This window comes from Elaeis guineensis, chromosome 7, assembly GCF_000442705.2.
Source record: "Elaeis guineensis isolate ETL-2024a chromosome 7, EG11, whole genome shotgun sequence".
Lineage (NCBI taxonomy): Eukaryota > Viridiplantae > Streptophyta > Magnoliopsida > Arecales > Arecaceae > Elaeis > Elaeis guineensis.
In genome coordinates this window covers 31,448,909-31,520,997 of record NC_025999.2, presented here as the reverse complement: position 1 = coordinate 31,520,997, position 72,089 = coordinate 31,448,909, and the positions used below count along the sequence as shown (strand labels likewise).

Genomic DNA, 72,089 nt, shown 5'->3' with positions numbered 1-72,089 from the left:
CTAGCATGATACCTATGCACCATCCCATTCTTTCCTCTCTCAGAGGACAGATGCCCTATTAAGGATAAATCCTCAAGTATGCCAAAAGACTTATTCAATATTTCAAGCATCTCTTTCGATTGAGCATCATCAAATTCACAACTAAATTCATCACTTATAGCAACTCTCATTATGCAACGTACTGTCGTACAATCATTGAGTCACTTCCAATAAGTATCTCTAACCATTGTATCTGCATTAAGAGCTAGTACTTTAGGTGCTAGATCCATAATCATATATAGGATTCTCTCGTGTTCGAGAACTATTCTCAACTTTCGATACCAATTATCGAAATTGGTGTTAGAAAATGTATCCTAAAGCCAATCGTATGGATGATTGTGCTTATTTTGTAATATGTATATGAATTATTAATCAATGAATAAAAATTATTTTGACATTATTCATTATAAAATTACATCTTCTTATTAGAACTCTTGTATTGTGATCAAGTTCTTAGAACTATGAAGTAATCAATAAAGAAGAATTTATCGTATTGTTCTTAAATATGTTCTCGACCAAATGATACATCATTAAAGGATGATAATATTTATCGAGTAAAGATCATTGTGTGCCATATAGGTTGGTTATCCTCTTAATCGAGTGTAGAGATACTGGTATGACATACAGAAGAGATGTAGGAGTATATCGTCACTGAATAAGTGACTCACCTACTGAGTGCTTTGTTGTCAAGAATAGCTCGCAAAATGTATGAGTATAAGTGTCCCTCAGATCTGAGATCACTATAATGACTTGTAAGCAACTCACTGTGCTTTGGTGCTAGACTATCTATATTACTAATGCAGTAACGAAAGACTACTGTGTACAGTCAAGTACTTGCAAAGTATGTATATAGATCAAGATAGAATTGATCCCTCCAAATTATAGAAGCTGATGCATCACTGTATTTTAATTTAGTAAAATCTTGATCAGAATAATTCATATGATGGATTTGAAAGATTGGAATACAATGTGGATGATCCTTCAGGGTTGATAGTTTAATCCTAGACCGTCCTAGAGCATTCAGGATCAAAGAGATGAATTATACGATAAACATATGCATAGATTTTTGAATATTATCTTATAATTATTCGATCTATCCGAACATCGAAAACTATTGCTAGATGGTAACTTCGATTAGTATAGAAAATGGTTCTTGTGCTATCGGCTTAGTGTTCAAACCTATGGAGTCACATACAAAGTTAAGTGATGTAGAAAAGAATTGGACTAAGTCTATATGTTCAATTTAAAAGTATATGACTTGATTGAATAAATAGATTAACTTAATTAAGAATTAAGTTATATGTCATATGGGATTAGATAGTTGACTATGTCTAGCTAGCACTAGACATGAAGTTCAGGTTCAATTTTGAGAATAAAAAAGATTTGATCTTTGATCTAAGGAGTCTATGAGAGATTGGATTTAAGTACTAATTAATTTTAGATTAGATCTGATTTAATTAACTTAATTGGATTTATAAATCTAAGTTAGACTTGATCCTAAATCCTAAATAGTTTGAGATTGACAGTCTAATCAAAATTGATTTGAATCAGGTTCGAATTAAATTCGAATTGACCCAAATATAGATTAGATCCTTAGAATTCACTTTTACTGGGACTCTCTCTCTCTTCATGGCCGACTAAGAGATGGTGGGGTGCTAGTTGTTGCCGCCCCACACTTGGGTGTAGGCATGGGTGCATGAGGGTGCCTAGTTAGGCACAAATCCTTTCTTCCTTGGGACTCTTTTCTTGATAAGTTATGGATTAATTTAAATTCTATTTGAATTAAAAATTCTAATTTTATAAATCATAAAAAATTATCTATAAATAGGAAGGACCTCTAACTATCATGGCATACTAATTAGATTATGTGCTAAAGTGAGAAAGAGAGGGAGGAGGCATGAGAGAAGAGAGAGTCCCTTCTCTCTTGGCGTGTGCTAGGAGTGGGTGTCCCACCTTTTGGCGTGAAGAAGGTCTTGGCATCCCAGATTTTGGTGTGATACATCACATTAAGAGTCTCTCTCTCCTCTCTAATTACTTTGCGAAGGTGTTTCAATCCGAGGCTTTATTCTGCTTTCCTACGAATTTTGGCATACGTGTGAAGTAGAGGGTTTGTGGATTCAGACCTTCATTAGGCTTTGGATTCAAAATTTTTGAGATTTGATTTCTATTTCAATGCATATTAGGTAAAAATCTAATCTTTATTAAGTTGTTATAGAAAATTTTTAAATGCACCCTGGCTATCCACTTCATTCACTCAAAGAAACAGATTTCTTTCCCTTCAATTGGTATCAGAACTAGGCTTTGATACATGGATGCATAATTAATTTTTTTTGATTTATTTATATATTATATATAATTAAAATTTTATATTAGATATTAAATCCAATTTAAATTTATTTAAATAAAATTTATGATCTGATTTTGATTAGATTATAAGAACCTAATCAATAGTTGGTTAAGGTTTGTTATAAGTTGTTATAACAGAAATTTTTTTTATTACTAAATTTGGTTGGAATAATAATCTATTTTAAAATTTATTTTAAATTAATTTTAATAAAATTTTAATATTATTATTTTAATTATGAAGTTGATTTATTTCAGATTTGAATTGAATCTATTTTGATAATTTTCAGATCTGATTTCAAATAAAATTTTGCACAGCGTCAAAATAAGATCTACCAAAAAATTAATCTTTATGTATTCATATGTACATCTAATTAATTTTTTATAAGTTTTTAAATTTAAATTTGATATTTTATAATCAGTATAAGATATGTTTCAGATCTGATATGATGTATATAATGTATCAAATCTGATTAAATTAGATGAAGAAATGATCGATGAGATCAAAGTCATGTTCATGATTAAAATATTTTTATCAAACTACATGTTGATGTAATCCTATTTGAATAAGATTTTAGATCTTAGTAGTCCAGTACTCGGATTAATGAGATCATCAGACTGTCCGATCATAAGAAATAGAAGGGATTAATCTTTTTTTCTTACCCATTCGATGGATTCTCTTATGACATATAGGGGTGTCATTGTGATCTAATTTCATGAAGAAGAGATTTTCATAAATTATTTTGATCATAAATAAATTTAAAGTAGATCTAAAGTGATTTATGATAAGATAGATTCAGATATAAAAATTATTTTAAAATCTGAAAAGCATATTACATTAAATGTAATTAGTAGTGATCTAAAAGTAGTCATGATACATGTGATATATGTATAAAGTTTAGATCACACTTATGTATATTTAATTGTTAAATATTGATATAAAAATTTATTTTTATGATATGAAACATATGGTATGCTTCACTTGAAATCTTATAGAATAGTTCTACAAACTGAAATACATGTTTCACATACTTAATTTGAAATTAAGTTTAAATGATCTTGATTTAAGAATTGAAACTTACTAAGACACCACATAAATCGATGAGCAATGGGTTAGCATGAATCAGGTCCTTCTATTGGGTTAGACCCACGGTTAGAAACAAATATGGACTGAATTGAGAAATTGATTAAATCTAATCAAGAGTTGAATTAGATTAGATCAAAATTTCTCAAAATCAATATCAATAGTTGAAGCTTGATCAAGTCCATGTTTTTGACCTTTCTAAATGGACCATGATCATGGCTCAATAGTTGAGTCCAAATCTTCTAGTGGACCAAATCGAAATTAATTAACCAGTTGGTGTCTAAAATAAGTTTGGCAATTTTGATCAAGTGGTTATTAATTGAGAGATACTTATCTAAATGACGTCTATGGTGAGTTAATGGCATATCCCTCCCATTGATCTCACTTATCTGGCCAACATAATAAATTATATTTTGATTAGATTACTAGTCGATTCGAGCTAACCTATGCCATTAAGGTAAATCAGTATGACTGATTCAGGTGTCTTTAGATCAGCTTGTGTCTAATCTCTACATAACTTGGTGAAGTCAGTGGAAGGATTTACCACTTACAGGTCAATTTCTTTTCTTATTCTCAAATCAATAAAAATAAATTCTCAAAATTATTAGATCCTTAAAATGATATAGTTATGGAGATAACTTATTCATAACCTCCCATTAAGGTGTGTGGTAATGAGTCCAATATTTCAAATAGAGATTAGAGGCACCACACGTCTGATATTTATTGGATATTGAAATTATCATTCATCATATGACCATCTTGTTGTGCCCCTCAGATTAATGCTCAGGTTGGTCAAGCTACACTCTGATCTGGACATTCGTTTGTTGGATGCGTTTGGTGTAGTCATGTTAATAGTTTGACCTAATCAAAATTTTTAATGGAGGTACCACACACCGGCTGAAGAGATGTCTAAGGCAAAATCTAATTGCTAAAAATTATTTAGAGAAATAATTAGTTATAAACCTACCCATGGATAGATTAAAGTTGGCTGAGCCACACTCAAGCCTAAATGTAGTTTGTGTAGATTCTAGTATCCGTTAAGAAATTAATATAATTCTTTGAATTGAAGATAGAAGCTATCAATTCGTATAAAATAGTGAGAGAAACTTTAGACTAAAGTCTATATCTTTAGGATTAAAATAATTCATATACTAATAAGTTTATGTTTCTTCTTTTTTCAACTATGACCAACACACTATCACTCCGTTCGCTATTGGACAGCGATAAGTTTATCAAATCCAACTTCGATAGCTAGTATGAAAGTTGAAGATCATCCTAGAGCATGAGAGAATCTGTACGTGCCTACAGATCTACCACCTGAAGAACCTGCTACTAATGCATCCTATGCTGTGAGAGATGCTTATTTGAAGTGGCTCAGTGACTGTACGATGGTGCATTGCATTATGAGGGCAGTCATGAATGACGAACTTAGCCGTAAATTCGAGGATGCGCAATCAGAGGATACGATTCAAATATTGAATGAGACCTTCGGCACCCCTGAGGATGCAGAGAGACATAAAACCTTCTGCATTGTGTTCAATGCCCATATACGAGAGGGAGCGTCAGTCACTGATCATGTATTGTACATTATCAAGCAAATTGAACACTTAAGTAAATTTGACTTTCTTTACATGAACAGTTAGATAATGATATTATCCTCAATTCGCTATCAAAATCCTACCTACCCTTTTTGAGTCATTATAAAATGATCAAGCCTGCAGTGAACTACCATGGTTTGCTATGATTGCTGCAGACATTCGAGAAAGACCATTAGCTCCAAAAAGAGCCAATAAATATAGTAGAAGATTTGTCTGTAGATCGTCGATCCTCTAAGAGAAAAAAGAAGAAAAAAATATAGAAAAATTGTACCATCGATTCCAAGCCAAAATAGAGCAAAAAGTTGAAAGTCGACAAGAGCCAAACAGAATACTTCTTTTCTAAGAAGTTGGATTATTGAAAAAGAATTGTCCGACTTATATAGCTTCTCTTGATCCAAACAGACTTAAAACAAGAGAAATAAGCAATCAGTTACTTCGTAAGGTACTTATATGATAACTCTTTGTAATTTTTCTATTTGTGATACTACTATCTAGGTATTGGATACCAAAAGTCCGATTAATATTTATAATTCATTACAGGGACTGTAGGTCAATAGAAAATTTAGAGAAGACAAATAGTTTCTGAATTTAGAGATGAAAGTCTTGTTCCAGTTTTAGCTTTAGGAACTATACAGCTTATTTTTTAGTCTAAAAGTGTCATGTTAGATGATAGTTATTATTGTCCCTCTTTTTTGATGAATATCATCTCTGTAGATCTTTTGGCCAAATTTGGTTTTAAATTTTAATAAAGAATAATTTTTATGATATCATTGTGAATGATACTACAATTATGCAGCATACTTCGTAATAACACCTTTAGGATTAGCCAAAATTAAATCAGCTCTGCTTCCTTCAGAATTTGAGGCCTCATTGATATGCAACACCCAATCAGAGTCTTTAATAATCTCTTTTGGACATTTTGAGATGGCTTTCATCAGGGATGGTACATTCCACAATAAAGTCAGCTAATATTTGAGCTTTTAGTGATGGTAGAGGTTGATAATAGATGTCAAACTCACTGAGTTCAATAGCCCATTTGGCCATCGAACTTGAGGTGTCAAGTCATTATGAAATCACTTCAAAGGTTGATTAGTTAAGATGACGACTGAGTGAGCTTGGAAATATGGTGGAGTGATTGGATCGATGTAATAAGAGCATAGATCATTTTTTTGCATTGATATATCGAGTTTCGGCATCTCGTAGTAATTTGCTAGTATAATAGATCGATCTTTATGTCCCTGCATCATCTTGGACTAAAACCGAACGAACAACATTAAGTGAAATAGATAAATTTATATATAATTCCTAATCTTTAATTGGTTTGGACAATAATAGAGGTGAATCGAGATACTTTTTAAGGTTGTTGAAGGTAGTTTGACATTCCTCCATCCAGCTAAAATCTTTTATTTGCCTTAAGACTTTGTAGAAAGGGAGACACTTTTCAACTGATCTAAAAATAAACTGACTTAGTGATGCCACATCCAATAAGTCATTGTACTTTCTTTATTATACTTGGATGCTTCCTTTCGAGCACTGCTTAGATTTTTTTGGATTAGCTTTTATTCCTCTTTAGGTCACAAGAAATTCAAAATTTTTTTCAATGTTACTCTAAAAGCATATTTAGTAGGATTAAGCTTCATCTGATATTTTTGAAGTTCTCCAAATGCTTCTTCTAGATCGGCAATATGCCAATCTATTTTAATGCTCTTTACTAGTATATGTCAATATAAACCTCCATATTACGACTGATTGCTACTTAAAGATTTTGTTGATCACATGTTGGTACGTCGCATCTATATTTTTAAGATCACAAAGCATCATTTTATAATAATACAAATCTCTTTCGATGATGAAGGTCATATTTTTTTCATCTTCTGATGCCATTCTGATCCGATTGTAGTGAGAAAATGCATCCATAAAACTTAACAGTTTATGTTCTGAAGTGGAATCCACAACTGATCTATTTTGAAAAAAGAAAAGCTATCTTTTGGATCGACTTTATTGAGGTCGGTGTAATCAATACAAATCTTTCACTTGCCATTCATCTTTTTAACCATAACAATATTGGCTATCCACTTCGAATATTGGGCTTTCCTAATTAATTCTACTTTCAAAAGCTTGTCAACTTCCTCATCTATAATTTTTTATCTTTCTAGGGTGAAGCTTCTTTTCTTTTGTTGAACTGGTCGGTGCTTCGAATCAATATTTAATCTACGTGCAATAACATCAACAAAAATTTCAGACATATCCGAGGCTGACAAAGCAAAAATATCAACATTTATCTAAAAAAAAGATATCAATAGTTCTATTAAATTGGTCCTTAACTAAGACCCAATATGGACAGTCTTCACCTAGTGGAATAGCAACAAGTTGTTCAGTAGGTTCACCTCAATTTTTGTTGATCTCTGTATCATCCTTTTGATCACGCACTTCAATTAGTAAGGTCTCTATCAGTTTCTTCATTTTGGCAGCTAATTAGAAAATATTGTCTAGCAAGCATTTGTTCTTCATGCATCTCTCCAATTCTGTCTTTCATCAAAAATGGAACTAAGAGATGATACGTACAGAGCATTAAGTCCAGATCGATCAACAATAGCATTATAAGCTGATGGTATTTTGATGATTAGAAAGGTGAGTGGCGTAGTAGACTATCGAGATTCTCATCCTATGGTTACCAGCAAAGTAATTTCTCCTTCAACGACTATAGGATCTTTGGAGAATCCGATCAGCGGGGTGCCGACCTGCTTTAGCCGATCTAGTATATTCATTTTCTGGAATGCATCATAGAACAATATATCGATAGAGCTTTCATTATCTATTAATATTATTTTTATATTATATTTTACTATTATCATAAAGATAACAATAGCATCATTATGAGAAGTTTGGATTCCTTGAACATCATCATCAAAAAAAGAAATAACATGTCAGTATGTTGGTTCTTCAAGGAAGAACTTTCACTTGCCCCTCAATCTTCATCAAGGCCTGAGATCATATTGATAACCCCAGCAGTAGACCGATTGCATTCAGCATTATCATCAAGTTTCTGATACTGTTCAGCAGCTTAACTTGACTAATCTCAGACATACTTACCAAGGTAACTTCAATGAATCAGGACTTCAATTTCATCCTTAAGCTATCAATATTCTTCAGTATCATATCCATGGTCTCAGTGGAAGCAGCAATACTTTCTTTTATCTCCCTTCATTAGTGAAGCCTTCATTGGATTAGGCTGATGAAGATATCTCTGATCCTCAATTTTCATCAGAATTTGGGCACGAGGAGTAGATAAAGGAGTGTAGGTGTCAAAATGTCAAGGTAGACTTCTTGACCTCAGATTCTTCTGAGGTCGATTAGAACCATTCCCTGGCCAATCTCCACGGTCTCCTTCTCAGGGCCTTTTTTTCCATTCTTCTTTTTCTTTGCCTACCGAGTTATACTTTCTTCCTCCTCGAATTGGGCATATTTTCGGACCTTGCTTAGCATTTGATCATAAGTGTCCAGATAATTCTTGTTTAGAGAAAAAATCAGATGATTACTTTAGAGTCCTTGCTTTAAGATAGCCATTTCAATGGACTATTAAAATTTTTTACTTCCAGCATGATGGTGTTGAAGCACGCCGCATACTCTCGGAAGGATTCACCCTCCTGTTACTTAACAGTAAAATGATTGTTTGTATTTTTCAGATGAAGCCGATTATTGCCAAAATAAGTGATAAATAGTATTACTAATTATTTAAAAGAAAAAATAGATCCTGATTGGAGTCCACAAAACCATATCTTTGCGGATTTTTTTAGGGTACTGGGGAAAACGATACAAAATAGGGCAGCAGATGCCTCTTGGAGCCTCATAACAGCTCTATATCCTTCAAGATGATCCAGAAGGTTGGTGGAATCATTAAATAACTCTACCACTGGCATCTTGAACCGGGAAGGAACGGACTTATTCAGAATTTTTTGAGAAAAAGAGATCATAGGTCAAAATCTTGCTTACCTTGGGAATGATTCCCAAGTTGGACCTTCATTAGTCATTTTTCAAGATCTTGGATCTTCATTTCAAGACCTTCTCTCCAGTGCAATTTTCTACTGTCAGGAATAGATTCTCTTTCAAAAGATTGGTCATCTGAGCGGGGTGATGATCAAGATGGGGATCTTGATGGATTGGCTGATGACTATATTGGAATAAGACTTCTTGAGGAATCACCTCTCATTGCTACTCTGTGGTACATTGAAGTTGTTGTACGACAGCAGTGAGAACCTGCACTTGTTGAACTAGCTAGGGAGTAAACTACTATGGATCAACAACAACTATAGGATGAACATCTTCTGATCCGCCTCCTAGAGAAGAAGATGAAGGCAGAGAGTTGTTTTATACTCTTTGATTTACCAATTTTCATAAAATTTTAGGCAATGACCTTCTTCTAGCATCAATCTGTTGCTGTAAAGCTTCGAAGGAAGAACAGTGAGATCGATCAAGAATCGATCTGAAGTACTGAAGAGAATCAAGTCGTTGAATCGTGGGTGATACTATAAAAGAAATCCTAAAACCAACGGGGTACCCTTCGATTTAGGATCCTCCGATACCTAAGTCAGCCAGAGCCTTAAGAATAGATAATGAAAAATGGAAAAAATAAAAGCAAGAAGTGAAAATTGGAATAAAGAGAATTCAAATTTCCTTCAGTGGGGGAATTAGAAAGAGTTTAGTAAAGTCTGAGCTCTGTAAGTTATGACTTACCTTCTGGAGAGTATCCTGCCCCTCTTTATATAGAGAGAGGTTACTTAGCTGCTAAATCATGGAGAGAGCCTGTTAAGCAGTTGGTAACCGCTTGATTTGGAGGATATATTTATTAGGCAGTTAGTTTGTTATAATATAATGGTCAGCTGTAGGAAAATCATGAGTTGTCATTTTTTCACATGGAGTATAGCTATAACATTGCTACAGTATAACTATAACATAATTGGAAGATAACTGACTTGAAGCTTTACTTACTGAGTGAGAGGTCTGCTAAAACTGATATCCTCTTGCTAGGAATTGAATATCATATCAGTAGGTTAGTAATCATTCGATCTGAATTAATGCAGCTTTGGTGAACCTTCAGATCAGTTGATGTTATATGATGATGTTTCACCTGTAGGTCAGTAACGTGTCGATCTCAGCTGATGTAGATCGATAATAAATCAATCTTAACTGATACTGCCACATAGCCAAAGATCGGTTAGATGTATCAACATGCTGAAAACATTCCTCCTACTATCAACAAACTATGTAGGAGAACATATTTTTCAGACTAAAGTCACGATCTACAATTAATGTAATTTAAGGTTTTCATGATTACACGGTGATCAAGACATTTGTTCCAGATACAAAACTAAAGAAAAATTCACAAAAAATAAACAACTCTACATCAAATATATATTGGATGGTTTATATCACCATATTACTTAATTATTTAACAAGTTCATCCTTGAACCATATGCTACCATTGCAGGCTATTAGCTGTTGAAAAACAGGCAGTTCAAAGCATGTATTTTTAAATTTTTTATAGCAGAAGAAGTAGATTAAACTTTTTAATCTCCTATACATGCTTTAGATTAGATCTAAACTACCTTTCTAAAGATCTATGACATGAAAATAATGCATAAAAAAATCTGATTTAACATAAAAGACTGCATCGATCGTATCAATGTCCTGAATCAGATCTAATGGTTAGATCTGATCCGATGAGTTCAGAACTCATTATCTGATCATGAGTCAATGATCATCACTATTGATGAATATGGTAGGAGGTTTTTTCTGATGTCGAGCAGCCGCACAGTGCGTCCGACCTCTACAGGTAGTCCACTCGAAGCTCTGAACAAATTATCCTTCCCGAGAGTGCTAGCTCGTGATGAAGACTTTGGATGGCTAATAGAGACTCCTTTCTTTAGATCGAATGACATCTTCAGATCAGAAGATGAGCTTTTCAAGGAAGAGATGGTGTGGAAGAAGAATAACAAAACTCCTTTTTGTTTTTCTCTCACAAAGCTGGAACTAGAAAATCCTAGAAGCCCACCCTAGATCTCATGCCCAAAGAGAAACCTTCTTCCTCATTTTCTCACACACAGACGCCCACCTCTCTCTCAGATTTTTCATACATAAACCCTGAGGTCCTCTCATGCCAAAAGTAATCTGATGGGGTGCACAAAAAATACCCCTTCTTAAGGTGGCATCCCATCAAGATAAGGATAAAGTTTGAATACTTTGGTTTAGGTTCAAATAGGATTTGATCTTATCACGAATTCAAATCAGATTTGAACTCTATTTTGAACCAAACTTAATTCACATCTAAGAGACTCAGACAAATGGGTGACAAATCTCAGATTGGCACAAAAACATTCACACAAAAATTATTTTGGCGTGATGAGAAAAGGTGGTCGACAACAAGGAAGAGTCCCCCCAATCAAGACTTTAGGTTTATGTTTGATTTCAAACTAATTTGAACTCAAACTTGAACCAACAAAATTCTAATCCAAAGAGGATCAGAAGAAAGTATCACACACCTTTTGGGCACAAAAAATTTCACATGAAAACTCTTTTCACACATGAAGAAGAGATGGGCGCAGGTAGGGTGGCTAAAGGAGTTGTTCAACTCAAATTCAAATTTAAATTTTTATCTAATTAGATTCTTGACCCAACCAAATTAGATTAGATCTAATTAAATTATCTAATTAAATTAGATAACAAATAGTCTCGATTAAATTTCAATCAAATTAAAAATTAATAAAGCTGAATCAAGAATCGAACATCCTTAGTGATTAGGTCATCTCATAACCTAATTGGATCAAATCAAATTGAATTCAATTCAATTAGATTTAATGCAAACTTCAATACTAAATCAAATTGAGTTAATTAACAATCTAATCGCTAATCAATTTTTTTATAATTTATCAATAATTAGTAAATTAATTTATTATAATTTTTGCACAACATTAATCATCAATCAAATTGATGATTAAATCCTAGAATGATTCTCAATAGTTAATCAACCACATGAATGATCATCTAGCAATGGTACCCAACGTCTGGATAGCTCAAAGATTGCAAAGCATCATTCATAAACCTATTGGCATATGGTTATCATATAATTCATCCTTTTGATTCTAATGCTCAAGATGACCTGGAGTTTAACTGTCAATCTCGAAATAGTCAACCACATTATATTTCAATCTTTCAAATCTATCACATGGATTATCCAGATCAAAGTTTTACTAAATTAAAATACATTGATGCATTAACTCCTACTTATTTAGAGGATCAATTCTATCTTGACTCACACACTGACTTCACAAGTACTTGACTGTACCCAAAAATCTTCTATCACTGAATTAAAAATTTAGATAGTTCGACATCAAAGTATTGTGAGTTGCTTGTAAGTTACTGTAATGATCTTAGATCAGAGAGATACTTATAATCACATCCTTCGCGAGCTTCTCTTGACAGTAGAGTACTCAGTAGTTAGTTACGTTCAATGAGATGTACTTCTATATCTCACTTGTATGCTATACCAGTGTCTCCACACTACTTGATTATGAAAATAACCAATACATATGACACACAATGATCTACACTCGATAAATGCTACCATCCTAGTAATAGCATATCATTTGATCGTGAACTTATTTTAAAAACTAAACGATATATCTTCCTATATCGATTAGGATAGTCCTAAGGACTTTATCATAATAATTAGAGTTTATTAAGAAAATGTAATTACTTTGTGATGAAAAAGTCAAATAATAATTTTATTAATCTATTAATTCATATATATTTATAAAATAAGTTCAACCATCAATAATTCAACAGTATCGTATACTCATCTTCAGTTTATGATCTTCGAACTCCTTGATACTGAGGGTTTTAGTAAATAGGTCAATCAGATTCTCCTTTCCATCGATCTTCTAAAGCTCGATGTTACCTCGATCCATGATCTCCTGGATCAGATGGTAGCGGCACAGAATGTGGTTGATGCGCTGATGTGACTTCGATTCTTTTGCTTGAGCAATGATGCCAATGCTGTCGCAGTACAATAAAATAGGACCATCGAGGGAGGGTGCCACTCCTAGCTTGCTGATGAACTTTCATAACCACACAGCTTCTTTCACAGCATCAAATACCGTGATGTATTTCATCTTGCAAGTAGAGTTGGCCATGATGTGCTACTTGAAATTTTTTAGCAGATTACTTCACTGTTCAGGATATAAATGTAACCTGACACGCTCTTACTGTCGTCATGATTCGATTGAAAATTGAAGTCCGTAAACTTACAAGTTTTAAATCGGATTCTCTATAAACAAGCCACTGATCCTTAGTATTTCTCAAATACTTAAGGATGATTTTTACAACCTTCCAGTGGTTCTCTCTTGGATTAGATCGGTATCTACTCACTACTCTTAGTGAGTATGCCACATCTAGTCTTGTACATGTTATAGCATATATTATGAACTCACTATCGAAGTATATGAAATCCTGCTGATACGCTTCCTCTCTTGAGGAGTTGTCGAACAATCTCTCTTTGAGAGAGTAATTTCATGGTCTATCAAAAGATAATCCTTTTTGAAATTTTTTATGCTGAGCTGTTTCAGCACAGTGTCCATATACGTAGACTGGGACAATTCAAGCATCCTTTTTGATCTATCTTTATAAATCTTCTTTTCAAAGATGTAGGTTGCTTCTTTCAAGTTCTTCATAGAGGACTGAGACGATAGCCAAACTTTTATTCTTTATAATGCAGGAATATTATTCTCGATTAAAAGAATATCATTCACATACAAAATAAGAAATACTATCACAAAATTATTAATCCATTTATATCTGCAGGGTTCTTCTTCATTCCTAACGAAGCCATACGTTCTGATCACTTTATCAAAATGCATGTTCCAACTCCTATTTGCTTACTTTAATCCATAAATAGATCTCTGAAGCTTGCATACCTTAGACTCGTCTGCGAATGTGAAACCTTCATGTTGTATCATATACACCTCTTCTTTTTGCTCACCATTGACGAAAGCTATTTTCATATCCATTTGTTAGATTTCATAGTCTAGATGTATAGCTATCGTAAGCATGAATCGAATGGACTTTAGCATTGCCACAGAAAAGAACATCTCATCATAGTCAATACCATAACATTGATGATACCTCTTGACAACCAAATGGGCTTTATAGCTTTCCATCTTCCTGTCTGCACCTCTTTTTCTCTTGAAGGTCCACTTATACCCTATGAGTTTTACCCTTCAGGTGGGTCAACTAACGTCCATATATCATTAACCTTCATGAACTCTATTTCAGATTTCATAACTTCAAGCTACTTATCAGAGTCAGATCTCTATATTGCATCCATGTAGGAGATCAGATCCTCGTTGTTCTCATCGAGTTTAATAGGATCTCCATCTCGGATCAAAAAATTATAGTATCTGTCCGATGGACACAATACTCTATCGGATCTCCTTAATAGTGCATCAATAATGGATTCTGGATTTGATTCAATCAAATTAGATTCTATGGATTCACTAGATTTTATCGATTCTTCTACTCGTCAAACTTCATCAAGCTCAATTTTAGAAATACTAATTTCTTCACTAAGAATTTTTTTTTCTAAAAAGTATGCTTTATTACTCACAAATACTTTCTATTCATCAGTAAGGTAGAAATAATAGTCCTTGATTTCTTTTGGATACCCTAATATGAAGATACACTTGTCAGACAAAGATCCTAGTTTGTTTATTTTTAAATGTCTGATATAAGTCGAACACCCCCAAACCCTCAGATGCGAGAGTATTGATTTATATCCAGTCCATATCTCATATGGTGTTTTATTCACAGACTTACTTGAAATCGTATTAAATACATAGCAAGCCAACTTGAGTGCATATCCCCAAAATAAGATTGGCAGCTTTAAAAATCCCTTCATAGACCGAACCATATCCAACAAAGTTTGATTCTTCCTTTCTGAGATGCCATTATGTTGTGGTATTCCAGAAGGAGTCCATTGCGAGAGAATTCTATTCTTTTCTAGATGTATTAGAAATTTACTAGAAAAGATATTCATCTCCTCGATTAGATTGAAGAATTTTAATACTCTTTCCAGTTTATTTCTCTACCTCACTACGAAATCGTTTGAATATTTCAAATGATTCAGACTTATTTTTCATCAAATAGACATACCATATCTAGATAGGTCATCTATGAATGTAATAAAGTATTGATGCCCTCCTCTGGCACTTGTGCTTATCGGTCCACATACATCAGTATATACAAGACCTAGAACATCACTAGCTCATTTATCTTTTTCAGTAAAAGGTGGTTTGATCATCTTTTTAAATAAACAAGATTCACAGGTTGGTAATGATTCACAATCATGGTCCTTAAGGATTCCCTCTCGGATTAACCTGTTCATTCTGTTCTTGTTAATATGACCTAGCCTACAATGCCAAAAGTAGCCATCCGAGACATTATCTATCCTAGAACATTTTCTCGATGTATATATTATACTAGGCTATGATACCACATAAATCCTATTATTCAATTATCCATGCATTACAGTAACACCATTCAAAATGATATCATAAATTTTTTTTATTGAAATTTCATAATTTTCTTTGGCCAGAAGGCCTACAAAAATTTCATTCAATAAGAAACTAGAACAATAATGACAATCACTAAGAACAATAATATGAGAATTGAATATAAGTTTGATGATTCTTAAAGCTAAAATTGGAACTGATCTTCTATTTTCAACATTCAAGAATCTCTCATCGTCTTCAAATATCCTACTGACCTAAAATCCCTACAACAAATTACAGATGTTAATAAGACTATCAGTATCTAATACCTAAGTCATTGTATCATAAATTGAGAAGTTGCAAGGAGTTATCATATAATTATCTTGCTTAGCAACCGATTGCTTCTTCTTCTTCGATCTGTTCGGATCAAGAAAAGTAATGTATTAAGGACAGTTTCTCTTCCAATGATCATGCTTCCTACAGTAGAAGCATTCTGTCTAACTCTGGTCGGACTTGGACTTGAACTTCACGGTCTGACCCCAAGCACTTGGCACCTTATTTTTCTTCTTCTTCTTCTCTTTCTTAAAGGGACGACGTCTGTCTGAAGAAGATGCTCCTACTATTTCATCATCTCCTTGTGGAGCTAGTGATCTTTCTCAAAAGTTTGCAGCAATCCCAACAGACCATGGTAGTTTACTACAGACTTCATCATTCGATAATGACTGAGAAACGGTAAGTAGGACTTCGACAGAGAATTTAAAATTATATCTTTTCCAAGCTGCTCGTACAAGAGAAAATTGAGCTTGCTGAGATGTTCGATCTATTCGATCATGTACAATACATGATCAGTTACCGACACCCCCTCCCTCATCCTAGCATTAAAAATGGTACAACTGGTCTTGTGCCGCTCAATATCATTGGGAGTGCCAAAAGAATCATTCAACATTTTGAGCATTTCTTTTGGTTGAGCTTCCTCGAATTTGTGACTGAACTCATCGTTCATAACCGCTCGCAAAATACAATATACCGTAGTGTAGTTATTGAGCCACTTCAAGTAAGTGTCTCAAACGGTACTGCAAGCGTTAGGAGCAGGCTCTTTAGGTGTCGGATCTGTCAGCACGTACAAGAGCCTCTCATGCTCTAAAACTATCTTTAATTTTTGATACTAGCTATCGAACTTGGATCATCTCAATTTATTACTATCTAACAGTGATCGGAGTGATAAGTTAGTGGCCATAACTATAAAAGAAAAATCAAAACCTAATTAGTATATGAATCGATTAAGTCTAAAGACATGAACTTTAGTCTAAAGGTTCTCCCATTATTTTAAATGAATTGGTAGCCTCTACCTTCAATTCAAAGAATTACCTTAATTTCTTAGTAGGTACTAGAATCCACATAGTTGTACATAAATCCGACTTTGGCCAGCTCACCTATGTACATCCTATGGATAGATTCTTCATCAATTATTTCATCAAATAATTTCTAGTAATTAATTTTATCCTAGAGTCCTAACAGTAGGCTTTAATTTTCACTGAAAAATCTGATTAGATCCAACCATTAACATGATCACACTCAGGAATCTAACCACAAATGATCAGACTTGATTTTGGTCAGTCATCCTGATCACCCATAAGAGAGACTCGACTGAGTCATCATATTATGAATGATAATTCCAATAGCAGATGAGCACCAAGCTTTTGGGCCATCTATTGATCATCCAACTATTAGACCCATTATCACCTAACTTAATGGGAAGCTATGATCTAGTTATCTTCATAACTATTTATTTTTAAGACCTAATAATTTTAGAGAATTTAATTAATTAAACTGATAGATGAGAAAGACTTGACCAATTATTCTTAATTCTCTCACTGACTTCACCAACTCAGATTAAAGAAGATTAGGTTCAATCTGGTCCACCCAACCAATCATAAATCCTCTCACTAACTTCATCAAGTCGTGATGAAGACTCAAGATAAGTTGAATTATGGGCACCTAAATCAGTCATACTGATTTTCTAGTTAGTATGGATCAAACCCAATCATTAAGTGATCTAATCAAAATATGATTGACCATGTTGGCCAGGTAAGTGAGATCGGTGGGAGAGATATGCCATTAACTCATCATAGACTTAATCTATACGAGTAGCTCTAAATTAGTGACCATCGATCAAGACTGTCAAACTTATCTTAGACTCCAATTGGTGAAACAGTTTCAATTTGATTGACTTATAGACTTGGGTTCGACCATAGAGCTATGATCAAAGTTCATGTTGGTCTAATCAAAGATATGAACTTGACTAACTACAACTATTGAAAATTGATTAAGAGAAGAAATTGACCCAATCAAAATTAACTTTTAATTAGATTTGATCAATTACTAATATGGTCCATAATCAATGATTTCTAACCATAGGTCTAATCTAGTTAAATGGACTTGACTCGAGCTAACCCATTAACCCATGAATTATGAAACTGATGCCTTAGATCTTTGATTCTCAAATCTAGATCAGTTAATTCTCAATTAAATTTTGGATTGATATGGGTTGGAGTTCAGTGTTTGAAAATAGTTTTCAATTTTGTAAAATATTTTTAAAATAATCATCCAATGATCAAAATCCTAATTTTGGATCTAAGATATATTATTTTAGATCTAAAATAAGATTTTAAAATTTTTTTCATTGTTCATCTTCATGGAAAAGATTGTACAGCATCTCTACACACTTAGGAGAACCCTATCGAATGGGAGGACAGGGCCATAAAATCTTACTTTCTCCTATGACCAGACGGCTATGGGGATCTATCCAATTAGATTACTACACTACCAGATTCTAGATTAATTATTTAGATCTAATCTAAATAATTAAAATTAGATTAATATCAGACTATATACAGAAAATTCATATCATAAGAAACCAAAGCTCAGATACCATTATTGTCAAACAGGCAGTTCAAAGCATGTATTTTTTAAAATTTTTATAGCGAAAGCAGTAGATTGATTTTTTTAATCTCATACACATACTTTAGATTAGATCTAAACTATCTTTCTAAAGATCTATGACATGAAAATAATGTATAAAAAAATTCTGATTTAACATAAAAGACTACATCGATCGTATCGATGCCTTGAATCAGATCTAACGTTAGTTCTAATTCGATGAGTTCAGAACTCATTATCTGATCATCGTCGATGATCACCACTGCTGATGAATGTGGTAGGAGGTCCTTCTTAATGTCGAGCAATCGCACAGTGTGTCCAGCCTCTACAGGTAGTCTACTCTAAGCCTCGAACAGATCATCCTTTTTGGGAGTGCTAGCTCACGATAAAGGCTCTAAATGACTGATGGAGACATCTTTCTTCAGATCGAATGGATACCTTCAGATCAGAAGATGGAGCTTTTCAAGGAAGAGATAGTGTGGAGGAAGAAGAACAAATTTTTTTTTTTGTTTTTCTCTCACAAAGCTGAAACTAGGAAACCCTAGATCTCACGCCCAAAGAGGAACGTTCTTCCTCATTTTCTCACATATGGATGCCCGCCCCTCTCTCAGATTTTTCACACCTAAACCCTGAGGTTCTCTCATGCCAAAAGTAATATGATGGGGTTTACAAAAAATACCCCTTCTTAAGGTGGCGTCCCATCAAGATAAGGATAGAGTTTGAACATTTTGGTTCAGGTTCAAACAGGGTTTGATCTTATCATGAATTCAAATCAGATTGGAATTCTATTTTGAACCAAACTCAATCCACATCTAAGGGACTCAGAAAAATGGATGACAAAACTCAGATTGGCTTAAAAATATTCACACAAAAACCATTTTGGCATGATGAGAAAAGGTGGTCGGCAGTAAGGAAGAGTCCCTCCAATCTGGGACTCTAGGTTTCAGTTTGATTTCAAACTAATTTAAACTCAAACTTGAACCAATAAAATTCTAATCCAAAGAGGATTAGAAGAAGGCATCACACACCTTATGGGTGTAAAAAATTCTATGTGAAAACTCTTTTCACACATGAAGAAGAGATGGGTGCAGGTAGGGGGGCGCAAGGAGTTGTTCAACTCAAATTCGAATTTGAATTTTTATTTAATTAGGTTCTTGACCTAACCAAATTAGGTTAGATCCAATTAGATTATCTAATCCAATTAGGTAATAAATAATCTTGATTAAATTTTAATCAAATTAAAAATTAATCGAGCTCGAATCAAGAATCGAACACCCTTAGCGATTAGGTCATTTCATAACCTAATCGGGTAAACCAAATTGAATCCAATTCAATTAGATTTAAGCCAAACTTCAATACTCAATCAAATTGAATTAATTAGCAATCTAATTGTTAATCAGTTATTCTATAATTCATCAATAATTAGTAAATTAATTTATTATAATTTTTGCACAACGTCATCAATCAAATTGACGATTAAATTCTAGAACGATTCTCAATCGTTGATCAGCCACATGATCAGTCAGAAATTTTTTTTGGTGTGACCCTATAGGTTCGAACCTAAATCGATAGTATAGGAATGGACTTTCTATACCAATCAAAGTGACCATCTAGCAATGGTACCCGATATCCGGATAGATCAAAAGATTGCAAAGCATCATTCATGAACCTATTGGCATATGATTACCGTGTAATTCATCCTTTTGACCCTAATGGTTAAGGTGACCTGGAGTTTAACTGTCAACCCCAGAATAGTTAACCACATTATGTCTCAATCTTTCAAATCCATCACATGGATTATCCTAATCAAGAGTTTACTAAATTGAAACACATTGATGCATTAACTCTTACTTATTCAGGGGATCAATTTCATTTTGACTCATACACTGACTTTACAAGTACTTGACTGTACAAACTTTCAATCATTGAATTAAAAATTTAGATAGTTCGGTATCAAAGCACAGTGAGTTGTTTGTAAGTCACCATGATGATTTTAAATCGAAGGAACACTTATACCCATATCTTTCGTGAGCTTCTCTTGACAGCAAAGTGCTCAGTAGTTGATCACGTTCAATGAGATATACTCCTACATCTTATTTGTATGCCATATCAGTATCTCTATACTATTTGATTATGAGGACAACCAACGTATATGACATACAATGACCTACACTTGATAAATACTATTGTCCTACTAATAGTGTATCATTTGATGGTAAACGTATTTTAAGTACTAAACATATATCCTCCTATATCGATTAGGATAGTTTTAAAGACTTCATCACAACAATTGGAGTTCATTGAGAAGACGTACACTATTTTGTGATGAAAAAGCCAAATAATAATTTTAATTTTATTAATTCATATATATTTATAAAATAAGTTCAACCATCAACAGGCTGATGATTGGCTTTGGAACATAGTTCCTAACATTAGCATTGCCAAAGTAACTGACACTTCTGCGTCCATTCAATTGCCATCTATAGATTCCAAAGTATCTATTAAATTACTATATCATTAATTTCATATTCATATTTCACTATCATTATATAAACTGACTTTTAACTATAATCTACTATTCTAGATTGTTCCTACAGATAAAAAAAATAAAATATCGATATCAACTACATTACCAGCATCAAATGTTCATATATATACTAAAACATTTCACTATTGACTCTTAGCATTAATCATACACGTCTCTCATTTTATACTAATTATATTATCACTCGTGTAGGAATCGAAGAACAAAAAAGAATAGCAATGACACCAATGAGCTTTCAGAGATCAAATGCAAATTAATTAAGAAGAATCTTACATTGATGTTTGAAGACAAAATTAATGTAACGATAGAAAAATATAAATTATTTGTATATTTATAAACAAACAATTACTGATAAATATGTTCTATAATGCGGTCACAACAAAATAGCGATAGTATAGATGAGCATGAAAAAGATGATTTCGAGAAGAGATTGATATTGAAAAGATAACTGATGAAATCATCCAGAAAGCCAACCATCAACTATATTCAAACAATCAAGAAAAAATATAATCATATATTTTGATGAAGATTGAATGATCTGAAATAAAGTATTATATACTAAGATCCTAAGATTATGCTCCATAGTTCACCATATCTACTACATTCTAAACATCATAAATTGTTAATTTTTAAATAATTTTCAGTTTCAATTCGTTTTGATTTAAATTATTATTTTGAATGTTGGATTTATTTTTCTGCTTGCTCTTATTAAATTATAAATTAAATTATTATATTTATAATTTATTTTATATTAAAATTTAGTGTTATGGTGATTATTTTTTTTGTATTTGTAAAATTAACAGATCCGGACACCGCTGTGCTAGTTTATTTAACATCAAGATTGCCGACTAAAGTTCGGTCGAATTCGAAAATCGGCATCTAACGTTGGCCCCTGCAAGCGTACTTGCCTTCCTGCATTTCTGTGGTACCAAACCCTCACTCCCTTTAGAACCCTAGACTCGTCCTCTCTCCCTCGCATAAGATTTTCTTTCTAAACGACCATCTCCACTCCTCTTGATCTCTCCTCTTCCTTGCCGCTCGTCGATCCTTTCCAATGGCGGAGCACGAGAACGGGAATCTAGCTGTGAATCCACCGGAGAACGACGAGGAGGAGCCGATAGTAGGCCCCGGCCCCGCCCCTCGCCCGCGTTCCAAGCGCCCTCTCCAGTTCGAGCAGGCCTTCCTCGATGCCCTCCCCTGCGCTCACATGTAACCCTTCTCCATCCATCTCTACATCGCCTTTCGAAGAATAACTCAATTCTAGGGTCTCTGATCCGACCCTGCTTCTAAGGGCTGTTTTGCTTAGCGAGCACTTAATTTATGCACTTCGCTTGTAAGACAACAGTATCAACAACAAATTGCTCCATAATCCAAGAAATAATCAGTAGATTTCTGGCGAATAGTTTTTCTATTTTGTGAAGGTTAGCTTTTTCTCCCCTCTATAAATGTGACTCTTCTTGCAGGTATGAGAAGAGTTACATGCATCGAGATGTGGTCACTCATGTTGCTGTATCGGCCGCAGACTTCTTCATTACTGGAAGCATGGATGGTGTGCACTCGCCAGCTATCTAAGTTTATCCATCTATGTCTATAAAACGGCATCATTGTTCGATTCTAGAATATGTAACTTTGTTTCACGTTTTGTCTAACTTAATAGTTATTATTTTGCTGTACGGGAGCTGTCATGACTTATAATTATGTCTGTTTTTCATTTAATTAAACTCGAAACTTGTGTGGGTTTAGTCATCTGGTTAGTCAAACCAAACTGCTTATGGTTGTCAAGTTACATAATTTCAGGTTGCTCGAGATTTCTTTTTTTTTTCCCCCTTAAAGAATAACTTCTAGTTGTTTTGCTATAAACACTAGACACCAATTAAACTACAACAGAATTTTCCACAACAAACACTCTCTGTATGAGGGAAACTTATAAACCATATACCTCTAAATAACTGAACTCAGTGGTAAATACAATTAGAGTTGGTTCCAAGTGTCCATGTTCTTAATTTTGGAATATACTACCTGAATGTTTTGTTAAATTTAGTTTCTCATGTTCTCTAAAGTCAGGGGATTTAAGGATAGGAGAATATTTACACATGAAAAATCCTTTTTAATATTAACATCTGACTCTAAATAACTCACTAGTATTTTGCTTGACTAAATTGTGCTTGTGCTTTAATTATACACTGCCATCAATTATAAATATTGTAGTTGAAGATGGAGTCTGAGGTGGCATTTTTGCTGTAACCATATTAAGACCTGCAGACTCTTTATAGAGTTTCTTTGTCTATTTCTCTTGACTTTGTTGGATTTAAGTTTGCAATTGCTTGTATTTTCATAAACTAATAGTTACAAATTCCTTTTGTCTCAGTAAACAATGTTTAGTATTTTTATCTACTTCCAAGAAAGGAGAATTGATAGTTTATAAAGAACTAATTTTTTCAATTATGATGCTTCTATGTTATATGAACTCAATTACAACAACCAGTAGGTTATTAATGACAAGTATTTTGTTGATCATTTTGTTTGTATGTAATGTTTTTGTATCAACATAGAATGAAAAGTTTGCATGAATGAATTGTACACAAAGTTAGTAATGATATTCTTGAGGTATATAGACTTGTCCTCCAATATATCTATTCCATGGTTAAAAAATTATGCATGTGAATCAAATTCCAAGGACATGTTTGATATTGCTTCTGCTTTTAAAAGGTCAATCTCAAAAGTCACATATACTTGCTTTCTTAAATAAAAAGTACTTTTTGATTACTTGGCATTCAGTTATCACATATTCTGGAGCGATTTGTTGTGACCGAGGTTACCATGTTGATGTTGCTTTGACTTCAAGAAAGTTCTTCTCACATGAGGAGAAGCCAGAATTTAGGTTTCTAGCTTCTCCTAAAAGCACTTCCTAAACTTTTTCTTCTTGTAAAAGCACTTCTTGGAAATTGTTATCAACCACTTACTTTTTTCTAGGTAGCCCTCTTTTCTTTAGTAGTTGCAAAAATAATTTCTTTAAGAAACACCAAAGACAGCCTTAGTTTTTTTAGGAATTGCCTTTGTAGTACTTCAAAATTTATGAAAGAACTTGGTAAATGTGTCCTAACTGCTAGAGGAAAAAGACTAGAAAAGCCTATACAACTATAGAATTGCATATTGTAGGTGCAACTATTCTACATTATGTGTTCCATTTTTTTACCAAAGGATGAAGTGTAAGAAGCATGGTGCAACTTTGAACTGACTTAATTCATGCTCATCAAGATTGAAAGACCTTGGGCTAATATAGCATTAGTATCTAGTCGCAACATAATGCTAGATTTAGTAAGGTGTTGTGTGAAAATGTAGCAGAGAAGTACATTGTCATCTTGCAATCAGTGAGAAAAACTTCTTTAGCACAGACAAGATGGGCTTTGGATTGGTACAACATGTGATCCTTGCTGTTCAGCAAGCTATTTTTCTCTCTCTTATTTGTGAGATTGCATGATATCACTTTATTGGCTAGTGAAAAATGGGATGACTGCGCAAAAGAGTAAGGAAAGACCAGTATATGCGGCCTCTTCTTGGCTGTTAGGCATATACATATTTAGAGAGAGCTAAATAGCCTTGTCCAGTGAATAAATTTGTGTAATTGTTATAGACTGTAGCAGTTTGCTTATTGATATTTTTAATTATCTATTTTTAGTTGCTTTGCAAGTTGTTCTGGAGGCACTCAAGTTCCTCTGATTCAAATGCTGATTCTGTGAATAAAATACCAAAAGAAACTAAGAGATTTACTGATTGGACAAGATTAATAAATTCTAGCTAGTTACATTCTTTTGTTACATTTTCTGATGTTTGTTTTGTTAACTAGAAACTCAGTGGTTTCATCTTTTTGTGAATGTTGCCTTTTTAAGATGCCTTTGCTGAAACCTGAAAAAACATGAAACAAAAAAGGGGTGCTTTTGCATTTGTATGGAAAGTCTTGCAAGGAAAATTTATTTTGTTTGATAGAAGACATATTCTTTATTTTTTTCATTAGAGCTGACAAAATTTTCATGTTTAGAAAGTTTTCATTGTTGGGAATGTTCAGGCTTTTCTCGCTCAAGTCCCTAACTTGTTTGCTATGCTTCCTTGTGCCTTGATTAGAATGCTGATATGTTCCTCTACATTTTTTGTTTTAGGACATTTGAAATTTTGGAAGAAGAAGGCTATTGGAATTGAATTTGCTAAACATTTCAGATCTCATCTTGGTCCTATTGAAGGCCTGGCTGTGAGTGGTTATCTGGATGTTTATTGTTTTTGCAGAGAACTAGTCATTCATATGATATATCTTATGTTATAATTAGCATAACAAAAACCCTAATCTCTTTTATTGTCCAGATGCTTTGATTCTGGTATTGTCAATGCTTCCTTAGAGTTTGAAAGTGCAGTGGAACAACCATTAAAGTTTATCACTCAAATGATTGTGAATTCTTATATTTATTGAAATTTTTGGTATTCAAGCTTTTGGGTATTTTGCTAATCTTTGTCTGACATATGTAACATTTTTAGTCTAAAGATTGCAGTATTATGATGCCACTAAATGTTACTTCATTAGTCTATTAAGGCTCTATATCATGATATTAAAAATATTGCAATTTTAAACTTGGAATAAGCATGCATCTATTTTAATGCATAGAAAATTTAAGCACATGGAACTTTTCTGGTTTCAAAATATGTCTATCTTGCAAACCTTTGGGCATGCCTTCAAATCCTTTTCACATTTAGCAACTATAAGCACTTAGGGATGTTAATTTTTGACCAAGACCTGCAAAGCAGCCTGAACTCACCCAAAATAAATGGGTTTGCATGAGAATTTTTTGTTAATTAGGTTGGGTTTGGGTTAGCCAAGACCAACTTGAGTATATAGGGGTTGCCTTGGGTTTGGGTTTGGCCCCCCAACCCAATGGAGCCTCATTGGTTGGACTAACCTGAAAACCTAGTCATAGGTTTCCAGAATAGTGGTAACAGTGTTCTGGCCATAGGCTAGTTAATGCTTGATTCAAGTAATTAGGAAAGATATGCAATTCATGGTTCAGGAAAAGATGCAGAAGAGAAGTAAAGTGCTTAGCGTGCATTTAGGATTCACTATGTTTTCTTCTTCACTTAAAATTTCTCTTCTCTTTCTTGCTTTATTTGCATGCGCAGCCCTAGATCCCTTCTTCTCATCCCTATATCTTAGAGCGGCTGAATACTATAGTGATGTCAATTTAGATATTTGTAAATTTTGGCTGCCTAGTTCATTAATTAGAGGACTTATTTTGTGACACCATGCTTATGAGAGAAATAAAGAAAAATTCTCTATAACAACAAAAGATGTTTTGCCTAGAGAAACGGAGATTACCTAATGAAAGAGCAACTCATAACCGATCCTTGAGCATTAAGACTAAACTCATTGTGGAAAAGGAGCTAAGATACAGACCACTTATGGTAACCCCCAGACATTGTTCAAGTGGATGCTGTTAACTACACATAAGAAACATATCACAGTAATCAACTTGAGTAGACACAATTAACAACGTCTGGATCCTAGATACAATTAACAGCATCTGGATCCAGTCATAACCAGGTTTACTTAGGTACTTTCTATCCTTTTGCAAACAATAGTAAGTTATATTCGCCAAGTCTGTTGTTATGGTATAAACTCAAGGTGAACCATTGGATGAAATATGCCTTCAAGAAGAAAAATAGAAGGTGCAAAACAATTCTAAAATACAAGTGATAATTTGTATCAAGGTCTAGTTTTACTTTTGGAAACCAGGTATGGAATAAGGTTCATGTCTTGTTCTGTATTAGACTTCCTCGAGTAATGAATTGAGGAAAATGATTAAGAAAGAAAGAAGAGATAACACAAGGGTAGAAGTGGTACAATATATGTGAACATAGAGAATAAGAAAATATGGAAAGAAGGGACCAAAAATGGTGGAGCTTGCTCCATGCATGTGTTTTAAGAGATGGATAAAATTACTTTGTTTATAACCTAAGCTACTTAAAGGTGTTCATTGGCTGACTGGAGACTGGAGTCTGGGCATTTTCTCAAAAGCCAAATATGGTGATGCAGGCTGTGAAGGGGAAGTATAATAAAATGTTATAATTGATCACACATGGAGCATATAATTTAGATGGAATTGCATTTGTGGTTGGGAAATCATGGCCTCCAAGTGGGTAAGAGTCTGGATCTTACCATGGCTGTACTTGTCTTGTTTCTGCAGTTTGCAGTGCTGGGTTGCTATGATCAACTGATTAGTTCAGCTTGAAGGATTCATTTTGATGGTCTGTAATCAAATCAGAGGGCTGTGATTGGTCTGTAAAGAAATTTATTTGTGCTTTTATATATAGCATAGATTTGGTAAATACATACTTAGATATATACATATACATGCTTACATATATACATATACATACATGCATATATAGTCAAGAATATCGAATTGCATTGCTTGGTCTTCCTTTTTCTTTTTTTTTTTTTTTGTGGGGGGGGGGGTGGCTAGTTAAGAAACCTCATGCAGTCATGCCTCTTCAATCATTGTATTTGGACAAGTGATTGACATATTCTTTTTGTTGTGACAATCTAGAACTGAAAATAGATTGAGTATTGGTACACATCAATATCCACTTTTATTCGGTAAATACAAATATGTAGACCAAATGTATTCTTAAGTTTTTACTTGTACTTTAAGCAAATGTGGGTACAATTTTAATGCTAGTGATATCCATGTTTGTTGAAAACAAACACTTAAATGAATCAAAGACATTGGATGATGTAACTGATGATTCATTGTCATCAGTTAGTTAACCTCTTCTTGGAGGGAGTCATCTCTTTTTTTTTTTTTTTTTTTGGACTTTTTTTGTCAAAATTTATCTCTTATACAATAGACATATTTCTTACAGTATTAACCCAATGCGAACTTGCCAGCTTAACTTGGCAGAGATCTAATCCTGCCGTCACCAAGGGTTGGGGGATTAGGTGTATCTGGGGCAGGGCTACCCTGCATTGCGTAGGGCTCTTTTGTGAAAAAAAAAAAATCCCATGCCAGGAGATTGCATGAGTGGACTATGAACTAGAGGCCAAAATGATAGCAGAGGCAAGGGCACTTTTTTGAGGTTGATACCTTGCTAATGAGGAGCATGATGTATATGGACCTGTTGAACCCTAGCCTAGGTGTTGGCACTTTCATGGATGAGGACCTGCATTCTATGTTAGCCATGTATATAAACATAGGCTTGAGTCCTAATCCAGTAGGAATTTCTAGTCTAGTCCAGAAGAACTATTAGGATTGGATTTGATTGACTAACAACTGTTGGACAATGAGTATACTAGTTCATTGGTGAGTACACTATTGGGATTGGACTTGATTTACCAAACAACTGTGGGACATGAGTATACTAGTCCATTGGGGTGTGAGAAGGCTACTTTGCGAGATATCTCAATAAGATATTTTACCCACAATGACCAACTCTATATTGTTCTTTACCCATATCCAGGATGTCCAGGTTCTTGGCCAGTTATGGTTAAAGAAACAGATAGGATCAGCGGGTTTCAGATTCATTTTCATCCTTGCTCTCATCTCTCGTTGATGATAAACTTTTATACTGATTATGACGAGGCATAAGTGTTGCCATAATAACATTGATGCACGAGAACACAAATATTCATTTCTACCAAAATCATAAAAGCCCCATGCCAACTGCATGTGGCTAATAAGTGCGGAGACAATTGTATCCTGGAAATATCATATTGTTGTATGGCTGTACACTAGCTGTCACTTTTTTTTTTTTTTTCACCTGGCTGCTTTTGGATAATGAGTTTTCTGCATCTTCGCTTGTGCTTCTTCCATTTTGGTTTAGTTTATTCTTGAATGTTAATCCAACTGAAAGTCATTCTGCACTCCGGCTGACCATTCTGTTCTGTTTTCCATATGTTTGCTATTATTTGAGCAGTTGTCAATTATGGTGTGGTTCAGTAATGCAGGTTAGTGTTGATGGTTTATTTTGCTGTACAATTTCTAATGATCGGTCGGTGAAGATTTATGATGTTGTAAACTTTGATATGATGGTGATGATGCATCTTCCATTTATTCCTGGTGCGGTTGAATGGGCTTATAGACAAGGAGATGTTAAAGCTAAGCTTGCAATTAGTGACAGAAATTCCTCCTTTGTTTACATATATGATGCACATGCTGGTTCGAATGAACCAATCATCTCGAGAGAGGTACGTTATCTTTGTTACTACATATTCTTTTCAAATATCCTCTAGGAAAGTCTAGCTTACTCAAATTTTGTACATATAATCCTATGTATTTTTTTCTTCTGCAGATTCATATGGGACCAGTAAAAGTTATGAAGTACAACCACATATATGATGTTGTGATATCAGCTGATGCCAAAGGAGTCCTAGAATATTGGTCTCCCACTACACTCAAGTTTCCAGAGAATAGGTGTGTTCTTAAGTGCTTTCAGTTATTTTGCTCTGCAATTAGTGTCTGTCTTCTGTTTGTTACTGAATTGCTACATTAAAGAAATTTGTTCTGTTTATGTAAACATAATTATTTTTTTACTTTGCTTGCAAATTTAGCTTGGGCTATTTGAACTTTGTATTTTGTTAATTTCTTTCTCCTTTTCTCCATTTTATTGTGATTTTTTTGTTTGCATGACCGCAAACTAATGAATGTTATTTGCTGTATAGCATGCATGCATTTTACTTGCAACATGCATTTTGATTATACTAATGCATGGAGGTTGAATTTTAAGAATGCATTTGAAGGATGTCTTGAAGTCTTGGAAAGCCTAAATTGTCCTTATATGGCTGTGCAACATAGATCCTCTCAGCTAGCTCATAGAATCTACTTTGGACATCCATGCATGAATCAAATACATGCCAAATACTTATCTAGTTTGATTTTGTTGTAGCTTCTGGACATTGGTGGAAAGCTTCTCTCCCATGTTTCAGCCTACTATGAAAACATTAAAAGTGGGATTTTCTCATTTTTGAGCTTGATTAGTGATGTTGGTATTAAATAACTTGGTGAGATGTCGTGTTTGTTAATATCCTTGCTATAATATTTGAGTTTGGATGAGAAACATGTATTTTGAAACATCTTAATGAGCCAAATCTTTTAAAATTTTCAATTATAAAGTGATTAAATTATATATCCCCTGCATGTCCTTTTTTTCTCTTGCTAAGTCAAATACTAGGATATCAGCAGAGTATGTTCCTGCATTCCATGGAAGGTTGAACTTTATAATCTACAAAAGCTTTTGGGTTCTCATTTGAGAGACTTTTAGTTGATTACAAGAGTTTTAAAGACTCAAACTGAAAAATATTGGTTGGCTGGCTAGGTTAAGAAATAAAAGGTTTTGGATGATTAAGGGGGAGTTTTGGAGCTGTATTTTTGTCAAAAGGGGGAAAATGGATACTCTGTGTGCTTCTTCTCCCCTTTCTCATTTAATATTCTTTCAATTTGCCCTTTTCACTCTTCTGTCCTTTTTGTCCTTCCTTTCTTTCATTCACTTTAACAGGTACCAACATTTTGTTACTGGTACTACTGGAGACTTATTTAAATTTGTGGTTTAAATTTGATGTTTCTGCTGAAATCAGCCCTTGAGAACCTGAGATGATCCAAACAAAAGAATAATTTTGATTACAAAGGAAACTGAATATGGATAAAGTTTGATTCTTATTCATTTTCTGGTGAATGTAATATGCCTTAATATCTTTGATCCATGTACACATATGGAGGGTATCCCTAGTGGGTCTGCCATCTACCAGCTTCTTTTTACAGAACATGGACTGGGGGTGTAATTGGTTCAAACTTGATTTAAGCTTGACTTTAATTGAGTTTGGTTTTAATTATCTTTGAGCTTTAATTTTGAGATCAAGCTTGATTTGTTAATTATTTTGTTGAGACTAATTCAAGTTTAATTTCAAACTGAGCCAAACATGGGCCTAAATGATCAGCTTAATAACTGTAAATCAAGCTAAAATCAATTTGAGCTTATATCAAGCTTGTTTAATGCTTAATCAATCTCCATTCAAGCTCAAATTAAATCTTGGTTAAAGCTTGAATTAATTTGTTAACTATACTATAAATCCATCTTCACTCTATAAAATTTAATATTTTGAGTAAGTTATCTATCAAAGCTTTTATGTGGTGTACAACTACCCACCCATACACACATGCATATTCTTATAATCTTTTGAGCCTTATTGGGCCAACAAGCCTGATTGTGCCAGGTTAATTTTTGGTTGGCTTCAAATCAATTAACATAAAATCAGGCTTGATTTTAGCTTAATTTGTCCTGAACTCAATTGAAGGTTTAACTTTTCGGATCAACTGATAGCGCCTACCTTGTTCTTGAAAAAAATAAAATGATACTTGTCTTAGCTCTGGCAAAAAAAATTGCTCAACTTATGCAAATAATAGAAATATTATCTCATATCGATTGCTAATGTAGGCATACTGCAACTGAAATTCATCAGTCTCTTCTAGATCTGCTAATATATAAAGCAAAAGGCTTTGAAGCCTGCTTGTTAGAGAGCTTGAAGACATAAAAATGCACCATGCGCCTCCCAGTCTTGAAAACAGAGATACTTTTACTCCTATTTTCTGCATGGCTGTCGGCCCCGGACCTGGATATCTTTTTCATTCCCTAAGATTTAGAATCCTGATGAAATAAAAGCTTTTCAACTTGTCTGATTAAAATTCCATTGCTGATGGATTGTTTTGATTAAATAAACAACTTCACTCGCCTGGATTCTGTTGCATGATACTTTTTGAAATAAAATTATATATTATCTGTTTATCACATGCTGAGTTCTTGTAATTTCTTATAGTACGGATTTTGAGAGTTGTGTTTCTTGGATCAACTGACAGCCCTAACATGAACCTTGTTCTTGAACAAATAAAAGAAAACTCATCTTAACTTTGCAGAGCTTGCTCACATTATGTAAACAATAGAAATGTTGTCCCATACCAATTGTTAATGTAGGAATACTGCAACTAAAAGCCAGCAGTCTCTGCTAACTAAGATCTTAACCCATTTATCCTCTTTTAGCCTTTTAAGCATGCTTTATGGCATCCATTCTTTTGAGACTCAGGTTTGCATTGCTTTCCACCCTGTGATATAGAGCTGATGCTGTGGAAAGTAAAGAATGTTTTCTTGGGAAAAAAAAAACATAGTTTTATGGAGAATATTTTAGCCTGTAGCATTCTTCATGATGATTTTGTGCCTAAGCTTGTCTTATTCCTTAAGTATAATATTTAGTTGTGTAATTTCTGGATATTCTTGATTCCTTCTTTTGATGAATGGAATGGATCAGAGAGTTTTCTTTCTGTCCGGGTCATGTGTTTATTATGGTTGTTTGATATTTTTGACTAATTTTCTCTGTTTATTGTGTGCAGTGTGAATTTCAAGTTAAAAATGGACACCAATCTTTTTGAAATTGCCAAGTGCAAGACCACTGTCTCTGCGATTGAGGTAGTTATGTAGTATATTCAGATTTCTTTTGTATTTTAGCTCTCTTCTTTGTCCTTTTCTGTTGTTTTGGTTGGCTATGATAACTATGCCAGTTGATTTCCATTTCTTAATTCTGGTATTTTATGAGCACACAAACATGTATTTTATGTCTTGTAGGCTGTGAAAGGTACTCCTGAAGATTGATTACCCAACCAACTTTATCACTACTACCATGGTTTCTCTCCCTTGGTAGCCTCTTTGTGGAAGAAAAGATATTTGATACTTCTTCATGATTTGTAGTTTTCCTTCATGCATTTAAACACTATATTTGCAAGTGGAATTGGTGAAAGCAATCTTTTTATGGCAGCCCAAAGCGGACAAAAGAATTGCTAGGGTCCTGATTTTCCATCAATTTGCCTTTGTGACAATCTGTGTCTGTCTATTATTATTCATATTCTAACTTATATTATATCAAATAGGTACTCTTTTTCTTAATATGTTGAAGCATTTTAATATTTCTTTTTTAGATGAGTTTCATTTTTGATAAGAAAAACTCTAAATGTTTAAGGTGAGAGATTGTTATTGCTGCCAGTGTGGCTCATATTGAAAATCAATCTTATGCGCCTTCAGTATATAGTGGTTTAAAGGTGGAAAGAGTGGACCCCTTAATGCAATTTCCTGGAACCCTAAGACTACAACCAATATTAGTTATGTCTTCCCTGAAGAAAAAATATTAACTATATTATCCCACTTATAAAAATAATCATGCTAGCAGGATTGTAGTTTGTTCAAGTCAATCCACGATGGTTTGTCAGAATGGTTATGCAATCATCCAGTGCTTGTTGAACCTTGAACATTTAAATGGGTAGTTTGTGGTCAAATAAAGCTATCTGTAGTTCATCTAATAAAATACCGAATACAATGATTTGACTAGTTGGCAGTTACTGATTAATGCATATATAACTTAATGTGAATGTAACTTCAGCTCTTTGACTAAAATGAGAGAAGATGGATGCAAGCAGGTTTATTACTAGCTTAGATAACAATGAAGAAGCCAGTGATTAGGACATGGTTGGACAATGAGAACTTGTTTAATAAAACTTTTAGGGTTAAGTAGAATAAAACCAGTCAAATTAAAACAACAATTAGCCTAGCACGGTACAAAATATACTAGTTATCATACTACAATTTTTTTTGTTAATTTGTGCACTTTAGGACATGGTTGGACAATGTAACTTCAGCTCTTTGACTTAAAAGGAGAGAAGATGGATGCAAGCAGGTTTATTACTAGGTTAGATAACAATGGAGAAGCCAGTGATTAGGACATGGTTGGACAATGGGAACTTGTTTACATGAAACTTTTAGGGTTAACTAGAATAAAACTAGTCAAATTAAAACAACAATTAAGCTAGCACTGTACAAAATATACTAGTTTTCATACTACAATTTTTGATTAATTTGTGCACTTTAGGACATGGTTGGACAATGTAACTTCATCTCTTTGACTAAAAGAAGAGAAGATGGATGCAAGCAGGTTTATGACTAGGTTAGACAACAATGGAGAAGCCAGTGATTAGGACATGGTTGGACAATGGGAACTTGTTTACATGAAACTTCTAGGGTTAAGTAAGTAGAATAAAACCAGTCAAATTAAAACAACAATTAACCTAGCACTGTACACAATATACTAGTTATTGACTTATTGTGCTAAAATTTTTTTTGATTAATTTGTGCACTTTAAATTTAATTTTCAGATCAAATATTTGTTCATTCTTAAGATGTTTAACAGGCTCAACAGCTAGTGAACCACCTAGATAAAAATGTATGATGCCTAAATACATGTGTGGTCTTCTGCAATTATTAGATTAATATGTGCATTTTCAATTCAGTTTTCACTCCAAATGTTTGCTCGTTCTTTAGATGCTTAATGAAAGATAACCAGTTAACCACTTAAACAGAAACATATGATGTTTAAATAAATGAATGGCCATCTAATGTTTCTGAGATTATCGTTTAAGTGGTTGGAGTTGCAAAATAATTTATTTGGCCACTCTTAAGATTTCAGGGAACATTATTGGTAATCTATAATCCACTATGTCATGTTTTCAATAATATTAAAAACAACATATTGTCTAGACAAACTCATACATGAAAGCAAGATAAACAAAAATTTTATTGCTTTCTCTTCACAAAGGTGCCTTCTGTTGGAACACTGTGATTCTATATCCTTTGTCAATCTTCTTGGTACCTCCTTAGCCACCATAGTGTGTGGAGCCAAAGGAGCCAGGAATATGCAACACTAACATAGTTCGATACCTTTGGATTTTTGTTCTGGTATTCTTTATGGATTGGAGTATCAGAGATATATTTGTTGAGCACCTTCTCCTCACCTCGTGCAACCTTGGTGCCATACTTCTCTTCATTTCTTTTGATTTAGAAGTAATTTTCTTTTCCATAAGAAAGTTTGGAGTCACTGCATCCTCAATTTGATTGATTTGGGAGAGGACAGGGCAAGAAGAATGAGATCTGAGAGAAAACAACCAACAAAAATGGTATTTCAAATGCTCTCAGCTGTGTATAACAGATCTAGGCTGTTTCCTCCATAAGCCTTAGGATTCATGGCCAGAAAGCTATTGAAATTTGATTCAGAGACCCTTATAATTGACAAGAGCCTCTTATGGTCAAGCACTTCGACTGTAACTTTTAAAGATATCCTACCAAGAGATGTACTATTCTCTACCAGAAATTTATGAATTGATAATTATCTATGGTTGTTTTTTTTCAGTTGGAAATAATGATTAGTTTTCAGTTTACATTTGGATATCTGGTGTATCACAAGTGCTAGTTATTCCTTTCTTTTTTCATTATGTTAACTGTCATTCTAGGTACTTGTTTAGGTGTCCATTTTGCAAGTAGAAGAAGATGAAGTTGTTATTCATATAAGATTTGATTTTGTTTGTACATTTCAAGTTTGGAATTCGAAATACTTAATCTGCGTGCTATTTAGCCATGGTTTTTATATGCTAATAGCAATAAACCAAAATATCAGATAAAAGTTTCTACTAATTTAGCAAATTTGACAAATTTGTTTTTTTCTTTTTGTTCAGGTGAGCCCAGATGGCAATCAGTTTGCTATAACATCTCCTGATCGCAGGATACGTGTCTTTTGGTTCAAAACGGGTAAACTGAGGCTTGTGTATGATGAATCTCTTGAGGTAATATTCATTTCCACTTGAAAGCTGTTTTTTCGGATAATTTATATTCTCATATTCTGAAATTTGGCAGGTGGCCCAAGATTTACAAAGAAGTGGTGCTCCTTTATATCAGCTAGAAGCAATTGACTTTGGGCGAAGAATGGCTGTTGAGAAGGAAATTGAGAAAACAGAAAGTGCTCCACAACCAAATGCTATTTTTGATGAGAGCTCTAACTTTCTTATTTATGCAACTCTTCTGGGTATAAAAGTATGCTCCGCTTCTAGTACTCGTAAACAATAGAATTGGAAGCCTTACTGGTTAATCTACTAGCCATGAATAATCTTGCTTTTCATTGTTATCTATGAGCAGAATGTTTAAAATGGGAAGTAATTTTTTTTATAATCTTCATTTAAGTCTTGTTTGGCAGCCTCATTATCTTTTCATACCCTTCAACTTGTGTATATATCCCAATTCATACAATGGATTATACAATAAATTACATATTTATTGACCTTTAAATATTTTCATGGGTAGTTTCGTTTTGTGCCATTTTCTATCCACTAAATGTTATTTTCTATGTAAAAAAATCATCTGCATTGTGCACCCCTATGAAATGTACTAGAGCGAAATGTATAGTTTCTTCCTTGGTAAACATGTAACTTTTTTCTCTTAGTTTATACAAAAATTCATCATACAGCTGAGATTATTGAGCCATTTGTTTGCAAGTTGGAGAGTTTTGCAAACCAGGGTATGTCTGGTTTGGATGTGATAAAAATAGGAATAGAAAAAAGCTAAGCGTGTGGAAATATTCATGCCATGAGTTATTTTAATTTTGTTTGGTTACAACTTCTGTCAAAAAACCAGTATGAGGTTTGGTACCGATATGTGAAACCTTGATTTCTGGAACTTCTGGATGAGGGGTTGTGTCCATAAAAAATAGAAAGCTGGCATAAGCGTTGACTTTATGCTAGGAAAACATACCTTATGACAGCATCTCCTTGGAATAGTTATGGCTGGCATAAACAATTTTAACCAGCATAGCTATTCGCTGTTTATGCCTGTTTTCTAAAAGCTGTTTGGCACGCATAAGGTTTATTTCAAGCCTTATGCCTGCAATATTCCCCTAACAAACGCTGCCTAGAAAAATATGTTGATAAAAAGTTGCAAGGATGCAAAGGTGAAAAAGGTAGTGTAATGGGATAAGTTGGTCATTTATGATTTTTTCGGCCACCTATTCAATTATATACTGCATTTACTCGAAATCCAGGCTTCTTTGGATATTTAATATGTCTGGTTCCACGTATTTTTGAAGACAATATATCTTTTATTTGTAATATAGTGAGACCATTATGCATATGATTTTCCTCCATTCTACTTGTATTCTGCTGTACTTCAAGTGAACAAACATATTTCATTTCTTATGTTAAGGTTCATACTTCAATGTGAATGCCATCTGGTCCAAAAGTTTACATCTTTGTATCTTGTCAAATCTGCTCATACATTTGTACTTGGATCTTTCCCTAATTCTATTCTTCTTTTGTTATTCTTATCGAACAACTTACACATATCATTTCTATCTTTTACAATTCATTATCGGGTCCATCTATGTTTCTTTTGTTTTTGGTATGTGATTTGAACCCCTAGTTTTCCTGACAATATTTTGATAGATTAAATTGGGTGTACTGAGTGTTGGCATGCTGAACCATCTTCCATAGTGGACATTCCAACACTGTACCAAATGGTTCCTATATGGGGTCTAGTATAGAGATTGTGAACTTTGGTGGCTGCTTTATATTTCTTTTGCAACTGTATATATGTAAAAGTCTATGGCTTCTGATTTTTGTCTTTCTTCAAGAGTTTTCTCTTTTTTTTTTTTATGGACTACCACTTCGCTTCAACTTTCCGACATTAAGTCTTTTTTTAAAAAAAACAAAAAGATATGTCAGTTTTCCAGATACTTTCTTACGACATTGAACAATTTGCTCTCACTTCACACATGGTGGTGCTCTTTCTGGTTATTATTGATGCAACGCATATGTTTCATCTCTTGTACTTGCTGCTCTTAGTATAGACATCTGTAACCACTAACTTCTGCTGGATAATCAAAATCACCCTTTGGATAACTCTAAAATTCTTACTCATTCTCTTTTTTTTATCCTTTATAAGAGCTTAATTTGTTTGTGCTGATTTTGTACGAGCATCTCCCATGTTGTTCCTAGTTCAAAATCATGTTCAGCAGAAAGCTTATATGCAGGTTTATTTTTTCTGATCATTACTTCCTTCCATGACATGCCATATTAAACTTTCCTCATGATATCAATGCCTACAATGCCCCATTTTAGTGCAGTAAAATGTGTTTGAATTTTTTGGGGTATAATTTGCTTTAGGTGCTCTTTCTGTCTGATGGAGAAAACCTTGTCTGTACTGCAAGTTGATTCATTCTATCATTCTTCAAGTAATGGCTGGCTGTGGCAATGCTGGACTGGATGTCGATAGTACTGAATTCCCAAAAAATGGAATTTAGAAAGGGATTACAACAAACAGGAAATGTGGCAGATGAAGGAGCTATCTAACAGAAATAACGGTAAACCAGAGTAGCAAGAGCATGGGCGGTGAAAGCAGAATGGATATCATGAATATTTTTTTATGGGAATAAAAATAAACAATACAGATGTGGAAATTCAGACATATGCCATAAAGTGTGTTGGGCATTAACTCATTGATCTTTGTGCCCATAGTATATATTGTTACAATAGTAGCAATTAAATTTTTAGGTTTCATGGAACCTTCTCTGATTAGTCCCTGAAAAACTCACTAAAGGACTTGTTTAGTTCATCTGTTGAACAACTAAATTATACCAGAACACTTCGCATATGCAGAATCTTGAAACTAACGTGTGTTGGTTAGGATATTGGTGCTTCTATTTTCAGGCTCATAGAGCACTTGTAATCATGTCTTCTCAGGACCAAACTAGATCCTTTTTTGTTTATTTGTGCATTAACCCATTGATCTTTGTGCCCATAGTATGTAATGTTACTATTGTGCAATTAAATTTTGAGGTTTCATAGATCCTTCTGTCATTAGCCACTGAAATGTCCCCTAAAGGACTTGCACAGGTCTTCTGTTGAACAGCTAAAATACACCAAAACACTATTTCATGTATGCAGGAATCAAAATAAAGTGTATCAGGCAGGATATTGGTGATTCTATTTTCAGGCTTACAGAGCGGCTGTAATCTTATGCCCTCTGAAAGGTGTCTTCTGTGCTTATTTCTCTGACATAATTGGTTTTGGCAAGTGATTTGCATAGTTATACTGCAAGATTGGGTTCATAATATAAATATTTACTTTACTAAAGAATTTGTGACTCAGCTATGGAGGATTTGTTATTAGGCTTAGACTAATTTTTCAAGGTGTTCTTGACGTTATGATATGAAGTTTAATAACAATGTCTTTTACCATGATATGCACCAACAGCTGTACTCCCATACAACTATGTGTTTGATCATTCTAAAGCATCTAATTGATTGATATGTGGTTGTTTTTTTTCCTATATCTGTGACCCTTTGTCTTCTAAGATGGTGTCAGAACATCCTGGTATCTCTTACTAGCACTTATAATTCTCTATTTACAAATATAATCAGTACCTTCTTAGCAATAATTTTCATTCAGTTGCTTGTTAGATATGGTCATGGTTATTGCTGAGTGTTTTTTTTTTTTTTTTTACTTTTGTTGCTACAGATAGTAAATTTGCACACGAATAAGGTGGCCCGAATTCTTGGAAAAGTGGAGAACAATGACAGGTTTTTAAGAATTGCTTTATATCAAGGTGACAAGAGTAACAAAAAAGTTAGGAAGATTCCTGCAGCTGCAGCAAATGTCAATGAGACCAAAGAGCCTTTGACAGATCCTACACTTCTTTGTTGTGCTTTCAAAAAACATCGTATCTATTTGTTCAGGTACTAAAATCAAGGTTTGGCAAATTGACTAAATATTCACTTATGTAAATGAGTCATCAACAAATATTATCAGTGTCCGATAGTTGATTATGATACGTTTGGAAAGAGAAACTGAAGTGAACCTGTGAGCTCCTGTAAATTTGGTGACTTAATGACTGGTGGCTGAATTATATTCCTACATCGATACATTTGTAATTTGCATTTTTTGGTCTGCGGCTTTGGGATGGAACAAGCCTCATGCTAAAACATGAATTTTGTTTTTTTAAAGTGAAAATACTGTAATAACATGAAGACTGTTATAGAATTATCTTCTTTTGCTATCAGTTTTTATTTAATTTAACTCCTTGATTGTGACTTGTAAAATCTTTCTATGTTGGCTGTATCTTAAACAGCCGAAGAGAGCCTGAAGAACCTGAAGATGCAACAAAAGGAAGGGATGTTTTTAATGAAAAGCCACCTCCTGAGGAGCTTTTAGCGGTATCTGATATAGGAAAAGCTGTCACAACATCCCTTCCTGATAGTGTGGTAAGGTTTCTTGTCAAATTATTGTGTTGACTGTTGTAATTTGTATCTACATCCATACTATGCAGTAACAACTTATTCTTCGGCATAGCATTTGATATTTCTCTAGTAGTTCTAGGTATTCAAGTCACTTGCTTGTGCCTAGATAAGTTAATTTATCTAGTAAGTTCCCTGGATGATGAGTTGAATATTGAACTCACATAAGGCTCCAATTCCCTTTCTGTATGGTGTGATGATGTTATGGACTGTGATTATATATATGCCATGATGGCATCATGGATGCTAGAATAGCATGTCATGTCCATCAAATGCCTAACAGCATTTTTTATGTTGTCAGATTTTGCACACATCTCTTGGTGACATTCACATGAGACTGTACCCAGAAGAATGCCCAAAAACTGTGGAGAACTTTACGACTCATTGTAGAAACGGATATTATGACAATCTTATCTTCCACCGGGTAATCAAGGGATTCATGATACAGACAGGAGATCCTTTGGGAGATGGCACTGGTGGGCAGTCTATATGGGGATGGGAATTTGAAGATGAGTTTCACAAAAGGTACTATGTCATCTCTATAGAAGTCAGTGGTTCTGTATAGTCTTGTTTTTTATTGCTATTTACTACAAGATATTGCATCTTTTATTTTTATCATGCTGATTTTTATTTATTTCGACAATTATATCTCCCCTTGGATCATTTTAATTTGTTTATTTTGATATAGCATCAAAGTTGAGATGGCTAGAAGTGGTAATCTTTGATTTGAGGACATCTTCCAATTTTGAAGTATAATCTGTACTGTCCACTCCAACTTTGATATTTCATGGTTGAATTGCAATGAAACTACTACTGAAGCCAAATAGTGAAACCATGACCATCAAACCCTAGCCATTTATTTAAAGTTCAGTGAAATATGTATAATGACATAAATTAGATTTGATGCACGGAATGGCGCTGTTTAACAATTAGATATTTTGGAACATATGGAATTATCTAGCTGTCCATGCTGCTGAGCAGTTGAAGTGCTGTTATTTTATATGTAATAATTATATTTTAATATTCTGAATGCTCTGCTGATTTGCTAGTCTATGCTTGTATATGTATGAGCTGACTGACATCACTTATGACGTTTCATGCTACAGCCTGTTGCTTTTCTTATGCACTGTAATAGCTTGAACCCCTAAAAGTCTTTTCTAAGACTGCAAAATTTTGAACAACAAAGATACTAAAACATAACAAATGCATTCTTTCCTATGACCACCACTATTTTATTGGATAATCCAAGCTACAGCACTTCAAGACCACTCAACATGTCTGCCCAACCAATTGACAAGCTTATCAGGGTCGAGTTCATGTATGATTGTTTTGTCTAGTAAGTTTCCAGAATATTATGACTCGCTCTATTTTAAAATAAGCTCTCAATGAATTGGTGCCAAATTCTTAGCTGAAGTAATTTTTTGCTAGAGAAGGAAAATCAGGACCTAAAACTAAGTTGATGGATGTGAAGACCTGCAATGTTGGCTACCGTATTTGTGCTCGGTAGTGGAAAACTACACATTGAGGTATCCTTGTCCTTTAAAAAAAAAAAGACGAAGAGGAACAGGGATAGGTTTGGTGCAGAGAATGCATGCATTTTTAGGCATAGATTACAAACCCAAAATGGGGAAAAAAGATTCCTAGGAGAATGGACTGATGGGGTTTGAGGAAACCTTATAGGCTATTGGATGAGTAGTGAGGCCTGCACTATTAGCTACAATTTTAGCTTATGTAGTTTAATTTCAAGAGGAAAGAAGATTAGATTTGACCAAGAGGAAGGGGGTTATATAGATATGTGTACTTGCATTTCATCTTTAAGCGTGAATTACAACTCAAAAGACAATTTTATATGATTCCTGCTAGAAAACCCCTGCCCTAACACATTTTTCTTTTTCTAATTAAGTAGGTAACCGAGTCAGAAAGGTGGTTTAGAATGATTTTATGGGTCCAGCTAGCTAAAGTGCTTTTAGCATTTTTTGGTCCTTACTAACTAATGAGTACATAATTACAGAGCTTTGGAAATTGGGATGGTAATAAACTCTTTTTTTCCATTTGCTGTCTTGTTCAATCACTTAATTGTCTTCCTCAAGTGTTAATTATGAAGCCAGCACACATCATATCATGATGCAGTTTCATGGAATCATGTTCTGCAAACTTGAAATGGTTTAGCTGTATATCTCACAAGACATTCCTGCCATGCGATAGGTCTTTGATCCGGGTCAAAGAGTTATAGCAATGAACTTCAGTAGGAATAGTGAGATGGAATTTATATGTCTTCCATTTCAAAGGCTGGACTATGTTGAAATAAGTGAGGTTTGCTATTAATGTTACTTTATGTATACATTTATGTTCTCAATCTTGCATGCTTGTTCTTTTATTCATTTTCAGTGCGACTATCATTTGCATTCTCACCTCTATGTTTTTGTTTTATAGTAATTCTATTTTGTTGATTACAATGGTCATGATAACTTATATTGGAGATGTCATTCGCATGCCCTGTTGATGCATGTTTGCCTGCTTGCAGCTTGAGGCATGACAGACCTTTCACAGTATCAATGGCAAACGCTGGACCAAATACAAATGGTTCTCAGTTTTTTATTACCACCGTGGCCACACCATGGCTTGACAATAAGCATACTGTTTTTGGCCGAGTTGTAAAGGGGATGGATGTTGTTCAGGTACGAATCTTGTGCAGTATCTTATAATAGTCTCTCTCTCTCTCTCTCTCTGTGTGTGTGTGTGTGTGTGTGTGTGTCTACGTGTGTTTTGCCTCCATTTGCTGACTGCTTGAATCTGATGTTAATAAACAGGCAATAGAGAAGGTAAAAACAGATAAGAATGACAAGCCATATCAGGAGGTCAAGATCTTAAATGTTACTGTTCCCAATCCCTAAACTTCATTATCTTTTCCATTGACGATGATGGTATGTGTTTCTCTAAGTCTGTTGTTTGAAATCTTGGCTTGTGACCCTATTTCACAAGATAATCCAATACTTTTCAATTTTCTATATGGTTATAGTTTATATTCTCAGTTAAGGCATGTATAATTCTCGAAAGAAGGAATGTAAATTTATTTCTTTGTTGGTCAAGTTTAAGGATTTCCCTTGGTAGTTGCACTGGTCAGAAAGTTGGTGGACAGGTACCAAATTCTTATCAGGTTCTTGTTCACAGAATCTCATGATCATGCCTTGACGTTTATCATGCTGATGCTTAAATGGATTTGAAGCAATATTTTCCTCCCGCATCATGATATTTCAATAAATGAGAAGGGTGCGAGTGTACAACTTGCTTCTGGGATGACATGAGATCAGCTCCTGATGGCTGTACATAATGTTAGCTTGCCTTGGGTGGCTTTGTCCATGTCATTTTGGCTTATGAAAGTACTTTATGTAAATGACATATTCTCTTTTCTGAAGTAGGAGTGGCGAGTTTCGGCCTGGACAGGCCTGCCACAACCCCACACCCCCGCTCCCCCACCTCCCAAAAACCCCCCAAAAGCCCGAAATAAATGGATTTAGTGAGATGTTTTCTTTTGTAGTTGGTTGGGTATGAGTTAGCTGAGGCCAACCTAAATATAAATGGGTAGGGTAGTCCAATGGGTCGCCATAGGTTGAAGGAACCTTCAAATTCATCTTCTTGAATGATCTAGTCGAAGATTGATTCAGATGATTAGTAAGGCTGCATAATTAATGGTTATAAGAGAATAAAGAACACTGTAAATATGGAGTGACATCATGTTTAAGATTAAGATTGTGTTTTCTTTTCCATTGCTTTCTCACATTACTTGGATGCCTACTCTGAGTCCCCTATTCTCGGTCATATTTTATTTTCATTTACCAAGGTATGCAACTGACAGGTGAAATACTATTGCCCTGGCGGGTGGCTATGAATTCATCAAGATAAATGTGTTGGGGTGTGGATTTATACTTCTCCGGCCGGCAGCAAACTGGCATAGAGATTCAAAAGCCCGCCTGGCTTTAAAATTTTCCGCCGGCGCTCCAGAGTCTTCTAGCAATTCAATAGAAGCTCCACGAGGTTCCAAGCCATCTTTAGAACAATTTCAGTGCCAAAAAAAAAAAAAAATGGACGAAAAAGAAATCATTGGCAGAGAAATTATTACGTCATAGCTGCAAACATTTGCCTCTAAATACATTTTTCATCGTCTTTGCAAGAAAAAGAAAAGATCAAATAAAAAAATAAATGAATGCACTCCGAAAGCTTGTTCATATGCCCCAGCCTCTTTCTCCGTGGATCTGCAATAAGGATGCGACTGCTATGAACAAGTCTCCAAAGTATAGAGGCAATGGAATGTATTACAGTCGTAGCTATTCGAGACTTGATTTGTCTCCGCTTCGGTATGGGCCTTCTTCCGCCATTTTCCCGATGGCTGGCAAAATCGCCGGCCAGAGCATCAGCAGCTTTGTGGCTAATTGTGCCTGGCGGGAGATGAGGAAGATGTCTAGAGGAGACTAGCGGCCGTGCAGAGGAGGCTAGTGACTGTGGTGTTAATGCTTGCGGAATTCATTCGATCACTTCGGCCTTGGCCTATTTATATTCTCGCTGCAAACAGCAACCAGATAGATTAAATAACTATAGGGCTTGTATAAAAGTAGGGCTGGAACTAGGGTGGGTCGTAGCACTGTCCGAGTTCGGTCCGAAATAACTTTTGGATTTCGGATCGGGCTTAGGTTCGATTTTTTTGAAAAAATATAAGTTCGAGCCCAATTGGGCCAACCCTCTGCTCGCAATGCTGATCTCCGCCGTCTTTGTCGGTTCTGAATGTTCTTCATCTCCATTGTCGGCGGGACCTTTACAGGGCCAAACATGATCGTTGATGGAACCCTCATAGGGATCCTTTGTCAGTTTTAAAGCCTCGTGCTGTCGTGGGGTTGGTTGATCCCGTCGGGCGACTTCGACCACCGATGATTGAAATGAGCGATCTTGGGGTTAGGGGCGTCGCTCATTTTCGTCGGAGACAGCTGCGGAGGAGGGGGCTTATAAGAGAGAAGCTGCCCCTGGTGGAAGACGTCGTCGGCGGAATACATCTCCTCAGCAGCGAAGAAGTCACTGGAGAAGAACTCGAAAGTATCTGTAGGAGGAGGAGATAATTGGCCATCATTAGAGGAAATGGTGCCATTGGACCTATCATCACCAGCCAAGGATAAATTTTCCTTTCCATTATGAATAGCGATGCGACGTCGCAGAGCAAGAGGGAGAGGGAGGTGGAGTCCTTACCGTCAGATTCGTTAGAGTTATCGAAAAATCGAGAAGAAAAAGAGGCTCGAGCTTTAACCTAGCTTGGGCTCGGGCTAGGCCAAAGGTCTGTCCGAGCTTGGCTCGAAATGAAAACGGACCTTGTTTCTAGGCCCAAGCTCCGTTTTAATGATTTCGGGCCGAGCTTGAAGCCCAACCTAAAGCAGACCCAGCCCGATGGGCCTCGGGCTAGTCCGAGCCTACTTCTAGCCCTATATACAAGTGGGGATTTGGAATGGGGATTATCTTGTAGGGGTACAAGCCAGCTAAGATGTCAGTGTTGCACAAAGATTTGACCCTACTGATAATTCCACGTCGTTAATTGACTTAGACCTGGAACAACTGAAACTAATTGGCAGTGATTACCGATACTGCCTACGTAAAGGAGGTAAAGCCCTTTAAGGGCTTTGTGCAGAGCCATCAGACTCTACAGGCATATCAGGACAAGTGGTGAATGATGTTGCTTGTGCATCACAGTTGGATAGAACCTTCAATGATAGGATCAAGGTACTTTTTCTGTCAATTTGTTGTTGCTAAAGATCGGTTTGATTTAGGCGATGAGTTGGTTAGTACGCTAGGAGTTGGATGAGATGGTCAAGGGATCCAGAAAGCTGGCCAACAATCTTGAGGTAATTGATGGTGGTCAAATCTTTACTCCAACATTATGATCGATCCTAACTGCATCAAAAATAGAGGAAGTTTGCTTGTTGGAGGTTTTGGACGAAGAACTCTCCAATGTTTAAGTCAGATTACCTCAGAAAAATAATGGAGATTCTAAGTGACAATCAGATAGAGAGAGAAAGAAAGAAAGCTCAAGTGAGGGAGAGAGAGAGAGGGAGGACTTTGAGAGTTCCATCACAAAGGGACTTCACTCAATATAAAATCACCAGAGATCTGCCTTGGATCTCCATTGACACTTAAACTAAAAGTTTCGATTTAGACTTATTTGGAGGACTTAGACTTATTTGGAGGATCAAAACCCTCCCCCCTGCCCCCGAGAAGTGGTTTATAACTTTATATAGGCAAAGTTTGAAGCTTATTATGATCCGAATGTTATGATGTGTGAGGATGGCCATTGCAGATAACTATTTGTACACCCAGAATATATTGTAAGATACATCTATTTGTACACCCAGAATATATTGTAAGATACATCTATTTGTACACCTAGAAGATATTGTAAGATATGTATCTTACGATTATGGAGGTCATTCTGCAGTTATAGGTCAGTTGTTATCAAATGGTGGGAGATTTGGACATCTCTCTGTGCTTTTCAAAATAGCCATATGATAGAAACTAATTGGTCGAGGTAAGGATTTCGTAGCTAATTCATGACATACCCTGATTGGTTGGTGTTGCTCTTAACTCCTGCGCGTGAGGTCAGACGGTCGAGGTGACAAAGTTGCACGAAGGTGATGCTCGAGCTTTGGCTTGAAATCTTGCAAAAAAGTCATATTGGAAGTTTTTTTTTGGTGAGAACCCTCTGATGCTCAAGTTAGGAGATTGAGATGGAGAACAATGAGAGGAAAAAAGTGGACTTGAAAGCTTATCTTGGGGGTCCCCATATCCCTCTATTTATAGAGAGGAAGTTAGAGTCGTGAACGCCTAAAAGTTTGGTTGGATCTCAGGTATTGCGTGTAGATTACGCTAGTGGAGGATTATTTTTGTTCGGGATATGATCCGATCACAGAGATATTCTTCTTTATTTGGACTTTTCTAAGTTGCAAGAAAGGTGAATTCTATCAATAGAGAAGACTTTCAGCTGTAGGTTGGTAGGGGGCCATCCTGAAGTACCTCATTGAGGGCCAAGGTGATTATCTCGATAAGAGCTGAGAAGCAAACTACTGTGCATTATCCCATGTGGACCCATGCTAGTTTCAGGGCGTGCACTTGGCACCCTTAGGTCGGCTATGGACACATATCGTGCTTAACTAAACCTGATCTTCCAGTGTCTTTGGTTGGTGTCGAGGATGTAATTGATCGAGACTGAGGTAAAGATCCATAATAGTCGATTATATCACATCGATTGACGTTGGTTCTGAGGTAAATCAAAAACAAAAAAAATCCTAACAAATGGTCAGAAGGATGAATAGGTATACTTAGTTTATTTAGTTCTATATTTCTTGCACTTATTAACTACTTCTTATTAACTAATTATACAAATTAATTTTTAAATATTAATATTTTAATAATTAAATAAATTATTAATCGATTATTATAATATAATTATTATGTATAAGATAAATACAATGATTAAATAATATTATTTCTTTATTTGAAAGGGCATCTCGTAAAAGGAATCAAAATACTATTCCGCTTCGTGTCCCAAATATTTTTCTTTCCGACTCGTTACCAAATCTTATCAAGGAGCGGAGACATTAGGATGAGTTAGCTATCTTCAAAAGATAAAGACAATTCTTTCATGAAGACTTTTGACCAAGATCCCATGTCGTGGCTGACATAAGAAACGCAGACAAAATAATAACATCAATACATATGCTTCCTCTCGACCTATTTTGAGCCGCAATTGGTATTTTCTGGAAACGCGCGCGTGGCATCTTTCCCCTCCCTGCCCCCAGGTTGGGCCCCAAAGGATTTTATTGACTCTTGATTTAGTTCCCAAGAGAAATAAAAGGTCCACCGGCAAAAAAAACCTTTTCTCTTTGATAAGATGGTAAGATGGATATACTTTATTTTATATTTTATGTTATTTCCAAAGCTTTATCATTTTAAATACCTAAAAAGACTAATAATATCTATGTAACCGTATGTTTATATATACTTTTTCTTAAGGCTTTCTAAGATAATTTAAGATTATTTTCGTTTATATTATAATTAAAGAGTTATAATTATTTGACTCGAAAATAAATATTTTATATTATATTATAATTTTGTGTAATTTTTTATTTATTTTTTAATAAAAACTATCGATGGTCCTTGCATTGGGAAGAAGGGCATGGCAACCTCTGGTTAGATAATGCAAATGCATGAATATGCCACCAAAATCAGAAGGGTTGGCGGTACAGGTCTCAGTACTTTAAGTGTTAAGGGCTTTCACCGTCACGTTACTGCCCTTTTGAAAGAGAAGAAGGTAATCAGGTTCTACAAGTTTAAATTACGTATTTACTGGCTAAGGCTATCTAAAATAAAGCAAGGTAATAAAGCAAATAAATAAAAAAAATGCAATGATAAGTAAAGATGAACAAAATGGTAGGTGTTTGATTGTCAATTATCTTCTTTTAGAGTTACATTTTAATATTTATATCATGTATCCTAAATAAGTATATAACATCCACTTCAAGTGCTAACATTTGTCCACATACACTTTTCTTTAATGGTTCCAATAGCTAGAACCAATTACTCCGACTTTTCATATTTGGAGAACCACTTTGCTTTATATCATTTCACAATCCTTTTGCCAAGCCAATGGGAAAATCCCCACAGGTCATCGCATCCAACGAGTCTCAAGCTCAACATGGTTATTCTTTACTCGATGATGCCTTCAATAGGCTATCCAGCCTATCTTGGAATTCCATTTGATTTATTGGATGCCTTCTAACATATTTATCTAGGCTACTCAACATATTCAGAGGGATCTAAAGATGCTAAAGCTCCATTCTTTGGTTATTAGTTTGCAATGCTTGTCAATTATGGATGCTTGTTTCAAAACTTCCCCGTCATTGCTTTGTCCTGTTATTGTATATGGCAAGTAGACGTCTATCCTCATGTCATGAGTTCAAATGTGACGTAAAAATAAATTTAGACGATGTTTGGTTCGTAATCAAAATCAAAATAAAAATAAAAATCAGAATGATTTGAAATCAAAATTAGAATGATCAAATTCTTCGAAGCATTTAGTTCATGATCGAAATCAAAATTGAATTAAAAAATTAAATTCATAAAAGAGAATAGGGATTGAGTTGTATACAGATGGAGCTATTTTCATTATATTTCGGAATCAGAATCGGAATGAGACTCTTTCCAATCAAACGATTGAAATGAGAGTATTCATTCTCATTTCGATTTCAAACCCCCACTGCTCCCAACCAAATGCTTCTTTGGTAGAATGAGTGATTTGGATTCTTAACTAGGTTGATCTACCATATTTTGGATCCTTAATTACTTATGTGTTGTGTGCGATTTATATAATAAAATTTATTCATATTTTTATAATTATATAATTAATATTAATTTTTATTAAAAATTTAATTTATATCCAAATAATATCTAACTTATCTAATTTACGTGCGGGCACATGTCAATTATTTTATGGTTATCCAACTGACAGCCAACCAGCCAGCCTAAAAGGCAAGGAAAAACCCTTTTTTTTTTTTTTTTTTTGATTCGTGCGTGTGTGTGTGAAAGGAATAATCCCAACAGGTTATATTTTGGCAGTCCTACGGTTGGCATTTCCAGAGTAGGAACGAAAAATATGGTAACTAGAGGGTCGCCGTGATCTGGTCCAGGTCATTTTTTGGAAGGCTATCGTGGCCAGCGAGTCATCATCGGAGAATGACGGCCCAGCATGCGCCGCGTGGAGCTCGAAGGTTTACGACTTCCGTGTGCGCGCCCCCGACCATCCTCCAGCCAATGGCGAACGCCCTTTTCACCCTCTCCCATAAATAATCCCACCTGGCTTCCCACCCACCGCCTCCCTCGCTCCTCCTTCCATTCCATCCATCTATACATCTGGATAGAGATCTTCTTGGGCCTCTCATCTACCAAATCGATCGATCCATGGCGGCGAAGCACTTCAAGTACTTAATTCTTGGCGGTGGTGTCGCAGCGGTGGGTTTGGATATCCTCTTCCTCGATTTCCTTTCCTCCGATCTCTTGATCCGATGCTTCTAATAGTTTTTCTTTCTTTTCGTCTTGTTTTTGGGTGATTATTGGTGATGCGATAGGCGTTTCAGTCTCTCACATGTGTATCGATTTTTGATTATTAGTGATGGGTGGATTTGAAAGTTGCTTGATGATTGATGGTCTTCTCCGATATTAGGGGCTCTTACTTTCGCCAGTTTAGGATGCTTTTGAGAATTTGAGACTGTTGTGGGTTTGAATTTTTCTTCAATTATCTTGAGATCTGGGTGATTAATTACTCAACTACACCGGGGTGGATGGGATTACAATTTGCAGCATTCGATTCTTCGCTATCTTATTTTTTTTATATGACAAAAATCATGTTTTCTGGGTTTTGTATGTGCAGGGTTATGCGGCTAGGGAGTTTGCAAAGCAAGGAGTCAAGCCAGGAGAGCTGGCAGTCATATCAAAGGAGGCGGTATGGTTTTATTTTTGTTTTTGTTTTGGTTTTTTTGATTATTAGACGTCTCAGTTGTTTCTAGATCACGGCAAGTGATGGTCGATTTGTTCGTGTCACACTTATTGTACAAATCTGAATCTGTAAGTTCCTTGTGATTATTCTTTTTATGGTTTTAGTCATGTTTACTTGGATCTATACAAGGTGGAGTCAATAGCTCTTTGGCTGTTTAAATGGTTTCTTGTATCATATGTTAGGCTATGAAAAGTTTGTGCTTGTGTTGGTACAATAGAAAAATTTCATACTGTATTTTCAGATATCTTCATCATATTTTCTGTTGTCATTTTTTTTTTTGCTTTTACCTTTCCTTCTTTGAAGGCCTGTTCAAATGAATAATGGCGACTAAACCATAAAATCAGTTGTGTTGCAGATGCCTCTCTTACAAATACACAATTCTGAGGAAATTTAGAATTGTGTGCTTGACAATTCTTGTTAATGGCCGTAAAATATTGCACATTCTTGTTGGTGGCATCCAGTTCCTTAAATCCCAGATGCTGTTAGAAAGCTCTAAGGTTGATAAAAATAACTTTGCATTTACAAAAGTTCCTGCTTTGCACGTCTAAATGCATTGTTAGGTTAGTGGTGGAGTGTGTGGCGTGCAAACTACACTAGATGGTACTTATGCTACCTATATCTGAGGTGGTTCCTGTTGTCTTGTATCTCAGCAGTGGGGAAAGTAATTATAGTTGACTGCTCAAATCCTTTTGATTTTCAATTCTGATGTGAATGTGACCTTGTAAAATACCTTAATCAATGGAAGGAGCCTTTATTTGCTCTTATTTGTGATCAAAGTGCAAAGTTGCTTGTAACGTAGAGAAACTTCTCATTTAAATTCATAGTTTCTGGAAAGGAGTAGCATTCTACTTCAGATGAAACCGGGTACAAAACATCGGTACTAAGAGCTTTTGTTCATCATCACTTTGCATACTTGAATTCCTTTCAGTTTGCCATTTACTTCTTTTCTCATTTTTGCTTCTGGAGAGTTAATCTCACTGCTCAAAACCTGAACAGGCTTGATCGAAATTTTGAAGTTACCGCATGGCTTACTGATATGCTGGCTGCAAACACAGAAAACACTGATGTTAATTTCACATAATAAAAACCTGTATAAGGAAATTTCTTTGGAGCTAGATAACTTTTTGTTATTATGTCATGTATTTTGGCGACCACGCAGCCATTATTGCCAACAAACCAGGCCAAGTACTTGAACTGGTGGAGATGTATAATTCTATAATTGGAAAGTTCCTAGTAATATACAATAACAGACCCTGTATATTGTTTTGCAATTCAGAACAATGAGATGTGGTGATACTATCATGAACTTTGATATCAGGTGTCTGAGAATTTCATTGGTTCTTTGAATATTTCTTGTCTTGAGCTTTAGAAAGTCAAACAGACTCTTACCATAAAAGTGGATCATTTCACTTTCATTTCATAGGGATGATATAACATGCTTCTCTGCAGTCCATCCTGATTAGATGTAGAACTCCATAGAACTTTGCTGCTAATGAAGCAAAAGGGCATGCAGTATGAATATTTTAGCACACGAAGTGAACTTTTATTTAAGGCAGAACTTAAAGTTTTATCCTTTTATGCTCTAAAGTGGATTTTACATGAATCATTGCCAATGTTTTATATAGTTTCTCTGTTTGGACACCTTAATTTTTGTTCTGCATATTCATAAGGTATGTGTTTCTTAATAAGATTATATTTCAGGTGGCTCCTTATGAGCGTCCAGCACTTAGCAAGGCTTACCTTTTTCCTCAAGGTAGGTCATGCAGCATATTCTCAAAATGGTTTATGATATCCTTCTGTGCATGCATTATTGTCCATTCATTTTGCTTTCATATATAAGACTCTTTATCTGTGAATTCCAGCTGTTAACTTGTGAATTGCACCAATAATGTTTTTAGTATTTTCCCACTTAAAAACCATACTTCAACCTTATTGAAGATTGATGCCATTTTATCAGTTTATTTAGCTTTGTATATTTTCGAGTTTACTGTCAAATATGTTCCATGTTGAAGCACATTTGCAATTAAATATTAGATTTTTCTTTCCCATTATTTGGTTGATTTGTATTTGTGATGGAGTTTAAATATGGCTGCGAGGATTCGTGCGGGCGTGTATTTAGTCCCACATTAATTATTCGTTAGGAAGATCTTGGATACTTATATAAAGCTAAGAAATTCAAATAATATCTTCTGCTAGCCTCTTTAGGTGGGGTCCTAAATTGTTACAGATGATATCAGAGCTGATCCAGCTCATAACGTATATGGACTAGGGGATACTGCAACACGGGTTCATTGGACTGATCGTGGACTGATTGTGGTATTTATAAATGGATGTATAGATTTGGATCCTTAGTCTGGTGAGGACATCAGAGTTTAAATGGGGGGAGTATGTGAAGATCCGTGCGGACATGTATTTAGTCTCATATTGGTTATTTATTGGAAAGATCTTGAGTATTTATACAGGGTGAAGGAATCTAAATAATACCTTCGGATTAATCTTTTTGGATGAGGTCCTAGTTGTTATAGTGGTAATCATTATAATTGTTGATACAACCCTATTTAATGCCTTCCTGTTAGTATCACATGTAGAAATGTGTTAAAATAATTTCATCCAGGCGTTGTAACTGCATGCATAACTATAAGTCTCCGAGCAATTACTTGTTAGGTGGTCCATATCAGTAACATTGTCTTTGATTTAAAAAGAGGTTTTGGCTATTAAAACAACTAATGACTCTTTTAATAGTAACCATGTTTCAGTGAATGCTTTTTAGTTTCTGTATTTACATTTATATTGTTTCTAATTTGCAGGTACTGCAAGGCTCCCAGGCTTTCATGTATGTGTTGGAAGCGGGGGAGAAAGACTACTTCCTGAATGGTATACAGAAAAAGGTGAACCTTGTTTCCTCATTTTTTTTTGCTATATTGTTTGCTAGCTTTAGTTTAAGATGAGTGTAACATATGGACATTCAAGAGCAGACATGGTAGCTGAAGTGCGAGTGCATATAATATTCTTGCTTGTGTTTAGCTACTTATATATTAATAATCTTGTTGTCAATATAAAGATAAGAATGCTACACATTTAAGCATTTCCCGATAAAGAGACAACTATATAGAAGTAAATGATATGGTTTTCTTGAAGTGCATGATCAGATGAATAGATAATCATATCCGAATGTTGTTTTCTTTACGAAGTCAGATGAACATGTCAATGCTCGTGTCTGCTAGTTAGATCAGTTGTGCTGTGTAGTTCTTTGTACAGTACCTGTCCCAAAACAACGTGGTCTTATTTGTGCTTATTATAGCTTTATTGCCTTTTCAACTAACATGTCAATTGTGCTTATATGCTTCTACATGCTTAAATTAGCTTGCTAGTTTTATTGGTTCCTAAAATTGCAACTTGCTTTAGATGGAAAAATAAATCTTATTTTAATTCTCAGATTTTTTTTACTGTTATATATTTGTCATTGCAGGCATAGAGCTGATACTCAGCACGGAAATTGTGAAAGCAGATGTTGCTTCAAAGACTCTGACAAGCGCTTCTGGTGCAGCATTCACTTATGATATTTTGATCATTGCTACTGGTTCCACTGTAAGTTAGTAGAAATAAAGTGTAAAATTAAAATTGAAATCTTTATATTGTGTCAATTCTCAATCATGGAATGAGATTATATATTATCTGTCATGCTTCTAATGCTGTTTGTCTCATGACCTAAGGTTCTTGACTCTTTAAAATTTTCTATAACCAAAGCACTAAAGCATGGCATCCCTTCATTGCTGAGGTAGATTTTTTCCTTATGCAGGTTATAAGGCTCTCTGACTTTGGTGTTCAAGGAGCAGATGCCAATAATATATTTTATCTGAGGGAGATTGATGATGCTGATAAGCTGGTGGCGGCAATACAAGCAAAGAAGAATGGAAAGGCTGTGATCGTGGGAGGAGGATACATTGGTCTTGAACTTGGTGCTGCATTGAGGATTAACAATTTGGATGTCACAATGGTGTACCCTGAACCATGGTGCAGTAAGTTTCATTTTGCTTCCACCATATGAAATTTTATCATAAATATAGAATCTACTCACCTGTTCTTCCATTCACCAAAATCAGTTAATTAAGCTGTACATAATTATGAGTAAAATGACAAATATTTGTGATTGCAAACAGAGCACTCCCTAATGATCAAAGTTATTTGATCAGTTGAAGATCTAAGATTGCATCATTATAAAATGAAAAAAAAAAAAAAGAAAGTTGTTTAGTTAAAGCCATGTCATGTTCTAACTGTGGGATCCTTTGCACACTTGAACATCCTCATCACTCCTTGTTTTTGCAGTGCCTCGCCTTTTCACATCAGGTATTGCTGCTTTCTATGAGGGTTATTATGCAATTAAGGGAATCAAAATTATTAAGGGCACAGTAGCTGTTGGATTTGACTCTAATGCGAATGGCGATGTAAGTTACCTGACCATATCAAACCTCGACTTGTACGTTGTTTTGTTGGGCATATATGTGCCTTCTGTATCATTATGTGAATGCATAGTTTATATTGATCAGGTAACAGCAGTGAAGTTGAAGGATGGGAGAGTGCTTGATGCTGATATTGTGGTTGTTGGTGTTGGTGGAAGGCCTCTCGCAGCACTTTTTAAGGGCCAAGTTGTTGAGGAGAAAGGTGGAATCAAGGTCAAAATTCTCTCCTTTGGAGTCTACCTTACAAGCTTCTTTCTTTTTCTTTCCCTTTCTGTCTTTCCTTCTTGTTGTCATGAAGTTTGTGATCCATTGAGAAATGTTTACATGAAAATGGCAGAAAGAAGCTAGCAAATATATTAGAAACATGAAAAATATCAATATATGGAAAGCGTTGGCCTATAATCTATCTAGCCACTGGTTGTGATTGTTTTTAGTCTTGATGTGAAAAAAAGCTTTATCTATCCTTTTTGGTTGCAGACTGATGGATTCTTTAGAACAAGTGTTCCTGGGGTATATGCTGTGGGAGATGTAGCAACCTTCCCCTTGAAACTGTACTATGAAATGAGGAGAGTGGAGCATGTTGATCATGCCAGAAAATCAGCAGAACAAGCTGTTAAGGTAACTGAGTTTCAATTAGTTGTAATGGCTGCAATGCATGTAAATTCGGTGGTTTGCTAAGTTTATGATTTTGCTACGCTGTCAGGCAATCAAGGCAAGTGAAGAAGGAAAAGACATTGAGGAATATGACTACCTTCCATATTTCTATTCTCGTGCCTTCGATTTGTCTTGGCAATTCTATGGAGACAATGTTGGAGATACCGTTCTCTTTGGTGACAATAATCCTGCATCAGCTAAGCCGAAGTTCGGTTCTTACTGGATCAAAGATGGGAAAGTGGTTGGAGCCTTTCTGGAAGGCGGATCTGCAGAGGAAAACAAGGCCATAGCCAAGGTAGCAAAGGTTCAGCCACCAGCAGGAGATCTTGAACAACTGACAAAGGAGGGTCTTACATTTGCATGTAAGATCTAATCCCACAGTTGAGCAGGAGATTGGGCAGTCAGTATGATCGGCAATTGCATTTTCTTTTCAGATAGATTGTCATCTTGATTGTGGTTGAGATAGTCTATACTTAAAATAACAATGATGCCGTGTCTCTGGTGGACCTTCAGTTAAACCGATTCCCAAATAATTTTGTATGTATCAACCTTTCTCAATCTATTTTTATCGACTTTCTAAGTGATAGCAGTTTCTCCATGTTTGAATGGAGTGCGGTGGAATTATTCCTCCACATTTCAATATATTTTTTTCTATAAATTGCTATTGCTGGTCAAAGATAGGATGTCCATTTCCTTGGATCCTTGGACCGTGATTGTCTAATATACCATACCATCCAAGTTTGAATGCAAGACTCTAAAATGCAGCTCTTTTGGTCTAAAGCGAAAACTTGGGAAAATGCAATTAAAATTGTTAAATTGATTTTTATCCTATAAACACAACTGTTATAAATATATGTACTTAAGAGATTATAGTTTTTAACATCCCAAACATTCTCATAGATAGATGTGCTTGCAATCCTATAACAGCTTTAACAAGGTATCCCCAAGTGAAGCCTCGTTGCTTTTAGCAGACAGACTTGTGGAAGAAGGCCTTTGGAAAAGAAAAAAAAAAAAAAAGAAATAAAAACAAAACCGTAAACCCAACACTGCCGCCTAATGTCTCATCGTGAGGGTGTGGCTGTTTTTCAACGTGCACCTCTCTTGATTGCTGCAACGCAAAAAAAAAACAAACTTATTTTATTGGTATGCGCAATTAGTATCCGAGGACGTCAGAGCAAGTGTGAAGATGGGTGAGAAAGGACAGACTTATGGCCTCAAAGGATAGACTTGAAGGTGCCATAGTTGACCGGGCAAGGAGTGCCCTTGAATCGATAGAAGAGTGGAGTCCGGATTGAGATTAAATGGATAGGTGATCTTTATCTATTATTTAATTTAAAAAAATTTATAAATGATCGATGAATATCTTGTCTATCAATTTATATTTTTAAATTTAAAAATATAAAGAAGAGTGGTTGTGCATGATGAGTCTGTATATTGATAAAATTATTTTTATTAAGCTTTTAACAAACCATAAATCTTTACGCTTTTTCTTATCGAAGCATCATTTAATAAAAATATCGCATAAATGTCATATATCTTTTTTTTTTTAATATTCTATATCAAATCAAGAAGAAAATCATTTTCATTCTTTCTTCTATATTTCTCTCTTGTCCATCTTTTTTCTTTCGTGGTCTTTTAATTAATATGAAATATAAATTATCTTTTAATTAATATGAAATGCGAATATGAAAGGATACCTGAAATCAAGTCCAATCAGCCTAAATGGCACAAGAAGTATTCTTAATTAGAAATGAACCAACCGAGATGGTCTGCAGAAGTCAAATCTAGGTGACCACTATCGAAACAAGGTTCCAAATCCTCTTTTCATCATCGTGCATTCTTTTAGTTTTATTCAATCAAATGCACATGGTATGCACCAGCGTCCTGGTTGTGGAGGCACCAATGAACACAAGGATGATGATCTTACCAAGAAAAAAACACGGATGATGATAGGATGAGGCTGCGGGCAGCCGAAGCTCCTCTTCGTCAAGATATCTTCCCTGTTGGCACTTTGATACTCACTCGCCGATGCTAAGGCTGACCGAAATATGTCTGATAGCAATCGCTTCTCACCATGAAAGATGACCTTGTTTCTGCAGTTCCAACAATGCTACAGATGTATGCCAACTTGGACTCTGAACCTGCCGTGCTCGAAAGTGTTGGTTAAGACCATGTTTAGCATCCAACAAGATATTGATCGAAGGTCCCCATCTGATGGACGACATCCCATGTCTGTCTAGATTTAGAAGAATGGTAGGTAAATATTGCATGATAGACATCTTCAACTCCATTGCATCTCTAAGAAGCTGGAGAATGGATCCCTCGGCCATAAAGAATGGAAGCGCAGGGCATTTTTTCCCAATTCATCCTCCATACACGAGTCTTGATTCTAAGATGGACCTTGAGCATCCAAATCTAGTTAAAGTTATCATCAGAAGTTGTAGTAGCTGTTATATTATTCTCCTTCACATATAACTTTTGTTTTGGAACTCTCGCTTCAACACAGATGGTCAGCAACTTGAGTGCATGATCGAGGGGCATAAATAATGGAGTGGACTATTTGCTTAGAAAAATATTGATGCTAAAGAATGATGTTCCATTCACCATTCTGTAGGATTAGATCACTTCAGTATTAGTTCGACATTGGTACAGGCATTTTCGATAGGGAGAGACTGGAACCAAAATTGGTATGGAAGATCAATGGACTTTCCATCACTAATCGACCATTTGAATTGGTCACTGATTTCCTCATCCCGTCTTCTCTGAGTCTTCCAATTAATTGAACTTGAGGAAGAAGCTTCTTGATCCAACCAATTTCCTTGAATGTTTATACTAATGTCTCCAACACCTTGGTCCATATGTTATCCAGCTGCATCACAGCTTTCCCTGCAGACTTGGACAATGCAGCCCTGTACTAATCTTCCAAGTCGGGAATCCAGGTCCACCACATTCTTTCTGCTGACAAATAACATGTCATGATGCCTCTGCTCCACAGAATGCTCCCGTGAAAACATCCGATGAACCTTTCCAACCACCTGAGAAAATTCAAATTGAAAACAGCAGTTTGTCTTAAAGCGGACATCGATAGTTGAATCTAATCTAGAATTATTAAGGTCAGTGACAAATTGGAAGTCAATGATGCAGACCTAGTTGCTCCAATTGGTACACCAAGATGGCTGCCAAGGCTATTACATTGTTACCCACCAAAATTGAAGGGAGCTCTGGTACACATGCCCGTAGGGTTTTTGGACTGCAAATCACAGAGTACATATGACAAGATTGGGCACAATAATCCATGAGAATCTTCTAAATGCATCGCAATCTTTAGCTCTTGCCCAAAATGCAAAAATCACCTTATAGCAAATGAAAGAGAGCTTCATACCTTCCTCTTAGGTCTGTATCCATATGTTTACCATAGATATCTTAGTACCAGACACATAAGGTGGTCACATGGGTGCCATTAACAACAATTGCAAATTTTAGATTCTTGTACAAACACACAACCCAGCAAATCCACATATTTTAAAAATGAACATTTGGTGTCTACCACTTGAAGCTCTGTCAGGAGAATATGCCACTTCCTGTGCAACCAATACGTTGTTATCTCAGGAGAAACGTTGCCTGCTCCTCTAAGATCAAATTACACAGAACCCCAATGACATTATAAACAGTATTGCAAAGACTTAATTAGCCCGAAATGGCTTGGGTCTATAGGATTAGGGATTTCAGGAATAAAACCAATGAAAGTTTCATTCCAACCTCTAGGCATATTGCCAGTGTTAAAATGTTGATGCATTGCCTTCATAACATCCTGCACGACAATCTCCCAATATCCTTTGAAAAAATTCAATGGAAAACCATCTGGCCTAGAGGCCTTATCAAAAGCCAGAGATCTTAGAGGTGCCCTGATTTCAGAATCCATAATTCGGAACATTCACCGTCAACCTCAGCTTGAGAAAAACCTCTTTGTACAGCTGGGTGAATTGGATCATTGTTTATTGTGTTGGCAGTGCTTCTTCAATTAAAATATGTAAATATAGCCTAACTGATCTGCTGATCAAATTTGATATGTTCCACCCCTTCCAATTGCAACAGCTAAATCCAGTTTCTCTTTCTTCTGATGATGGTAGACCGGTGAAAAAAATCCTGTATTCTGATCCCAGCCCTTCAAACATAATAGATGAAATTTCTATCTCCAAAAGATCTCTTGTAGGCATTACCCTGTAATGAGAACGCCAAGATTTTCTGCAGAAAATGCGTCTTGAATAGATTTCAATTGCTGAAGCTGAATGCCGTAATCTTCCAGCTCTTCTGTCCTCCTCAGGTTGTTGCTGACATCTACTTTATTCTAGTTTCGAGTGCATATTTTATAGCCTTCAACTTTAAATTACCTGAAATGTTGGGGAACCAGTAATCTTTGCTCCAAGCTCACGCCGGGAAGCTTGAATTTGCATCAAAAAAATTTCAAACCGGGAGGGTATCAACAACAATCTTTTTCTCCAGTGTAGTCAGAAAAGGACAATGACCTGAAGTGAAAAAATTCTGGCTTCTGGAAAACTATTCAGCCATCCATTATTAGCTACTCCAAGTCTAATCTCTTGCATTCCCATCCCTATTATTACACTAGGTAAATTTTGGCCTATAGTAGCCTAAATCAATTAGTTCATTACTATGAAGAAAAGCACTGACCTTCTGTACCTCGCAAATGTCTTCAAACCTCATTTCTCCCTACCTTATAATATGCAGTTAAAGTCTCCAGCAATTAGATGGGTAAACCACGGCTGAGGCTCAGCTGGCTTTTTCACAGTTCTTTATGCTGCAGGCTGAAGTACTTGCATAAACCTTGCCAAAGCTCTTAATGATCAAGCCATGCAAAGAAATAATTCCATACAAAATTTGACCAGAAGCAAAAACAAAATCAATTTCCCCTAAATTTGACTTCTAGATTGCAATCAAACCCCATGTAAGTCCATGAGAGGGAATAGCTTTTGTTTTCCACCTCAGTCGAGGCATCTGTATAATCTGTCGATAGAACTACCACAGAGCCTTGTTTCTATGAAATGCATAAATCTGCATGTGAGGGGAAGCATGGCTTCCTGGCCCCTCTGCAATTTAAAAGAACTAAATTCACACAAATTGAGCAACCTCTTGCAAGTGAGAGTTCTGTAACAATCAGTGCAGACAGAAAAGGCTTAGAAATCTAAGTAATGCTTACTAGTGTTTATGGATAAGGTCCTGGATCATTACAAATGGCATCAGAGTAAGCTCACCATATGAACCAGGAAATGTTGCAGGATAGACCTTTTTAAGACTTAACCATAAGCCAGTTGCGGTAATTTTATCTAAATAATATTAATTAAAAAAAATAAAAATAATACTCTCTACAAAATATTTACTAAAATACTGTCCAAAACAAAATCATCCTATCATAGGAGACTTTATGTACTGACTCACGACAATTAACACAATGTAGATAGTAGAGTCAGCATGTAGAGTCGTCTCTTATAGGATGGCTTAATAGTCGCCCTATAAAAGAGCGACTCTATAAGTCGTCCGATTATAGATAACTTATAAAATCGCCTTATGATAGAGTGACTTTGAGTAACTACTGCACTTGCATCGAGGGACCACTAGACTCTCCAACCAATGAGAGGGAGGTTGGGGGGGAGACGAGGAGGGGCGGCGGGGATTGAGAGGGCCGAGAGGGAGAGGGTCGGGGGACCGAGAGGAAGAGGGGTGGGGTGGCGGGGAGAGGGGTGGGGTGTTTGATTTTTTTTTTGGCCCTAAGTGATGGAGAGAGGGGAGAGAAAAAGAGAGGATGGTCCTCAGTCGTCTTACCATAGGGCGGCTCTCTTTTTTTCCACGTTCGGAACCCTCTTGAAAAAAATGGATATTCTCAGAAATCATCCTTTTAAAAGCGACTCACTGAGTCGACATGCTCCCTCACCAAATCCGCTGCTAATTGGACAAACAAAGTCGTTCTTTCAAATGGTGATTTTATTTGGATAGTATTTTGGTAAAAAGTTTCTGATGGGTATAATTTTCATAATTTTTTTTAAATTAATATTATTTTGATAAATTAGTCACCAATTATAGTATTTGTGATTGGATTTGATTGAATTTGGACTTATCCCATCAAGGATGCTAAAGTTTAAATTGGATGAGCAGACGATAATACATGCAAGCATACGCTTAGCTCTACTGCGCGGAGCTGCTCCTTAATTAGCTAAATTTGTTCCACAATTTGGCGTTTCTGCCTACTAGGTGTTCAAATACCCAGCAAAAATAATTGAATTCACACAAGGTGCAGTGGAGACGGTCAAATCATCATATCTGACACTGCATTGTCAAGAGAAATTAGGCGCATGATTCAATCTAAACAGCAAAACAGATTAAAGAAATGATAATGCATATTTAAATGAATCCCACAAGCTCTATTTTACTTGTAGCAGTAAGGAATAATAACAGCTCAAAATACTAAAGCATATGACTCCTCATTGTTTCAAGAAGAAGGAATGAAAGATTTAAATTCAAGTTCGATAAGTCTTTGCAACCTTGCAGGTTAGATGTTCAAGAATGCAAAATAAAAATGTAATAGCTGAACCACTCAATCAACAAACTGAAGCCCATATCCTGCAGCAAATTAAGAAAAAAAATGAGTTAGGCATACTCTAGTAAAAAATTAGCAAGGGATCATTTCATCATGGGCAGTATTGAAGAAAAGAAGGAAGTTGTTGTTGATTTTGACATATCAAATATCTGTTGTGCAGCAGCACTAGGGAGGTGGGCCATGTGTTTTCTATTTTGTTCCTGAACAGCAAAGAAGTTGGTCAGCCCATCATATCCATCCACATTGCTTGTTTGCCAGAAATCTCTCCTGTACCATACCTAGCAATAATGTTTTATGGGTAGGTTTACTGGACTAAATAGCTCCTTCCTTGTTCGATGCAAAAGGTACATATAATTCTGCCTATGTGGCTGTTGGATAGGACCTGACAGTGTGTGTGAAGAAAAAATATCCGATCTGATCGGATCGTCAGAGTGTAATTTAAAATTTTTTTTATTCAATTAATTTATAATTTTATAAATTATCTGAATTACAGCAGAATAGAGATCAAATATTGAGAATTTCTTTCTTGAATCCAAAGTCTCGCGAGATCTGAACGTATAGATCTTCTACTTCGCATGCACATCAAACTCTATAGGAAAGTGAGATGAAGCCCTGTGCATCAATCTTAGAAGAAAAGCAAGGGAAGAGAAAAAGGAACACCTTTCTTTCATGTTGTCGCATAACCAACTTCTCATCGGTGGTTCCACTTGATTTTGTTGCTAGGCCATAACACTGGTTGTAAGTAATCCTCTTTATATATAAGGCACCCCAAATTGATCTAGAGTCCTAACTTATTTAGGACACAAATTCCTTATCAAATAAGAAAACCCAAAAGAAAGAAGAGGGCGCGCACCATCCTATGCATGAACTTCTTTCACGTGCACATATGGGTGGAAAAAGTTTACGCTCCTTCTCCTCTTGGTCGGCTACTCTATGAGAGAGAGTCCCAAATATTTGGGACTTTTTGGTTTTAAAACAAATGGACTCAGATTTGACTTATTTTAGATCCGATTCAAATTCGATTCGATCCAGATTCGAAGAGCCTGTCAATCCTAATTTAATTAGGATTCTGGTCCAAGTCTAACTTGAATTTTTAACCCAATTCAAGTCTAATTAAATCAGATCTAATCTAAAATTAATTAGTCCTTGGATTCAATCTCTTATAAATTTCTTAGATCATTGATCAGATCATTATCATCTCCGAAATTAAACCTGAACATCATGTCTAGTGCTAGCTAGACATAGTCAACTGTTTAATCTCATATGACCTCTAACTTAATTTTTAATTAAGCTAATCTATTTATTCAATCAAGTCTTATACTTTCAAATTGAACATATAGACATAGGTCAATTGTTTCCTACTTTGCTTTATTTTGTGCGTCACTCCATAGGTTCGAACACTAAGTCGGTAGCACAGAATATTATTTTCTGTACTAATCAAAGTTACCATCTAGCAATGGTTCCTGACGTCCGGATAGATTGAATATTTGCAAGGCAACACTCAAGAACTATGAATATAATTATCACATAATTCATCCCTTTGACCCTGAATGCTCAAGAAGACATAGGATTTCACTATCAATCCTGGATTAGTCATCCACATTGTATTTCAATCTTTTTCAAATCTTGTGACATATCACATAGATTGTCCCAACCGAGGTCTTATTCAATTGAAATACAGTGATGAATCAACTCCTGAAATACAGAGGGATCAATCCATCTTGATCCGCACATCAATTACCATAAGTACTTGACTGTGTCCACAAACCTTCCATCATTGAATTAGAAATTCAGATAGTCCGACTGTTGGAAAAGTATGTGATTTCATGCATTATTTTAAATTTTTTTGAAATAAAATATAGTGGAAGAGAACTAGATTAATCATATTAATCTAACATGCATATGATCTAATTATTAAATCAACCTACTCTAGGATCTATGACATGATATGTTATACATAAATCTGAAAAACATAGAAGATAAAATCTGCATGCATGGATATAAGCAGTAGATCAAATCTATACCTATCTGAGTTCAGAACTCGATACCTAAGTGCAAATCGATGATCGGCACTGCTGAAAGACATGGTGAAGATGATCCTTGCTAGTTGCTCGCAGTCGCATACGCATTCGCCTCTACGAAAAGTCTACTCAAAGCTCTAATTTGATCAGTCTTCTCGGGAATGCTAGTTCGTGCGAGACCTTCTTCTTGACTGATCTGAATCCTTTTTCAAATCTCTGGAATATTTTCAAAAATTGAAGAAGGACTTCTAGAAGAGATGAAGAGGTGAAAGAAAGATGGAGAAGAAAATATTTTTTTTTATTTTTTCTCTCTTCCCAAATCTATAAGAAGAAATCTAGAAACTAGATTTTTTGCACACCCCGAGAGAAAGACTCTCCTTCTCTTTTTACGCCATGAACCCATGCCCAAGGACCTCTCACCGTGAAAGCCCTTTTCTTTATTCTCTTACATGCACAAAAGAGAAAAATAAACCCCTTTTTATTGGCATGTAATAAGGTAGGGTGAAGAGTCCTAGAGATCGTGGACTCTATCAAGATGTCACCTCCTCTCATCTATTCAGTCAAATTAAATATAAATGCCCCTTCCCATATTCTTTTATGGTAAACCAATTTTCCAACTGATTTTCCATGGTGAAATCCTCCTCAAAGTGTCACACAAATGAAAAGAATAAAATAAATTGGCACAAGATCTTATAGATAATGTCCAACATTATCTATATGGTATCCTATTCAAATTTAATTTGAACATTTAAAACCAGATCTTACCTAAATTTAGACGTGAGATAGAGAGGGTGAGGAACTCTTTGGCATGAAAAAATCTCATATAAAATAATTTTTGCGTGATGAAGAATGGCATCCAAAGTAGGAGGCACAAGGGAGAAGAGTCCAAGCAATATGGACTCTTAATTTGTTTATTTGAATCCAAACCAAATCATATCTGGTTTAGCCCAAATAAAATAGATGAACCCAATCTAATTAGATTCATAAATTTTTAACAAAATTTTAATCAAATTAAAAATTAATTGAATCAAAGTCCTGATCAAATCAGAGATAATTCTCTTTAGTGATTAGGTCATCTTATAACCTAATCGGATAAACCTAATTAAATCTAATTCAATTAGTTTTATTTAATCCTCTTTGCTCAATCAATTTGAGCTAATCAGTAATCTAATTACTAATTAATCTTTCATTAATTCACTAATACTTCATGAATAAATTTATTACAACTTTTGTACAAGGTTAATCATCAATCGAATTGACGATTAAGCTCTTGAACATTTTCAATCGTTAATCAGCCACATAATTAGTCAAAAACTTTTTTGAGTGTGACCCATAGGTTCGAACCTAAGTCGGTAGCACAGAATAGATTTTTGAACCAAATGATGTAACCATCTAGCAATGAGACCCGACATCCGGATAGGTCGAATAATGGCAAGTAATATTCAAGAACCTACTAGCATATGGTTATCGTATAATTCATCCCTTTCATCCTAATGCTCAAAGATGATCCAAGATTTAACTATCAATCCTAGATAAATCATCCACATTATATTTCAATCTTTCAAATCGATCACATGGATTATCGGATCTAGATTTTGCTAAATTGAAATACATTGATAAATTAACTCCTACTAATTCGGAGGGATCAATCCCATCTTGACTCATGCACCGACTTGACAAGTACTTGACTACACCCAGAAACCTTCCATACTGAATTTAAAACTCAATTAGTCTGGCACTAAAGTACAATGACTTGCTTGTAAGTTACCATGATGATCTCAGATCGGAGAAATACTTATATCCATATCCTTTACGAGCTACTCTTGACAGCAAAGTACTCCATAGTTGGTCATGTTCAGTATGATGTACTCCTATATCTCACTTGCATGCCATACCAGTGTCTCCACACTATTTGGTTGTGAGAACAACCAATGCATATGGCACACAATGACCTACACTTGATATCACTATCATCCTAGTAATAGCATATCGTTTGATCGTGAACTAGTTTAAAGACTACATGATAAATCCTCCTTTATCGATCAAAGTAATCTTAAGGACTTCATCACAATATAAAAGTTCGTTAGAAGATATAATCTTGTGATGAAAATGGCCAAGAAATTTTTATTATTGATCAATTCACATTCATTTATAATTAGCACAATCGTCAAACGATTGGCTTTAGAACACAATTTCTAACAACTTCCACTTGGACTAAAACAATCAGTATAATATCATATACCATCTTCAATTTATCATCTTAGAATCCTTGATATTGAGACTTTAGTAAATGGGTTGGTTAGGTTTTTCTTTCTGTCGATCTTCTAAAGTTTGACGTTACCTTTATAGATTTTTCAAATGAGATGGAACAATGCAAAATACTTGGTAAGCTAATGAGACTTCAGCTCTTTAGCATGAGCTATGGCTTTGGTACTGTACAATACAATAGAACTATCATCAGAGGATGCCACTCCTAGCTTGTCAGTGAACCTGTACAATCACATAGCTTCTTTGCAGCATTGAATGCTGCAATGCATTCTGTCTTGCAATTTGAATTGGCTATATTGCTCTGCTTGGAACTTTCCAATAGATTGCTCCATTATTTAGGGTAAGAATTTATTCCGACACGTTCTTACTATTATTATATTCAACTAAAAATTAGAGTCATACTCTACAAGTTTTAAGTAGATTCTCCATAACTGAGCCAACAGTCCTTAGTATTTCTAAAATATTTAAGGATGACCTTCCAGTGATTCTCATCTGCATCTTACAGGTATCCACTCACTATCCTAGTGAGTATACTATATCCGATCTCGTATATGATGTTCATAATAGAAAAATTCTATCGATAAATACTCTATGTACTTGGGCTGAGATAACCTAAGCACCCTCTTAAATCTATCTCTATAGATCTTCATCCCTAGGATGATGAATGCTTTTTCCAAAGTCCTTTATTGAGAATCAATGATAACAGTGAAACTTTTATTTTCGGTAATGTAAGAAATATCATTTTTGATTAAGAGAGTTTCATTCACATACAAAATAAGAAATACACTCACAGAACTATTAACCCATTTGTATTTGCAGGGTTCTTCTTTGTTCTCAACAAAGCCATGCATTTTGATCACTTATCAAAATGTACGTTCCAACTTCGAAATATTTAGCATTGCCATAGAAAAAAGATATTTTATTATGGTCAATACCATAATTTGACAATATCCTTAGCAACTAGACGAGCTTTGTAGGTCTCCATCTTCTCGTCTACACTCTCTGATCCTATTGAAGATCCACTTATACCTTATGGGCTTTATCCTTTTGAGTGGATCAACGAGTGTCTATACACCATTGACCTTAATGGACTTCATTCAAACTTTATGGCTTCAAGCCACTAATTGAAGTTAGACCTCTCATGGCATCCATGTAGGTGATCAGATCTTGTTGTTATCATCGAGTTCAATGAGATCACATCCCAAAACTAAAAACCGAAGTATCTATCCGACGGACGTGGTACTCTACCAAATCTCCTTAATGGTGCTTCTACAATAGGTTTCAGATTTGATCTAATCAAATCTGATTCTATGAGTTCACTAGATTGTGTCGGTTCTTTTATCTGTTGAACTTCATAAATTTCACATTAAAGGCATCAGTTCCTTCACCAAGGTACTTCTTTTTCCAAAAGAAATATCGAACAACTTTTGTTCTTTAGTAAGGTGAAAGTTATATCCCCTATATTCTTTGAGATATCCTACAAAATAATACATATAAGATCAGGATCCAAGCTGATCTTTCTACAAATGCTTTGACATAAAACAAACACTCCTAAACCCTAAGATAAGAAAGTATCGGTTTACACCTAGTCTATATCTCATATGAAGTCTTTGCAACTGATTAATTCAAAATCCAGTTTGAGAACATGACAAGTAGTCTCAAGAGCATAATCTTAAAAGAAGATGGACAAACTTGTAAACCCCATCATGGATCGAACTATATCTAACAAAGTTGATTTCAATAAGAAAGAATCTTATTCTCTTCTAGATATGTCAAAAACTCACCAGAAGGGTATTCTCCTCTTTGGTCTGATCGAAGTATTTCAATGCTCTTCCCAGTTTGTTTCTCTACCTTATTAAAGAATTATTTGAATTTTTTAAATAATCTAAATTTATGACAAACATATTTGTAGATCCAATACATCAGTATGTATCAGGCTCAGAACATCATTGGCTCGTTTATTTTTTCAGCAAAAAATGGCTTGATCATTTTATTAAGGAGATAAGATTGACAGATTGATAATGATTCATAATCATTGACTTTGAGAATTATCTTCTGTTGATCCCATTCTTGTTTATATGATCGAGCCTAAATTGCCAAAGATAGGAATCCATGACATAATCTACTTTAGAGCATTTGATTAATGTGTACATTACACTAACAAACTATGTAAATGTCATTTCTTAGTTATCCACATATAATTTTGACATCATCTATAATGTATCATAAAAATTCATTAGACAATAGTGACAATCACTAAAACGACATTGTTAGAATTAAAAATAGGCTTGATAATTTCTAAAACTAGGATTGAAACATAACTTCTATCTCAATATTCAAAAATCTCTTGCTGTTTTCAAATTTTCTACTAATCTGAAGTCGTTGCAATAATTTGTATAGACTTTTGATATCCAATACCGAAGTAGTGTCATAGATAGAGAAACTATAAGGTGTTATCATATAAGTACCTTGTCTAGCAATTCTTTGCTAATTTCTCTTTCTTAGCCTGTTCGAGTCAAGGATTCTGCCAGACTAGGTTAACCTTAGACTCTTTTGTCAGTTCGGACTCCTCAGCCCAAGCACGACTCTTTGCACCTTCTTTTCTTTTTCTTTCTTAAAGAATTATTGTCCCACTAAAGATACATCTTCAAAGGTGTAAAAAGAATTCCTTCAATATTTGAAAGATTTTCTTCCACTGAGCATCATCGAATTTACAACTAAATTCATATTTTTTGTTACTCTCAAAAATACCACACGGTGATACGATCATTTGGCCACTTCTAATAAGTGCCTTTGATCGCATCATATGTGTTGGATACAGGAAATTAGGTGCTGGATCCGTAATCATATATAGGATCCATTCGTGCTCTAGAGCTATTTGCAACTTTTGATACCATCTATCAAAGTTGGGTCTCATAAATAAGTTACTATCAAATAGTGAGTGGAGCAACAGACATCTAGCCATAACTGAAAGGAAAACACAAGACCTCTATGTTTATAAATTGATTAAGCCTAAAGACTTGGACTTTAGTCTTTAGTCTAAAAGTTTTTTCACTATTTTAGTTGAATTGGTAGCCTCTACCTCCAATCCAAGGAATTATCTTAATTTCTTAGTGGATACTAGAATCTACATCGACTGCGTATAGACCCGAGATGGCTCGATCAACCCATATATATCTATGGGTAGATTCTTAATCAATTATTTTTCAAATAATTTTTAGTATTAATTTAGCCCTAAATTTTATTTCAGTAGCAATCCTGAAAGTCTCGGTTAGGTCAAACCATTAATATGAACCTACTCAGTGATTCTAGCTAAAAAAATGATCAGGCTCGATGATGGTTCGATCAACCCAACTATTCATTAGATAGTACAACAGAGTCATCATATGATGAATGATAATTTCATCATTCAGAGAGAATATCAGATGGATGGCATCTGCAATGTCAATCAGAAATAATAGACCCATTACCATTCATCTTAATGGGAGGCTATGATCTAGTTATCACCATAATCAGCTCATTTTAGGGACCTAATAATTGAGAAGATTTAAGAATTAGTTTAGAAAAAAGATGAGAAGAGATCAACCAATAAATCACAATCCTCTATTGATTTCACTAAGTCATTAAATTGGATTAGGGTCATGCTGGTTGAAATGACACCTAGATCAGTCACATTGATCAACCTTAATGGCATTAGTTAACTCGAATCACTTGACGATCTAATCAAGATATAATTCACCAAATTGGTCAGGTAAGTGAGGTCGATGGAAGGGTATGTGAAGCTTGCCTTAGATACCATCAAAATGGCTAGGTAAGCCATTCTCAATTAAAAATCATCGATCGAAATATCAAACTTACCTTAGACACCAATTGATTAATTAGTTTCAATTTGACCAACTTAATGATTCAGATTCAACCACTGAGCTACCATCAAGGTCCATTTGGTCTAATCAAAGATATGGACTTGACCATCTACAACTATTGTATTGGTTCTAAAAAAATTTGATTTAATTTAATCCAATATTTGATTAAATTTAATCAATTTCTCTATATGATCCATTAACTCTTTGATTTTAACCTTAGGTCTAATCCATTAAGAGGACCTGATTTAAGCTAACCTATGCCTCCATATTTTATGCAATATCACAAGATCTTAAATCATAGTTCTAGATCTAATCAATTCTACACTTAATTCTTAATTAAGTTTTAGCATCAATATGGGTTTAGGTTTAGGTTTGAAATAATTTCAATCTTTTCATTTTATAAATAATTTACAATAAATTTTATGCAAAAAATTTTTTTCTGAAACTAGATCGACTCAATCAATATTGAGCCGACTGCACAAAGAGATTGGATCAACTTAGTTCAAAACTAGATCAGCTCAGTAATTATACTAGCACGATTCAAAAAATTTCAAATATGAAAATCTTACATAATCCTAAAATAAAATCAATCATAAACATTCTTTTAGATCATATCAATTTTTTTTTATAATTTGATATTTTATTTTCTCATAATTAAAATAATTTTAATCATATAGATTAGATATTTTATTTTTCATATAATTTTGTATCACATACAACAAACCTTAAGGTTTTAAAATCTAGATTTTGCAGAAAAATAAGTTCTTCCTTTCGCATTCTTCTTTATGGGATCTAATCACATGGTACCCCTACATACCATAAGAGCACCCCATCAAATGGAAAAGAGGGTTTTAAATCTTTCTTGCTCCTATGACGGATGACCTGGTGATCAACCCAATCTAAGTACTTGCTAATTGGATCATCTAATCTAATCATATATCATATATGCTTGAATTTAGATCTAATCTAAATTATATCAAATCTAATTATAACTTAGATCACATCTAAATCAGATCATAAATATCACATGCAGCATGTAAAATCAGATTTTATCAAAATCAGCACAAACTAGGACAACCTTTTCACTATAAGGAGTAAACCCTACAGTAGGAAACCTTATGTCAGTTTGTGTGATCAACCATTAATCAAATTCAGATCTAAGATATCACATATCAGATCTAAATAAGATTAAATTTTAGATTTAATATGTACATATAATATGTCATAACGAACCTAGGCTCTAATACCACTGTTGGAAAACGTAGGCGATTTCATGCATATATTTCAAAATTTTTTTAAAATAAAATATAGTGAAAGATAACTAGATTAATCATATTAATCTAACATGTATATGA

At 34.9% G+C, this 72,089-nt stretch overlaps 2 protein-coding genes across 4 annotated transcripts; both read left to right on the top strand.

Annotated features, from left to right (window-relative positions):
• The first annotated feature begins 21,953 nt into the window (after positions 1 to 21,953).
• Positions 21,954 to 43,281, top strand: LOC105061390 (peptidyl-prolyl cis-trans isomerase CYP71). 3 transcript variants are annotated; one of them, XR_012142630.1, is made up of 13 exons: positions 21,954 to 22,299; positions 22,554 to 22,639; positions 25,248 to 25,336; positions 29,078 to 29,317; positions 29,422 to 29,543; positions 32,508 to 32,583; positions 35,670 to 35,777; positions 35,848 to 36,024; positions 39,498 to 39,715; positions 40,108 to 40,240; positions 40,575 to 40,798; positions 42,479 to 42,581; positions 42,798 to 42,937. XR_012142630.1 is itself a non-coding variant. In XM_010945415.4 (13 exons), exons 1-13 carry the CDS (start codon positions 22,145 to 22,147, stop codon positions 43,165 to 43,167), a joined length of 1,866 nt encoding a protein of 621 aa, XP_010943717.1. In that variant the 5' UTR covers positions 21,954 to 22,144; the 3' UTR covers positions 43,168 to 43,281. The 3 variants fall into 3 exon arrangements, 2 of the variants coding, with proteins under 2 accessions (XP_010943717.1, XP_019701630.1); XM_010945415.4 differs by lacking the exon at positions 42,479 to 42,581 and adding an exon at positions 43,084 to 43,281 and having other exon boundaries at positions 42,798 to 42,951; XM_019846071.3 differs by lacking the exons at positions 21,954 to 22,299; positions 42,479 to 42,581 and adding an exon at positions 43,084 to 43,281 and having other exon boundaries at positions 22,551 to 22,639; positions 29,070 to 29,317; positions 42,798 to 42,951.
• A 6,800-nt stretch (positions 43,282 to 50,081) lies between these two features.
• LOC105061389 (monodehydroascorbate reductase 3, cytosolic) lies at positions 50,082 to 56,552 on the top strand. Its single transcript, XM_010945414.4, has 10 exons — positions 50,082 to 50,314; positions 50,733 to 50,804; positions 52,560 to 52,611; positions 53,666 to 53,746; positions 54,328 to 54,446; positions 54,658 to 54,877; positions 55,185 to 55,303; positions 55,406 to 55,531; positions 55,796 to 55,936; positions 56,022 to 56,552. Exons 1-10 carry the CDS (start codon positions 50,264 to 50,266, stop codon positions 56,343 to 56,345), a joined length of 1,305 nt encoding a protein of 434 aa, XP_010943716.2. The 5' UTR covers positions 50,082 to 50,263; the 3' UTR covers positions 56,346 to 56,552.
• The last annotated feature ends 15,537 nt before the right edge of the window (positions 56,553 to 72,089 follow it).

What these genes read in the sequence shown, in the direction of transcription:
- LOC105061389 (XM_010945414.4), top strand. Translation starts at nt 50,264, where the DNA reads ATGGCGGCGAAGCACTTCAAGTACTTAATTCTTGGCGGTGGTGTCGCA. An exon ending in TTGGCGGTGGTGTCGCAGCG is followed by an intron (nt 50,315 to 50,732) that starts GTGGGTTTGGAT and finishes TTGTATGTGCAG; the next exon opens with GGTTATGCGGCTAGGGAGTT. An exon ending in TCATTGCTACTGGTTCCACT is followed by an intron (nt 54,447 to 54,657) that starts GTAAGTTAGTAG and finishes TTCCTTATGCAG; the next exon opens with GTTATAAGGCTCTCTGACTT.
- LOC105061390 (XM_010945415.4), top strand. Translation starts at nt 22,145, where the DNA reads ATGGCGGAGCACGAGAACGGGAATCTAGCTGTGAATCCACCGGAGAAC. An exon ending in GCCCTCCCCTGCGCTCACAT is followed by an intron (nt 22,300 to 22,553) that starts GTAACCCTTCTC and finishes CTCTTCTTGCAG; the next exon opens with GTATGAGAAGAGTTACATGC. An exon ending in GTCCTATTGAAGGCCTGGCT is followed by an intron (nt 25,337 to 29,077) that starts GTGAGTGGTTAT and finishes TCAGTAATGCAG; the next exon opens with GTTAGTGTTGATGGTTTATT.